Source organism: Setaria viridis, chromosome 5, assembly GCF_005286985.2.
Source record: "Setaria viridis chromosome 5, Setaria_viridis_v4.0, whole genome shotgun sequence".
Taxonomy (NCBI): Eukaryota; Viridiplantae; Streptophyta; class Magnoliopsida; order Poales; family Poaceae; genus Setaria; species Setaria viridis.
Window position 1 is genome coordinate 25,279,760 of NC_048267.2, and position 60,948 is coordinate 25,340,707.

The 60,948-nt window shown below is 44.7% G+C and overlaps 6 protein-coding genes across 12 annotated transcripts in view; 3 read left to right on the forward strand and 3 right to left on the reverse strand.

Annotated features, from left to right (window-relative positions):
• Positions 1 to 1,127, forward strand: part of LOC117858008 (uncharacterized) — a 2,330-nt gene extending 1,203 nt beyond the window's left edge. The window contains exons 5-7 of the mRNA XM_034740959.2: positions 391 to 526; positions 706 to 756; positions 853 to 1,127. Of these exons, the coding sequence (XP_034596850.1) occupies positions 391 to 526; positions 706 to 756; positions 853 to 952 (287 nt within the window). The 3' untranslated portion in view covers positions 953 to 1,127. The remainder of the gene's footprint in view (positions 1 to 390; positions 527 to 705; positions 757 to 852) is intronic.
• A 5,622-nt stretch (positions 1,128 to 6,749) lies between these two features.
• Positions 6,750 to 13,221, forward strand: LOC117857722 (pentatricopeptide repeat-containing protein At1g10910, chloroplastic). Of its 3 annotated transcripts, none has more exons than XR_004640848.2 (11): positions 6,750 to 7,047; positions 7,277 to 7,361; positions 7,467 to 7,730; positions 7,817 to 8,119; positions 8,514 to 8,618; positions 8,753 to 8,852; positions 9,301 to 9,620; positions 10,118 to 10,294; positions 10,391 to 10,519; positions 12,295 to 12,713; positions 12,792 to 13,221. XR_004640848.2 is itself a non-coding variant. In XM_034740550.2 (10 exons), exons 1-10 carry the CDS (start codon positions 6,821 to 6,823, stop codon positions 12,520 to 12,522), a joined length of 1,938 nt encoding a protein of 645 aa, XP_034596441.1. In that variant the 5' UTR covers positions 6,750 to 6,820; the 3' UTR covers positions 12,523 to 13,221. The 3 variants fall into 3 exon arrangements, 1 of the variants encoding a protein (XP_034596441.1); XR_004640850.2 differs by having other exon boundaries at positions 6,910 to 7,047; positions 7,162 to 7,361; XM_034740550.2 differs by having other exon boundaries at positions 12,295 to 13,221.
• A 9,845-nt stretch (positions 13,222 to 23,066) lies between these two features.
• LOC117857491 (vacuolar-processing enzyme) lies at positions 23,067 to 27,567 on the forward strand. The gene is made up of 9 exons (XM_034740176.2): positions 23,067 to 23,327; positions 24,191 to 24,355; positions 24,740 to 24,896; positions 25,041 to 25,126; positions 25,231 to 25,430; positions 26,233 to 26,281; positions 26,366 to 26,578; positions 26,708 to 26,914; positions 27,013 to 27,567. The coding sequence occupies exons 1-9, from the start codon at positions 23,124 to 23,126 to the stop codon at positions 27,193 to 27,195; spliced, it is 1,464 nt and encodes a 487-aa protein (XP_034596067.1). The 5' UTR covers positions 23,067 to 23,123; the 3' UTR covers positions 27,196 to 27,567.
• Positions 27,568 to 42,519: 14,952 nt separating this feature from the next.
• Positions 42,520 to 46,774, reverse strand: LOC117858526 (uncharacterized). 5 transcript variants are annotated; one of them, XM_034741605.2, is made up of 7 exons: positions 46,397 to 46,773; positions 45,052 to 45,243; positions 44,742 to 44,858; positions 44,463 to 44,621; positions 43,280 to 43,338; positions 42,921 to 42,998; positions 42,559 to 42,698 (listed from the first exon to the last, which is right to left on the reverse strand). In XM_034741605.2, exons 1-6 carry the CDS (start codon positions 46,583 to 46,585, stop codon positions 42,959 to 42,961), a joined length of 756 nt encoding a protein of 251 aa, XP_034597496.1. In that variant the 5' UTR covers positions 46,586 to 46,773; the 3' UTR covers positions 42,559 to 42,698; positions 42,921 to 42,958. The 5 variants fall into 5 exon arrangements, with proteins under 5 accessions (XP_034597493.1, XP_034597494.1, XP_034597497.1 ...); XM_034741602.2 differs by lacking the exon at positions 42,921 to 42,998 and having other exon boundaries at positions 42,520 to 42,698; positions 46,397 to 46,771; XM_034741603.2 differs by lacking the exon at positions 42,921 to 42,998 and having other exon boundaries at positions 42,520 to 42,698; positions 44,463 to 44,612; positions 46,397 to 46,770.
• Positions 46,775 to 49,672: 2,898 nt separating this feature from the next.
• On the reverse strand, positions 49,673 to 51,910 carry LOC117858709 (serine carboxypeptidase-like 50). The gene has a single exon (XM_034741835.2). The coding sequence runs from the start codon at positions 51,308 to 51,310 to the stop codon at positions 49,922 to 49,924; it is 1,389 nt and encodes a 462-aa protein (XP_034597726.1). The 5' UTR covers positions 51,311 to 51,910; the 3' UTR covers positions 49,673 to 49,921.
• A 1,691-nt stretch (positions 51,911 to 53,601) lies between these two features.
• Positions 53,602 to 58,841, reverse strand: LOC117858373 (IAA-amino acid hydrolase ILR1-like 1). The gene is made up of 5 exons (XM_034741433.2): positions 58,407 to 58,841; positions 57,152 to 57,277; positions 55,708 to 56,022; positions 54,956 to 55,084; positions 53,602 to 54,198 (listed from the first exon to the last, which is right to left on the reverse strand). The coding sequence occupies exons 1-5, from the start codon at positions 58,758 to 58,760 to the stop codon at positions 53,785 to 53,787; spliced, it is 1,338 nt and encodes a 445-aa protein (XP_034597324.1). The 5' UTR covers positions 58,761 to 58,841; the 3' UTR covers positions 53,602 to 53,784.
• Between the last annotated feature and the right edge of the window lie 2,107 nt (positions 58,842 to 60,948).

Sequence of the window (60,948 nt, forward strand, 5' to 3'; positions counted from 1 at the left end):
AAAACCTTATGTTGTACAATTTGTTGATGCTCATATAGGGATCTACTTTGTATACTTGTATGTCTTATCTTAGTTCTGCTGGGACTTCCCTGATCATTTCAATCAGAAGACGGTTAAGTATCAGTAAATGATTGTATATCATTATTTTTAATATCCTGCCAGTAGGCAGTCATAACTTAAGATTTTTAAAAGAGGCTAGGTGAAAAAAATGATATTAGTATCTTACCAGTACCTGGTTGTTATTAACTCGTTCCATTAGGATTTCCATTTTATCCTAGGATCCAAAATAAAAGAAGAATACATTGCTCATAGCCTGATAGGCACAAAGGTATACATATCAGCTATTCAAAACAATCTTTGATCTGAATATACATAAATGTGAAATTACAGATTGGATATCTGCCCTAGCATGTCTCTTTGCTGTTAAAGGATTACTACAGAATTCAGGCCCGTCAAAGAAGTGGATGTGGTATTCATGCTATATTGGCATTTTGGTAGCCATCTTTTGGACATACTACATCTTGAGGTATATCATCTATAACTATTCTTTTTTTTTTTTTGGTCCTTCCTGCGTCGGACAAATGGTTTGCTAATACGCTAGCATCTCAAACAATTCATATCATGGCAGTGCAGTTCTAGCTGTTGCAGCTACACTAACACACAACAATCATGTCTAGTCATTTCTGACTGTTGGTATTGTTGTAGGTTGCCAAGAATCCGATGGGATGTGGCATGGCTCCCACTTGGCCCCCTAATGTATGGACTTGAATCTCTTTTCAGCTTCCTTCAGCGACTACTGATGAATAGTAATAACTGACATACTGCTGCCTTGTATATCTGGTTGCTGTGCAGAGCTGGTGCATTGAGCCTGTATGTGGACCATGTGCTGCTGGAATCGATGCAAGATATCAGCACATTGAGGAGTTACATGTATAACTTTAAGGCCTTGTAATGTTGACTATAGTTTCCCTCTCTCCAATGTAGCTACATCTGCGGAGTAGGTCCATGTAATTTCTCCTTCAGTTTCACAACCCCCTTGCTGCCAGAGTTGTGGAGGTACCTTGTTACATGGTGTGTTTACCTGAATTTTCGACCCGTCAGTGACTACTTGCGCATCATTTTTGCTACGTGGTGGATGTATGTACAAGCTGTGGTGCCCATTGGCACCAAACTGTTTTCAGAAAACTCCCTGTGCTTCTAGTGATGCTTTCTTAAAGTTTGATGATTTTGAAGAGGCGCTGACACCATAGGCCTTTACTTAAAGTTCTTCCAATGTTTGTGATGAATTTCCTTTTTTTTTCCCTTTTTTTCCTTTTTTTATTTGCTTTGTGAGAGAGGATGACTTTGTATCTCAGTATGGAGGGATTATCACCATCATGATTTTGTCGGGATGTAGTAAGCGATAAAGGTAAGCAGAATGCTTGTCAAATTCGACACGCGTGGTAGGACGGAGCATGAACAGAACAAGGTCAATTGTTGGTGCATTGATCGGTTCGTTTCGAGCTGACGTTTTGCTTCTCAGCCGGCCGAAATATATACTCCCTCCTTAATATCCTATTCCTAAAATACTAGGAATATTATTTGTTTTAATTTTTCTAAATACATAAGTTTTGCTACGTATCTAGAAATACTTCATTCTGTAATACAAGAAATTCAAACGTTCAAAATTTATCCTCAAATACAAAGCATTGCAGGCACATTCGGATTGATTATCATTTAATTCTTTTTATAATTAACAAGATAAGGGTGGCTAATTAGTGGATTATTACTATAATTAACAAGATAAGAGAATTATAAGAGTGGTTGATTAGTGGATTATTAATGATTAGTGGATTATTAAGTTACTTTTTATCTGCAACTACCACTAACTTAAGGTACATGCTTAAGAGCAAGGAACTCCTTCTTTTTGAGCTTCATTAATCCGGAAGGAATGTGGTGACTTCTGAAGTTAGTCCTGAATTCCTCCCAGGTAATGCCATTAGCGTTGCCATGGGTGGTGGTGTAAGCATCCCACCAATCTGCAGCTGGCCCTTCCAGGCGTCCTGAAGCATACAGGACCTTCTCCCTGTCAGAATACTGGGTGATATTCAGCATCTTCTCCACGGTTTTCAACCAGTCATCAGCATCTAACGGGTCTGGAGAATGTGAAAACGTTGGGGGCTTGTGGCTCATGAACTCCCTGTGCCTATCCCTTGGCGGCAGCTGTTGCTGGTTGTTGTTGTTGTTGTTGTTGTTCAGCTGAGCTTATAAGGCTGCCACGGTGTTGGTCAGTCCGGCGAGAAGCTGAGTCTGGGCTGCTAGAAACTGCTCCATCCCTGCAGGTGCTTGCTGATTCTGTTGCGGAGCGGGGTTGGGATTGCTACTGTTGTCCCTGTGACGAGGCACTGCAGGACGGTCAACTCCTGATCCGGACCTGGTGTTTACCATCTGAGCGTTAGAGACAATGGATTTAGATATGTGTGTGAAGGAATAACTGAGAAAGATAAAGCGACAAGATATAAAAGTAAAACAGATTCTATTAGCTCCGTTAAATTAGATGTGGCCGTTAGAAGAAGTGTCCAAAATTACTGAAAAATTACCAAGTCGTAACTTATTAAATTCGTAAACCAACCCAACTAGAATCACCTCAATCGGACTTCTATATCTCGGGTTTCAAAATTAACAAGCTGATAGTGTCGGTCGACAATTTCAGATTCTGATTGCTCTACTAATTCGCATACATCTCCCAGACAGATCCTCCAAAAATTCTGAAAAATTTACAGAAATTGACCCACAAAATTCTGGAACTAACCCCACTGATTTCATGTCATTTGGAATTCTGTAGATCGAGATATAAATAAAAAAAGTACCGACGTGTCAATTAATGTCGAGAACAGAATTGAACATCGCTTAGCTTGCATGATAGATAGATTTAGACAGATGGTAGATCATGATTAAGAAAGATTAGAAGCTGATTTAGAACAGAGTTAAAACCCAACTAAGCACTTTTATTACTAAGACCGGTATCGTGTGGCAATTACCCCACATACCGCACTCATTACAAAGATCCAACTCAAACATGTAACACAAAACCAAGCATCTAAGTACACTTTAACTAACACACTCGAGCGACGTCTAACGATTACAAGAATTTTAAGCTAAACACTCCTAACTCCTAGAGATCTTCTGCGGCGGCGCCGGGCGAGTCGTAGCGGGGACGCTTAGGTGACGGCGACGAAGCGGGAAAATCAGCATCCTCTTGTGGCGGCGGTGCCCCCGTTGCGGAAGCCACTAGCACATCTCTCTCCCACCGAACTTCATGAAGCTCCCGTTGAAGCTCAAAGATGTGGTTGTTTGCTTCATTCAAAGCGGTGAGAGTTGCCGACAAGTACTTGCGAAGAAAATCCGTGGCCATGTCAACTCCATCATGAGTCGCTATGAAGGTTCTTGCTTCTCCACTAGCTCTGAACGGAAGGAACCGGCGATATGTGTACTATAGCCGTGGCCGTTCCTTGTGGGAAAGGACCTCAAGTGCCCTCCTAGCTGCCTCGGCGATGCCGGACTCCATGGTCCTCCTCGTCGCCACATCATGATGAACAACCATCACCTCCCATCCTCTTTCGTGCTCTTCACGAAGGACAACCTTCACCTCCCAAAAAGTGGGATAGCGAGGGTGGGTGAACCGAGCACATTTGTAGATAGGCCTCATGCTATACCCCAAGTGATGACAAGTCCACCTGAGTATGTTGGCCATGTGCACTCCTTGGCCATAGTCTTCCTTCACCCACTTGATCCATCTCTCGAGCTCGGAATCTGCTTCGGGCTCTTCATCCGATAAGTCGATGACCGGTACGGGCGCCGGGGCTGGTGCAGGTGCTGGCGCCGGTGCTGGTGCCGGTGCTGGTGACGGTGCAGTCTCCTGCTCCACGGGCACGGCGTCCTCGTCAGTGTCATCCCCGGGTGCTGGAAGTAGTATTCTTCCTCTTCCTCCTCGTCCCTAGGCTCCATGGGTTGATATGATGCGATGCCATGACGCGGGGGACGGGTGCTCTTGCGTGCTGTCAACCGGGTGCGAGCCATCTAACAGAAAGAAAGAAGAAAATTTTTAGAATAAAATTTTGAACGAACCAAGATAATAATAAAAGATCAAAATAGCAACAAGGATGAGACAAATCAAGTTTAGGAATAATTAAGTAGATTTAAATTAAGAAAAGGTAGGAATGGCTACTAGATTATTATAATCCTTAAATACGACCATTTTCTAACTAGGCTAACGTCCTACAGTCAACACGGCTCTGGTACCACTTTTGTCACACCCGATTTTAAGGACAAAATCGAGTGCATTAAATACATGTGCGTCAGGATCAAGTTACACACATGTACGACAATAGTGAATAACAATAGTGCGCCAAAATCGAGTCCAAATCTCGGTTAGAGATATTGAGTATTTCCGTCCTAGAGTTACGGACCCCCAGACACGAAGTTTTCTAGACGTAAGAATCAAATTATTCTTTCAAATACTTTATTAATACGTTACATTCTTTCATTTAACTAGTTTTTTCACAACAGCGACTGTCAAGTTGGCTTCGCCGTGCGGCTGCTTGTTGTGGTTGCAGGACTGCCACGACGCTAGACATGCATGTTCCATCCCCACGCGAAGGAGGCGTTGGTTCGTCCGAGCAAGGCCCGTCAGGGTCCAAAGTAATTGCATCCGAGGATGAGGACGATGACGACGATGACCAGAGGCCCGACGAGCTTGGCCTGTCTCAGCTCCACGACACTCCCTTGACTCAGCCTACACAGATTGTAGGCACTAGACTACGTCGCCTACGTTCTCCTTACACTCCAAGCACCGACGTCCTTGGTCACAAGGGTAAGGGTAAGACTAGGAGGCAGTAAGGGTACTTATTGCGGACTTTGTGGTACATGCTAGTGTGTATATGACTACTGTGTACATGAACTTTCATTATTTGACTATTGTGTATATGGACTTTTATTATTTGACTATTGTGTGTATGAACTATTAGGGATTTTTATTATAAACTTTGTGGATGTTCATTATCAACGGACGTTCATTGTTAACTATTCTGTACTTTCGTTGTGAACTATTATGGATTTTTATTATGAATGTGCCATATGCTTGTATGTTTGTATTTATGTTAACTATTCATCTCATAATTTTGTATGGATTGCATCGAAAAATAGGGGAAATTCTGCCGAAATTTCACTAAGAAGTACCCTTTTCATTTTCTGCGGAAATTTCACTATAGAGTACAACTTCGAAGTGCATTACATCGCAAAATAAACATAGGTCGTCAACGTGACTTGCATGCCCATACTTAAAGTGCATCATTACATGACAATATAATAAAAATCTCACAGTAGACAATATTGTTCATAAATAAACCATAGAACTAAAAACTAATTATGACTACTGAGTGCAACAAGGCCACTTTCTCTTCCTTAAGGCATCAGTATTCTCCTCAATCACTGCTTTCGCTCGGCATGCACGCTCAAGCTTCTTCTCCCTCTCCTCCCTATTCGCAGCAACACGCCTCCTTTCCTCCTCTTCCTTGTGCTCCTTTTCTGCAGCCTCCTCTCTAAGCCTCTTCTCCATCATCTCCTTCCTCTCTGCATCCCGGCGCAACATATACTCCATCTCCTCCTTGTCTTCAGGATTGATCTCAGTGTCGATCCATTGCTCAAAATCACATAGCGGTGGAGGGGTCTACAACAAATGCAATTGTTAGAAAATAAAAAAAATATGAACAATAATTATAAGACAACAACAATTCCTTACCAACTTGTTAATACGGCGCTGACGAAGTGTAGGTTCAAACGTAAAGTTGGAACACATCCAATACCTCTGCCTATACGTGTCATGTTCATCGGATTTGGCTACCTTGCAAGGATCGCCGCAAGCACATAGGCACTGGAACACCACTAGCCAGAGGTAATGTATCGAAGGCATTTCCGGTCAGCTTGGCACCATAACTACAATTTAGTTTATATCGTTGTAAGAATCGAACGCACTTAACAATAAACCTACAATTAAGGTTTTTCATTTGATCCACAACAATGAGCACATAACATAACTACGTGCGCTGGAGTTACCTTGGTTTCCTAGTTCTTTTCCACGCCTCGGCATCCTACAGTTGCATGAAACCCTAAGTTAAAAAATACAATTAATATATAGCGAATCGATGTGAAAAAAAAGCTACGAGGGAGAGAGGATACCTTGCTCTTCAAGATCCACGGATCAAATGAAAGTTTCCTAGGCTAAAATATCGATTCGTAGTCTAGGGCGAAGTGGGAAGAGTAAAAACCTGAGAGGGAGGAAAAAGAGGAGGAGGAAAGTTCCACCAGGAAGGAGTGCGGGGCTTATGTAGGAGGCTTGCCGCCGAGGTCTATGGCGCCAAGGCTTGACGCCAGCCTAGCGCCGAGCCTCAGTCGCGCCAAGCGTCAAGCCTTCGCCACGTCAGCTGTCCGGTCAGCGGTGACGGCTCGACCTTGGCGCCAAGACGTTGTAGCTTGGTACCGGCTATCCTGGCACCAAGCTAAGGGTCCATTTTTGAAATTAGTTTCACCATGAGTCTATTTGTGAAAAAAATTCGCGAAAAAGGCTAACATAAAAAAAAGACAGCCCATTTGAGCCTAGAGCCGAGCTATCTTTTGTCCGATGAGACTCCTCAGTAGTAGATGTAGTTGTACTCACTGAGACGTGGATCCGGCCCACGCGTCTTCCCTTTTGTCTCCCCGACTCCCCCTCAGGCCTGCCACTCTGCTTGCAACGGCCGAGTCGAATGCGAGACGGGAACAGATAGCACGCCGCGGCGCCGCGATGGAAGCCTCGTCCTTGCCGATGCTCACCGCCTCCCGCTTCCTGCCTCCGCCTCCGCCGCCGCCGCTGCTGACGCCGACATGCCCCCGGCAGGCCGTCCCCTTCGTCCGCGCGGCCGCGCGGACACTAGAAGCGCCGGAGGCGCCCAAGCCCCAGCGGCCGTCCCCCAGGCGCAGCGCCGTCGCCGAGGTCAAGGCCTCCTCCGACCCCGTAGCCGCGCTCAACAGGTACCCCCAAGCACCGTTCGTTGCTGTAAACTTTCAACTCCCAAGAATTGTCCGTATCAGTTGTGGACTACGCGATTGGTTTTTCCTACTAAATGTGGGTACTAAAATTCGCAGGCTCTGCTTCCATTGGTAGAGAGAAGATAAATGGGATGTTAGGATGGGTTCAGTCACTAGTTCCTGCTTGATTTTAATTGTAATTGAACCATGAATATTACGCCCTCGTTTGCAGGTTCGAGGATGTGCTACAGACACAGGACTGCAACATAATCCTGCGCCACTGCGGAGACACTAGGCGCTGGGATGACCTCTCTAAGGTAGTGTTCAGGGACTTCACATCCTCTGTTTAATGTATGCTCTCGGTCTAGCGAGGAGAGTTGCCCATAGCTAAACAGCAAGCCGCTGAACTTTGTGTGTTTCAGGTCTTCGAGTGGATGCAGGAGCGCGAGATGACCAACGCTGCATCTTACAGCAGTTACTTCAAATACCTTGGACTGAGCCGTGATCCCGCGAGGGCGCTGCAAGTGTATGGTGCCATCCAAGACTGCACGATGAGGGTTCACGTCTCTGTCTGTAATTCGGTTCTCGGGTGCTTGGTGAAGAATGGGAGGTTTGACAGCAGCTTCAAGCTCTATGACGAGATGATACGCGAAGGGCTATCACCTGATCCATTCACCTACAGTACTGTACGGGACTATGACCCTTTTCTTTATCTGTCAACATTGTGATATGTAGGACATAGCTTTTGAAATAGCTCTCTTGTATCGTCCAGCTGCTATCAGGGTGCGTGAAGTTGAAGCAGGGTTACACGAAGGCAATGGGATTGATCAATGAGATGAAATCCCGAGATCTTCAGATGGATAGTGTAATATATGGCACTCTTCTGGCAATATGTGCATCTCATAACTACTGTGAGGAGGCTGAAGTATATTTTCAGAAAATGAAAGATGAAGGCCATAGTCCTAATCTGTTCCATTACAGCTCCCTGTTGAATGCATATTCAGAAAATGCTGATTATGGAAAAGCTGAGCTGTTGATGAAAGATCTGAGGTCCTCTGGATTAACACCAAATAAGGTCATTTTTCTTATTCTTGTTCAGTGGTCCTTTATTAATAAGCTAGAATGTATATGCTTCCTGATATGCCGAAGGATATTCTTACATCAAGTGGGGGAAGTGTCTGCAAACCCATCTAGTTTCTACCATGATTTACTGTTTGCTACATCATCAGTTGAGTGGGACTTGGCTGACCCGCATTAAAGTTGCATGGAGAGCACTGGTGCTCCCAATTGTTTCTAAATAGCCTCTTCACATTGCAATCGTCACCTGCTTCTTTTTTGAACTCCTATACAGCTATACCTGTACTCGAGGAGTTCACCTTGAATATTTTGGAATTTTCATCATTCGTTCAACAAAAAGTTTGTGCTAATATTGTCATTCTAGTACCATCTAAATTATATTACACTCGCAGGTTATGTTGACCACTTTGTTAAAGGTGTATTCTAAAGGTGGTATCTTTGAGAAGGCTAAGGACCTGCTAGCTGAACTGGAAGCCTCAGGTTTTGCACAGGATGAGGTAAAACATGGGGTCTCACACAGGAATACTTAACGTGCATGATTGCATGGTCCCTTAAATTGATCAGCTTTAGTTAATGCTTCAATTCATGTTATCATAATTCATTAATTCATTAATCCTTATACTGTGTCCAGATGCCATACTGTATATTGATTGATGGCCTTGTCAAAGGTGGGAAGATAGAGGAAGCAAATATGTTATTTAATGAAATGAAAGAAAAAGGGGTCAAATCTGGTATGGTATATAGCTGGATAACAAATTAAATTCTCTCCTTTTTCTAGTTTCTCGTTGTAACTGTACATATATGATTCTTCGTAATATACTTTTCTGGGCTATAAATATTTCATTCCAGTGCCTTGTTCCTACCAATAGAATTAGATGGTTCACTGTGTATATGCTGACTAGTTGCAAATAAGCACATCAAATTTTATTTTAAGCTTCCTCTAAGAAAGTTATGCTTCATGGTTGTGTTAATTGCATGCTCCTGTAGTCCTGTTTAGTGCAATCTAGCTTTTGCACTTCGTGTTGTGTTGAGGAGTCTTAGGTGGCATAGTATGTGGTAATATAATAATTTTCTTGACCTTTGTACATGCACTCGCATGCAAATATCTTACTGGTCCTAGCATCAACTATTTGTTTCTTGTTGACATTTTCTGAGCTGCTTATCTTCTGGCCACTGCAGATGGTTATGCATTTAGTATCATGATTTCAGCATTACACAGAGGTGGTCATCATCAAGAATCAAAACAACTTGCAAAAGAATTTGAGGCTGAGAATGCATCATATGATCTGGTTATGCTTAATACATCACTGCGCACTTACTGCAGCACAAATGATATGGAGAGTGTAATGAGGATGCTGAAGAAAATGGATGAATTGAACATATCTCCTGATAATATTACATTTAATACCTTGATAAGGTACTTCTGCAATGCAAAGGTTTATCACCTAGCATACAAGACGGTTGAAGATATGCATACAAAGGGTCATCAATTAAATGAGGTATTTTTGTTATCATACTGTTGATCTATTTAATGCATCATTCCTGAGTTGTATCCAAATTGAAGCTCCATGATCACATCCTTGATATTCTGTTCATTCTTGATTGGAATCAAAACTTTATTTATTTTCCTTGTATCATTTCCATTTGCTTGTTTTGTATTCTGCATGGGGATATAGTTACCTCTTTTATTTACAGAGATCAAGTGGGAATACACAACGATAGGCTTAAGTTTTTGTTATTTGATCGGTTAATCTTGTTATCATCTCAGTATTTGGAGCACAGTCAAATAGTTCTACATTATAGTATGTCTGAATATTTTCCATTGCTGACTGAACTGTTGAACCAAAATGAGTACACCTATCATTTTGAGTGAACACACTTGCAGAAGAGAGTGAGGGATAGTAATTGCACAATTTCCTAGAGCACGCTTCAAGTCAGCTTTTTATTGCAGAAAACCTATATGTAGCTGATAAAAAAAATTATAAATCTTCTCCAGGAGCTTTGTTCTCATGTAATGGTACAGCTAGGAAAAGCAGGTTTTCCTTCTGAAGCATTTTCTGTGTATAACATGTTGAGGTACAGTAAGAGAACAGTACGTAAATCTCTTCATGAGAAGGCTTTAGGCATCTTGGTTTCATCAGAACTTCTCAAGGATGCATACATTGTTGTTAAGGTAATAAAATATTACTCTTTTCGGTCTTTTGGCATTTGCTACTGCAATCTGCTTTGTTTATTCTTGTGTCCCCACTAAGCATATCAAATTGAGCAGGACAATGCTGAGCTGATTTCTCCTTCCTCCTTGGAGAAGTTTGCTAGGGCTTTCATGGTATCAGGAAATATAAATCTAATTAACGATGTCATGAAAGCCCTAAATCGCTCTGGGTGGCGTATCAGCCAGGTGATGCTTCTGTACCTGTAGTATGTCCTTTGGTACCTGTTTGGAATTTAATACAGATTTCAAAACAGTATAATTATACTAGATGGTTTGTTTTGAGGCTCTGAGAGTCCAAGTATACCCAAAAACTAAATGTTTTAGTTAACCAAAGGCTTATGCTATCGGATACTCTGAAAGTACAATTACATGTCAAGGGCACAATTCTCATGGTATTATATGTTCCAATGTCCATCAATCTGGTTAAACCTTGCAGATTTCCACTCTTGACTCCTGGGTTTGGGCTCCAATATTTATTTATAATTCATGTCTGAAATTGGAATTCTTGTTTACAGTATGTCTTCTTTTAATATTTATTTATCAGACTTCTAGGAAACTTTTTGGTTGGTACAAGATTTTTTTTTTTTTGAGGAAGTGGTTGGGACAAGAATGCTACCATAATGTTTAGAGTATTGGACAATTCGCATTGAATTTCAATTTATTTTTTTAAAAAGTAACTTGTATTTGCGTCCTTGTAAGTGAATACACGCCTAGTATTCTTACTAATGATGAAATGGTGTGGCTTTTACAAGCTTCTGCTACCTGATACTAGTAATTACAAGGTTCCCTACATCCTGAACTTAATGGGGCTTAGCAATACCATTGTTGCTCTAGCACTGACATGTTGAAATGGCTGCTGGGAATGAAGATCATAGAAATCAGTGTTTTAGGATCCCAGGACCAGGATAAAAAACATTAGCATGTCACTTTCAAGAAATTAGGTGGTTGGGAATAACTGGTGTGTTTTTGGTTTTTCTGAAAACAGTGATAAGTAGGCATTTTCTTACCACGAGGATTTTAAAATTCCATGCATAAGAGTTTGTTGCTTCAGACTTCATCACAATGTTTGGTACATTTTGTCTTTTCTGGGTTTCTTTTGGTAGCTTGCATTTATTGGCTGATCAACGACCAGCCTATACCTTCTCCTGGACCCAGTCTGAGTGTGTTCCTCAGGACCAGGTCGGGAATAGTTTTATAGCATGTATTAGTTTTCAGGTGAGGCTCATGATTTAACTTTAGTAGAGCAAAAAGCTCGCCAAAGTTTAAGCTTCCATATTTTTGTGACCTTCCCCAACTCCCCATTGTATACCCAACATTGGATCTTCGTTTCATCTTCTGGATGGCAAAATTACCTATCCGCTTTGTTGGCCAATGGCATTCCCCAAGTTGTTTCTTCCTGCCTAAAGTTGTCCTGTCCTGATTTCTGGTATAATAATCTAGAAAAATGTGTCCTCTACTTATTTTTTTTCCTTTTCTTCAATAGATTAAACAATCTTACTTTTGGAGAAGAGAGGTTAGTGATGCTTCTTTCCTTTTTCTGATGCATTCCTGACAGTGATGATGCACTGATTAGTTTTTTAGGGAACTTTTTTATTACCTGTAAAGTCTGACATGAACTGTTCTGTAGAACATAAAATGGATCTTTTACTCTATGTTCTTTTGAATTTGATTGCTTCTTTAGCTCTTGTTGTGTGATAATTTTTTGATAATACGATTATTCCCAGAATGCTGGTTGTTTGTAATTTTTTGCCCACTGCAAAATTTTGTGGTTTGGGCTTTGGGATTCATGTTTTTGGCTGGTCAATTTGGCCTGATGCTGCCAAGTTCTCATACTTCAGACATGCCTCGGGCAATATTGTGCTTTGTCAGGCCTGTCCTGACCCCACATATGAACATTTATAGCAAGCATGCTAATTTAGTCTTCCTTTCAATGCTGCTGAACACAATCGTTGCATTTACAGGATATCTTTGGGAGAGCAATTCAGAGATACATCCAGAAGCCTGATAAAAAGCATCTACTGCTGTGCCTCTTGGACTGGATGACTGGACAAGGCTATTCTGTAGACTCATCATCAAGGAACTTGCTTTTGAAGAATGCACAGCTTTTTGGCCAAAAACAACTGATAGCAGAAATTCTTTCTAAGCAGCAGACAGCATCAAGGACCATTGGACAAAGACACAAAAAATGATTAAGGAAAGATTTTGTATATATAATTTGTTCATATCCACCCAAGAACCTCCTTCAATAAGCCACAATTGTTTGAGGATCAATTTACTGCGCTCAGAGTCGTCATTCAGATGACAAGGTATCAGCTATCGCCGTCGTGTGCGGATGTGCCTAAGCTCCGGCAACTGACTTCCATTAGAATTTCAGATTATGGTATGTGGTATAAGTCTGCACATAGTGAATCACCCTGAGTTCATTCTCCTTAACTTGTGCTATGTCTACTGTGGCCAGGAACTTTCCCGTGAGACATGCTTGTTCCACAGCAATCCACCTGGGAGTGATGGTAGTATAGGCCATGCTTGAAATGATGTGTAGGTTAGATTATAGATTGTCTGATAAGCTTACCAAGTATCCGCAACATTTCTTTGTAGCTACAGCAGAGAATGTCGGTCTATATCTACAGCAGAGAATGTCAGATTATATCCACAGCAGATCGGGAATGTCAGTTTATAGCTACAGCAGAGAATGTTGGCTTGACTTTAGCGGATTGTGCTTGTTGAAGTCACTGTACATGGACCTAGAAAGCTGCGCACAGATTTAGATTTGTTAACTACATATATTTTGTAACCAGTCCTGAACATGGAATGGACAGTTTCCTGAGCAATGAATGTAAGATGGATTAACCAAACATACAAATGGAGTTAATGGGATTTTTTGGTCATATGCTACTGTTATACCAGTATTACGTGAACTCAGATTCAGGGGGAAAAAACTTCGCTATCCTTTAGTTTCTTTTGATTGGGTTTGGAGCATCAGAATACCTCATGATTCATGAAACCAGATAAGCATGTTTTGATCCAGATTTTGAATACACTTCATTTGGAACATGGCACTTCATCTGGTTATTGCACTGGCTCTGTGGGTCATTATATCCCAATGAAAAGCTTTATACAAGCACAAACAAAATCCCAAAAAGAATAGTAGATTTAAATATAAGAGAAGGGCATTAGAAAAATAAAAATATTGGACATCCAAATAAATTCCAAGGGAAGGAAAATGTAATGGTACTCGCGGTCGCATTGTCCCATTGACCAGTTCCTCCATATATGGCGTGTTTGTTGAGTATTGCCCCAAAATTTTGTAAGGACTACAAATTTCAGAAAGTAACCAGTGTGCTGCCTTCCATCACTAAACTACTTATTGGAGATAAGATGTTGATTTGAGATTTGGCTTTTTATCATATGCAAGCACAACGGGGGAAAAAAAAATCAATTTGCCTGCTGGAGTTTATGCCTTCTAAAAATGGAGTGGACACACTGGAAGTCGACACTAGCTAGGTCATGCTAAACCAAGTTTCTTAGAGGATCCTTAGTTATCTTTTCCTGTTATTTGTAGGATATTGCCATGTGAAACTATAGCCTCCTAAACTGCTCTCCTTTTGCAGGTCAGGTAAATTGCAATAATGCATAGACATGCAAGGTTTATCTCCATCATCAAGAGGTTCGAAGTTCTTTGTCCTCATCACTGAATCGGTGCCACTGTTGAGGTGAACTTGGAGAAAGAACCGTGCTTGAGTTTGACAAAATTTATTCTCTGATGGTTACATAAGATGTCGTTTTTAGAGATGCGTCCGTGGCACGAACTGATAAACAGTGACGTGAATATTTTTGCTCTAAGGCTGAGGCCGCAGAGTATATTTTCTTATTCACACATCCCTTTCGTCTTGAGTTGAGATATTCAGTTCATGGTTGGCTGAATGGTGGGGACTCTATGATTGAGCTTACACTAACCACCATCTGCAGGATCTTTTGGATAAAAATCATCCAATCAGTTTTCGAGTCCAAACAATTCGAGCACATAAGATTCCTGTCCTGTGCGTACAGTTTTGACCAGTTTTGCGGAATCTTGTTGCGTGTCTAGGCTTCAAAACTATTTCCCCCATTTGTTTGTCCTCTATCTCCTTGCAACGATGATTTTATCATCCCTGGTAACATGCAGTCTTAATCTTCCTTGCAAGTAGCACCGAAAGAACAAGTTCATTGCATCCAGACATAATTGCAGTGCACAAAGTCGTCATACTCAGCTATATTCATTGAGTGGGACATCCTTTTTGTGTTGTTGCAGGGAACAAGATTTTCAGGTACCAGAGCATATCACATTGGGTTCCCATCTAATTTCCTATGCTTTAGTCATTATCTTCAAAAAAATCAAGCAGCACCTATCATTGACTGAAACGATGATCTGTTTCACCAGAATATCAAACAAACAAAAAGTACAGGAGCAAACATTGACAATATTTCCCTGAAATATTATGGAGCATGCCAGTTCCTTTTTCTTGCTATTGTTTGGCTCTGGACAGTTAATAAATTTGCGCTGAGGCCACTATCTGAAGAACAAAGATAGAGGGAGACAACAAACTTGGGGTAAAGGACTGACATTCAGTCAAAAGTTTTGTGATACTAGTTTGAGAAAACCGTACTTCAAAATTTTGGAGCAAATTATGTTTGAGTTCCTTGTGGACCTTTTCTATTTCACGGTCCACTTAACCCACTGAAGGAAAACTCTGTTTTTAACCGGCCAATTGCGACTCTTGCGTCCCTGATAAGATAAACCACGCGAGAACATCCTTATCAGAGTGTACAAATCACCAAAAAGAAAATGGGGGTACAGAATCAGCAGGTATGCAGGTGAGGATCAGCACAAGACGGAAGAGGCCAAGGCCTTCGTTCTCAATCCATCGCGGGCCCATGACAGCTCGTCCACTTCTCTAATCTCTAGTGTTTATTTTTTCCCCCCGAAGGGCGACTTTCAGTTTCGTCCCCCTTGAGTAACCGGTGTTACCATCTTTCTTTCTTCTTTTCTTCAATCGTGTCACTGTCAATTGCCGTCATTTGGTCTATTCTCGGTGGTCAAGTGGAGGAATCTCACAAGCAATCCCATCCATAGGGAGGAAATGGTCGCCAGCCAATGGGATCGCCTTCTTGTGTGACTGACTTGTGGGCCCGGTGCAGATGCGTTCACTTTCAATTGGGAGAATCTCACTAGCGGTTTATTGTGGTGCGCAACAGCGCAATGACACGCAATGCAGTGAAAGCTAAGTTATTGTTGCTATCGCTCTACACGGACTGACGGACAAGCTTATGCAGCGTCCAGTGGTGTAGGCCTGCTAAGGGGTTATTCACCCACCCCGCCCTACTTCATAATTCTATTATCTAAACCTAACCCGACCCGTTCCACTAATTAATATAACACATAAATTTGGTATATAAACCTATGAGTTTATATAAACTTCATGTTCACACCTTAAAATTTTAGAGAAATCGACTGAAATTTGCCGGAGATGAATCAGCTTATATATGGAGCCCGCGTCAAGAGCCGGACCTTAAAACTAAAATCTCACTTTCACACATTAAAATTTTAGAGAAATTGATCAAATTTTGCCAAAGACAATCCGCTAGTTTTGTACAGTTCGAGAGCCGAAATTAAACCTATGAACTAAATCCATACAAACTAAAAAAGAACCACTTCCAACCCGACCCAACCTACCCCAACCCATTAGATACTCAAACACACCTCATGTCACAACCCGTCATATAAAACATATTTCAACCCGCCCCATTAGCAGGTCTACAGTGATAGGCGAATCTGACTCTGAGCTCCACCGTACCAATGGCAAATAGGAGGCAACAAGCACGGAATTGACTGGGAATTCTCAATTATTTGCCGTTCAATTGGTCAATATTCTTTCTATAGTTTTCTATGCAAAAAAAAATATTTAAAGTTTTCACGAAAGTGTGTCAACAGATTGCCGTGGAGAATACATTATTGAATCAGTGCGTTGTTTGCAATATTTCCAACATACAACTAGAGGAAATGGACGGAGAATCATTGTTAGTTTTTTAGCCTTTTGGTCTTTTTACCGTACTATATTCTCAATTAAAATTTCACAAAATCATTGTTAGTTTCTTAGACTTTTGGTCTTTTTACCGTACTATATTCTCAATTAAAATTCCAGAAATCACATCTAACACTAATTATATGGTGAATAGCTTGTCAGTTCCCTCTTCTTTCTTTTATAATTTTTTTTTCCTTTTGGATGTTAGAAGTTCCTACTCTTAAGTCCCGAACAATACATGCTGCAGTCCTAGAAAATTTCAACCTATGCAAAACAACTAACTGATGATACTATTTTTTTTCTTCCTTCCTTCATTTCTTTCTTTCTTCAATGGCGTTAATCAGCTACTATCATTGCAATTGGGTCTTCTCCCTGCTTAGTGCGGTGAGGGGAACAATCTCACAAGCAACTCCATTAATAAAAGGAAATGGTAGCAAGTGGAATAGATGACGGGTTTGTGGGGCCCAACGTAGATGAGTTCACTCTTGAGAATAATCCTCACTGGAAGTTCATTGTGATGTACAATGACGCATGATGATGAAAGCTGAGTTATTTGCTACTTCGTTTAAAATTGCATGTTGTTTTAGTTTTTCTAGGTTCATAGATATTATTATGCACATAGACAGTACATAATAATATCTATGAACCTAGAAAAGTTAAAACAACTTACGATTTGGAACGGAGGGAGTATATATTACAATACTAGGACATACTATACATGTGCATATGGCAATGCTACTCTCTCTTTCTCCCTTACAAAATGTTTGTTCTAAGTTAAACTTCTCTAATTTTTGACCAATTTTATAAACAACACACCATTATCTGCAAGACTGCAACATCAAATATGTTTCATTAAATCTACCATAAAAATGTGTCTTTATACTTCATTTATTTCCTATTGTCAAAACCAACGAGTGGTCTTGCAACATGTTATTCTCATCTAGTAATTTCTAAAGACAAACCACCAACGAACGGAAGGAGCATCTTACAGTCCTAAATTTAAAAACAAACTACACAAACCACCAACATTATGCTACAATTCTTTTAATTTTAATTATCTTTTTTTAAGAGAGAAGGTGCCGAGAGTCGTTAGACTTGACTACAAATCAAAAGCAGGAATTCTTGATTGCTGAGGGGTTGGCCATCGGACCTCGGCGTGTCGCCGTCGTCCAAACTGGTAAGAGCACGTACCATTTTTACGAAAAAATCTCTCAACTCAGCCGAGAGACGGGTGCGCCATCTCCTCGTAAAGGGATGACGGGGGCTCGTGCTCCCAAACCATTTTTAATCATCTTGATTTATGAGTTTATATAAGAATTAATTAGCTTGCAGATAACCTATTATATAAGTTATCTGTATTGCTAACCGGCTGAGGAACGTGCTCTAAGGATTGCAGCGATGCAGCGGCTGACGTTTCAACTGAGAGAGCTCCCGGCTCCCGGCTCCCGGCGGCGTGGATAGCGACGCGGCAATAAAAGGCGAGCAGGGGTAACCTGGGCCGCACCCGCACCCTTCCGTGATACCGACGCCCGTCGTGGGCCGGCGGCGGGAGTACGCTGGCGCCGTCAGCGGGGCCCATTGCGGGTCTGGGCCCACACGTCAACCGCCGCACGGTGAGGTGTGAGGAAATATCTGGAGCGGCCGTCTTGGCGATCTGCTGGCCCGTCGTCGGACACCTCGGATTCGGGTCGGATGTACGGTCGCCGACTCGCCCGCCCCGTCGCTAAACCAGCGGCGATCCGCGCGCCACGTGGCAGCGGCCTTGGCGCCTGGAGATTCCGTGGACCCGTTCTTCTTCAGGCTGCGTGTGAACCAAATCCGTCCTGCACCGTCACTATAAATTTAATCGGCTACGTATGGAGTGTACTACCATTAAATTAATTTTAGCAGTATCACATCGATATTCGGGTGCTAATTAGGAAGACTAAATATGAACTAATTATAAAACTAATTGCAGAACCCTAGACTAATTCGCGAGACGAATCTATTAAACCTAATTAATCCATCATTAAGCCTAATTAATCCATCATTATCAAATGATTACTGTAGCACCACATTGTCAAATCATGAACTAATTAGGTTTAATAGATTCGTATCGCGAATTAGACTCCATATGTGCAATTAGTTTTGTAATTAGCCTATATTTAATACTCCTAATTAGTATCCAAACATCCGATGTGACATATGCTAAACTTTAGCGGGTGGCCTCTAAACACCTCCATAGACTGCTTGATCGTCAGTGCGCAAAAAGGTCACAGGGACGCTTCCCTTTCACTACTCCTGCAGCCTGGATGGAAATATGGAATGATCACGATCCCTATGTTTTGGAAAAAGATAAATCAAACAAACTGCTATTATGTTTTAAAATTTAGGTCATTTTAATTTTTTTAAAGTTAAATTTCTCTAAAATCGGTTCCTTCTAAATTCACCTACTCTAGCTGGTAGGTGCATACGTACGTTGTTGTGTGTAAGCGCATGATCCATATACGGGGAGAGAGAAAGCTAAGCTCAATTGAATTAGCAAATTATAATCAATAATGCAAGAAAAAGTACAAGGAAAGCAAAAGTAATAAAGTACATTGGCCTACTCTATTCGTTCAAGAATCAAAAATTAGTTGAAGTGCATTGGATTAATTGCTTTCTGCTGGGAGCTAAAGAAATAAACCTTCCCTTTATCCGTCTTGTAAGCCGTGGGGTGTTACTAAGGGTTTTATGATCATTAAATCATAGCCACATCAGTAGTTTTGCTAATATGGCAACCTAATTATGAGGAGAGAGGAGAGGGAAGCTTCATCCTCATGAAACCCACCTGGCACAATTACCTGGTCCTATGAAATCCAATAAAAATTGCATTGAGGATGTTATAGTTTCATCGCAAAATACATTTGATCGTACCTCCACACAAAAATTAAATGCTACAGGTTGTCTATAAAACTGTGCAATGAAACTATGCATTGAGTGATAGTTTCATTTCATTGAAAAGATGACATGACAATCTTGGTAACAGTGTGAGGAAACTATGCACCGAGACTGGCCTAAAGATGCAAAAATCCAAGAAATCCAGTCTTAGTATACAGTTTTACTGCACTGTTACAAGACTAAAAACTAGGTAACTGTGCTTGTTGAGCGTTATTGGAAATAAATTCTTCTCACACATGATGAAACTCCTCTTCTCTCTTCTCATAAAAGGGCGTTGCTAGCGCCCGGACATCTGATGGAAAAATTTCCCATCGGACGCTCTATTGGTCCATCGCAACATCAAAAAATAATATCTGCAAGATAGAAAATAAACGTTTGGAACATAGAAAATCACCGTTTGCAACATCAAAAAACATATGCAACATCTAGATCTATTTTGCAACATCCACATGAAACACTTGCAATATCCTTTTGAAACATCTGAAATACTTGAAACGTACGCTTGCAGCGACGCCGTGGGCCAGCGGTAGCTCACCGTCTTCGCCTTCCAGGCCGTCCTCTCGGCTGCCGCCTCGGCGCTCCACCTCGCGACGTCCCTGCGCAGCAGCCGCCTGCCGCTCCTCGCGCTCCACCCGCTCTTGGCCTGAGCAGCCGCGGGCCTCCTCCCGCTAACCCTCCTCCTCACCGCGTGAGGGAGCGGCATCGGGAGAGCGGCAGCCCGCACGGCTCACCCGTGGCCACAGGGAGCGGCGGCCGGCGCGGCTCGCCCCTGGCCGCTTCCCCACGGCCCGCGTCCGGCGCCCTTCCCCCGTCGCAAGAGTAGCAGCTGGCGCCAAGCCCCTAGCGCCTAGCCTGCCACCATGACCTCGCTGCTTGCTGCTCTTGGGGTAGAGTGGTAGGCCATGGATAGCTGCGCCTAGCGAAGGAGCCGGCGGGCCAAACGGATAAGGAGAGAAAGAACATGAAGAAAAATGGCGGTTGCAAAAATCAACTCGAGAAGCTACTAGTTGGCAGGTTGAGTGGTGGACCCGCGTCCGATTTATTTAGCAAGCACCGGACCTGAGCTTAGCATTTCCGCTCACAAACTTCTACCAAATCAGCAAAATCGCTGATGTGACATAAAATTTAATGCCTTGATACTACTAACAAGCACGCTAACAAGCACGGGTGAACGTGCATACGATTCGTATTTGGCTCACTTTCCCCGCATTTGCCTCGGAGAAATAAGGTTCATTCCACACTGACAACCAACATTTAAGGTAGAGAGATACACTCGTACGTGCAGCTGTTTTGAGAGGTACAGAGACCCATCAGATTTTCTAAAGTTTCACACTTACATACATACAAGGTTTTATGGTTTGAAGGATTCATGCCGTTTGCAATTTACAAGATTAACTATGTATTTGAGTTTGTGATACGACAGAAGTAAAATATTTTTTTGAGGAAGTAACAAAGGTAAAAAGAAAATATTACGAAGTCCATTCCGAAAAGAGTGAATTTGCAAAGAAGGGTGCCAATAAAAAGCCTAGTCATTGATTTGAGGATGGTTCTTAAAAGGATTTCGCAATGTTTGTAACAAAAGCTAGTCCATTATATGTATAGCTTTACAAAATTATACACTTGATTAATTAAGGCAAATTGCATCCGTGTACTTTTTCCGGTGCTTTTTAATCAGTGAGCATCCAGAAAGCGTGCACGTATGCACATGCCAAACGTCCCTCACACTCTACCTAAATTTCTCGTCCCACTTGCATTAGTGAACACCAAACAGTGATGACTCATACAGTCATACTAATAAACAAGTAAAAGTTCCGATCACAGATGGTCACTGCTGTTTGCTCCACTTAACCGAGATGTTTTACCACGTACACGACTTCATAACACGTCCATAACAAGCCAAGAGGCTCCCAATCCTTCCATCTAATTAATAAAAAGACGGTAGGCAACCCTCGGTGTGGCGGGTGCGGCCACGAAGAGAGACAGCTGTCTCAGGGAGGGTCTGTTGCGAGCGAAAATATCGAGCTCCTCCAGCTGGTGATTGGCCGGCCGTTCGCGCAGGGTAGGGACTAGGGGACATAGGCGGTAGGCCCGTGGTAGGGACGAGAAATCTAGGACGAACAAACCGAGTGGTTGTGCAATCAGAGGGCACAGCTCCATCAGGTCTGTTCAGCATCATCATCATTCAGGAAATTTGGTAGTTTCGCGTACCGACTCTTCTTACGCCATTTCTTTCTTGTTTGGCTTCATGAAGAAGCGGAATATTCCTGCAAGCTAATGGCCTTTAAATGGTCCTTACAGATTAACTGATTTTTTTTCCATTAAGACAATATCAGTTCTACATTCGTCTCAAAATACAGCTATACCCGCATTAGCACTAGGTCAGTCAAGCTTCTGACTCTGCCTCGACTAGCCACAAAATGAGGATACCATACTCAAAAGTTGGATTCCAGTAGATCACGATAACAATGGATCGGTGATGAGAAGACATTTTGCAGCAGAGGTGAGAATTATAATAGGTGAGAATTATAATAGGTAGCTCTCCTGTTGGTTCGTTTTTAAAAAGAAATTATGGTTGCAATAACAGGATGTCCTCCCATGTTTTTATTTATTTTTATTTTTTTTCTTCATTCATTTTGTCTAAAATTCGTAGACCCGACGCGACGCGACCCGCCTCAGCGAGCACGTGGCCTAAGACCACTGCCGGCCCACGCCGTCACTACCTTCCTCCCCGTATGCCCTAGCGCCGCTCTCCTGCATCATCTTTGGCAACTCCCGTCACCAGCGACCCTCCCCCGCGCGCTAACCCAGCTCCGCCACTGACTCCTATGTCGCCTTCCTCCTCCAACTCCTTCCTCCCCTTTGCTTGCCCCCGCGCTGCCGCCAGCACCCTCCGCCGCCCTAACCTGGCTCCGTTGGGGAGCTCACCTTCAACCCCCACCCCCGCATGTCCCTGACCCACTGGTTGTCTAGCTGCCGACCCCGGCCGGTGGCGTCCCCACCGCCACGCCGTGCCGCATCGCTCCGCAACCCGCCTCCGCCGCTAGGCCTAGCTGCGGCCCCCACCCCCTTTCTAAGGTCGGTGCCGCTCCCCCGGCAGTCCTAAACCCGAAGCCCGAATCCAGCGGCGGCGGCTCGAAACTCTAACATGAGAGGAGGAAGATAGGGGACAGGAGAAAGGCAGGAGGCTGTCGGACGAAGGGAGAGGAGGAAGAGAGAACTGATAGGTGGATCCCGCATATGCGATATTTGTCGTGTATGCGAGGTGTTTGGGAGGAGGGGGCTAAATTTTAGCCCCCGTCACATCGAATGTTTGGACACTAATTAGGAGTATTAAATCTAGACTAATTACAAAACTAATTACACAACCCCTAAGCTAAATCGCGAGACGAATCTATTAAGCCTAATTAATCCATGATTTGACAATATGGTGCTACAGTAACCATTCACTAATGATGGATTAATTAGGCTTAATAGATTCGTCTCGCGATTTAGCCTAGGGGTTCTGCAATTAGTTTTGTAATTAGCTTATGTTTAGTCCTCCTAATTAGTATCCGAACATTCGATGTGACAGGGCTAAAGTTTAGCCCCCTCCTCCCAAACACCCCCTAAACTGTGGGGTAGAGGTGTGTAGTTTCGCTGAAAATGTGACCACCGCTGGGCTCCACTGCGCGTCCGTGGACCCACAGGAACGAAGCCTACGGCGCACGATAAAAGGAGACGTTGGAGGCTTCCTTCCCCCGGAACCCAACCAAAACCCCCCCTCTTCCGAACCAACTCCCAATTCCACTCGCCGCCTTCCCTCCGACGCCATGATGGCCGCCGCTCGCCTCCGCCTCGCGCTGCTGCTCTACGTGTTCATGTGCGCCGCGTGGGCGCGTCCCGGCCTCGAGCCGGCCATCCGCCTCCCGTCGGAGCGCGCGGCGGCGGCGGGCGAGGGGACGGACGACGCCGTCGGGACCCGGTGGGCCGTGCTCATCGCCGGCTCCAACGGCTACTACAACTACCGCCACCAGGTACGCGCCCCGACGCCTACCAGGAGATGCGCGCCGCGAGCTCCGATCGTCGGCTCGGCTGCGCGTAATTTGATTTCCTTGGTGACGATTTAGCTTTTTAATCATTCTTGCGCAGCATGTAGAACCCGATTCGTGTCATCCCCATTTGATTTTATACGGTTTGATTTGACAGATGATCATCCATAGTTAAAGCTAGAAAGATTTTTTTCCCCGCTGCCCATTCGGTGATGAGCACTGCCGTATCACTTTGAAAGCAGGCCCCACGAATTTAAGAAAGCAAAAAATTAGAGTTTCCCCCGTCCCGTCTGCTGTCTGCACCACCCGTTAGTAGTAATATCCTAGGAAGATTTCCTGTTTTGGTCCAGCTCATTTGCCGTATGAACTGGATTCCGGTTCCTCTTGTTCAGCTTTTCTGTTTTCTCAGAATGAGAAATTGGCAAGTCCCCTCGGCCGTAGGTGATGAAATTTTGCTGACTTTAGGGGGGCCTACATGTCACCATCAGTGCTGCAGGGATCAGCAACCATCCTAATAAGGCCAAATCTGTACAAAACCATATATTTCTAGGAGTCCACAAACATGACGATTTGAATATTCATATTAATTGGACAAACAAGACTTGAATATGTTTGTTTTTACTAGGTGCTGGATGTCTGATTGTACAAGCATCATACGTCTGCCTTACGGTTGTGTTCCAAATTATCGTTAACATGATTTTTCTTTTCAAAATTACTTCCAACTTTGTGCTTAATGGAAAAAAGACATGGACCATAAGAAGTGCTGTATTTTTTATGACAAAGAAAGGTTATCTACTTAGCTTTTATTGGAACCTAAGACAAGTTCTTCTGGGAAATCAAACTTGCAGGCGGACATCTGCCATGCCTACCAGATACTGAAGAAGGGGGGACTCAAGGACGAGAACATCATCGTGTTCATGTATGACGACATCGCACACAGCCCAGAGAATCCGAGGCCTGGTGTCATCATCAACCATCCCCAGGGTGGCGATGTCTATGCTGGGGTTCCAAAGGTAACTCATATTTATTCCTCCAGTAAAGTTTACGCTAGTTAGGGATGTTCAGAATTACCTTTCTACTAAGTGGAGTAGTTGTGAAAAAAGAAAAGTTACATCGTGACAGTATTATAGTTTAAGTATTTAACCCCCAAAAATATGAACACCATCAAGTACTGCATTGAAAATGACAGAATGCCTAAATTTCCATCATACTGACATCTTTGGCCAATTTGTTCTGAACAAGAAAGGCTGTGATTTGGTGGAGATAAAGCTAGGACGACTTAATTATAATTGAAATTTTCTACATACTAATGTCAACATCTTTAGTACTACTGGTTACGCATCTTTAGTCTTACTTTTCCATCCATTTGGCTAAAATTACTCTGATTTGCACTGCAGGATTACACTGGGAGGGAGGTCAATGTCAACAATTTCTTTGCTGTTCTGCTTGGCAACAAAACCGCTGTCAGTGGTGGGAGCGGCAAGGTTGTGGACAGTGGCCCCAATGATCACATTTTCGTTTTCTACAGTGACCATGGGGGTCCTGGTGTCCTTGGTCAGTGCTCACAAGTCACAACTAATCATTCTAGGACTTCATTCAGATTAGTTAGTTTTTCACTTCAATCAGATAAGGTATCAGTACGTACATGTTTGTCGAACCAAAAACTGAACAGCTGTTTACTATGTCAAAAACTTTCAGGGATGCCTACCTATCCGTACCTCTACGGTGATGACCTCGTAAATGTCCTGAAGAAGAAGCACGCTGCCGGGACGTACAAAAGCCTGGTAACAGATCAGTTGTTTGCTCACTTCTGCTTTTGTAATGTTGTGATGCGTGAAGAATTCACTTGATCTGTATGCGGATTCTCTGATTCTCTCACCTTTTGCAGGTCTTTTACCTTGAAGCATGTGAATCTGGGAGCATCTTTGAGGGCCTCCTGCCGAACGACATCAATGTGTATGCGACCACTGCTTCAAATGCAGACGAGAGCAGCTGGGGGACGTACTGCCCTGGCGAGTCCCCAAGCCCTCCGCCAGAGTATGACACCTGCTTGGGAGACTTGTATAGTGTTGCTTGGATGGAAGACAGGTACTTGATTTTTTAAATATCTTTTTTTACTGCGTTTTCCTATTGTGAGATCTTGTCAGACCAATTCACATGTTGGGCCATGGAACTGAGTCTGTTTTGGTTTCACTCACATCAGGTAGTTAACATGGTACTTGATAAACCAATGGGTTAGCTAACATAGACACATAGTACTGTACGGATTTGCGATTTGGGAATGATACTAGTACCTGATAACATGACTACACCTCGCTGTCTTTGTTAAATACAGTCAGACGCAGAGGATATGCATATGTTGCACTGCACTACTTTTAGGTGCATATGCTTGACAAAAAAATTATAGATTTGCCCCACGATATGATATCTTACAGCAGTTGGTTTGGACCATGTGCTCTTTACTGAAAGAATAGGCTGAACATGTCAATTTGCACAATTCCCTTAAATAAGATAGAGAAGAAATCAAATACTAGTACCATGAGTCATCACCAGCTATTCTGCTTTCATTCTCAGCTGAGTCTACTTGTGAGCTTGGCCAAACTCTATATCAGACCAAGTTCAAATGCTGCAGCTCAACTGCAAAATTATGCATTCGACTAGGCCAGCTCTAACCTTTTTGTAGACTACAAACCTGATAACCTGATAACCATGGATCTAGACTCATTTTATTCTTTTGTAGTTCTTTCGTGTTTTACCATTCTGAAACATTTCGGCAAGTCAGAGGAGATTAGCTGCGCATATAATATCATGCATGTTCATATGTTCAAACTTTGAAGTGAGTTATAACCTTTCTCCATTTAGCTTATTTGAAATTTCTCAATCTTGACAGTGATTTCCACAATCTGCGAACTGAGTCTCTCAAGCAGCAATACAATTTGGTGAGACTTTCAAACTTGATTTGATAAAATCATCTTATAAGCTCGTTTCAGTATGTCTAACAATTAAACTTATTGGTTGATCAGGTCAAGGATAGGACATCGGTTCACAACACATTCACCTATGGTTCCCATGTGATGCAATATGGTTCACTGAACCTGAATGTGCAGCATTTGTTTTCGTACATTGGCACAAACCCTGCTAATGATGACAACAAGTTTGTGGAAGGCAATTCATTGCCATCATTCACAAGAGCTGTTAATCAGCGTGATGCTGATCTTGTTTACTTCTGGCAGAAGGTCTGTATATCGTGAGAAAGCAATTATTGTTTTCAGAAGATCTCTTTACTTCATTCATGTCTTTTCCCCAACTTAAGCATTCATTTTGATGAATAAACCAACTGATTGGCTTCTTTATCTCTTGTGAAGTATCGGAAAATGGCTGAGGGCTCACCTGGGAAAAACGACGCCCGGAAGGAATTGCTTGAAGTGATGGCCCACAGATCTCATGTTGACAACAGTGTTGAGCTGATTGGAAGCCTTCTCTTTGGCTCAGAGGATGGTCCAAGGGTTCTGAAGGCTGTTCGTGCAGCTGGTGAACCTTTGGTTGATGACTGGAGCTGCCTCAAGTCCATGGTAAGCCTCTTATTGACTATGGTTGCAGCTACATCATGAAACAACTCTTCCTCTTCTTGCATAGTTGCATGCCTAACAAACCTCTGTATTTTCTTCAGGTTCGTGCTTTTGAGGCGCAATGTGGGTCGTTGTCTCAGTATGGAATGAAGCACATGAGGTCCTTTGCAAACATATGCAATGCTGGCATCCTTCCTGATGCAGTGTCAAAGGTCGCTGCTCAGGCTTGCACCAGCATTCCTTCCAACCCCTGGAGCTCCATCCACATGGGTTTTAGTGCCTAAGTGATGCACAGGTGAAGTGAAATATTTCAGCTGCTCCACCATACCAAACTCCATTACAATCCTCAGGTGTGTTAGTGCTTGAACCATAGGTGACGCGGAATATTTCAACCGCTCCATCATACCAAATTATATAACAGTCCTCAAGGGCGTTAGTGCTTGAACCATAGGTGAAGCAGACTTATGCCATTATTTCAGCTGTTCCACCGTACCATATTGCCATAGTTATGCCCGATTTTCGGTGTACATACATAGTCAGAAAGTTATTTGGCAATACTATTTGTCGATGTACATATATTCCCTATAGCTTGTTAGCAGATGTGTATAGTTTGTACTTCCATTAATGAAGAAGGCATTGATGCTATTTTTATGTCATCATCTAAAATTCAAGCTTTGTCCATGGCATGGGAATTTGTTCTTGACTCTTACAGGGAAGTGGACCATTTATTGTGAAATTCTTGCGTTCAAAGAAACAATACCTGCTGAGTTATCTTTCATCAGATCGAGTTGAACTGTTTATTCATCTTCTGTTGTAAGTTGGGCACATTTTCAGCTGTAGGCTTGTACCTAGTGATACCTGCTTAAAGCATGAAGACATCAGGGCCATCCAGTGTGATTTCAGCAAAGGGTCGTTTCATTAGTTTGCATCCCTCTGTTGCATTGTTTTCAGTAACATGCCTTCATGCTCGTCTGCTTATAAAATACGGAGTAGCGCACATGTGCAGACTGCAGAGGTATTGATGAAAGGGAATTCCAGTATTACCATTTAGCTGGAAATGGTTACCATTTCCTCGCAAAGTATGCTAGGACTGGGAAGCATTGCTGCATAGGAGTGTAGGACTGTACAACTCGCAGGAAGTTGTGCCCTTGTTTACTCTAATGTCGATTGGTACTTAATCTCTCTCTGCTCTCATGTTTGAGATTTAGCAGGAGACGTAAAATCTTTGCACATCAGTTTTATATATTCAAAGAAGACCTCAATGGATCTAGTCGCCACATTTTATTTTCGATGCCCTTAGGCCAAGTAACTGCTACATGTCTGAACCACCTCTTGCGTTTCTGAATTCTGGTATGACTGCCTGGCTTAAATGTCCATCGAAGTTTAAACAGAGACACGATTGTCTTGAGATTCCATGGCAGGAATTTCCAGGCTGCCCAACAGAGTTGCTGAACCAACCAGAATGTCTGCAACCTCAAGGAACCCATCTGTCAACTCCAAAGCAACGCAAGTCTGTCAGACAGAACCTCGATTTTCATGTACGAATGTGTTGTGTTGTCAACCCAGAACGATTGAGTAATCCAGCAGCCGTACCACTGCAGTTTTGGTTTACCGTAAGAGCAACTAGTTGATGATTCCATTGCAAGTACCAACGGCCGCGCTACGAAACGGACGGAGGGTAGGAGATGGTTTCGGCCAGGGCTCCGTGTAGGCCATTGCCAGGGCAAAGCAAGACAGTGCCGACCACACAGTTCCAGCCAGAGCTCCGTGCAGGCTGTAGTGCCAGTGCTACTGCTTTTGATCCCCTTCTCTTTGGCTCGCACATGCAGCGCAATCATGCAATAAAAAGTAGAGTAGTATGTAGCCTCCCCAGTCTGCAAGTTTATTCATGCATGCCACTCTTTTGCTCGCGGCAGTGGAAGCCAACGAGAACGAAACAGACTGAATTCAAGAAACTTGCTCTGGCTTGAACATGGCATTGGCATGTCCATGTCCTCCTTAACTGAATATTTGGACTCGGTACAACCTCAGATAGGAAATTACAGGGCGCGTTTGGTAGATGTTTATACAACATCATGACTCTTTGCCAAACTATACCTGAGGTGTGGGTGTGGCTAAACATGTGCTCACCTGCACGGTGTAGGTGAGGAAGTTTAGCAAAGTATATGACATGCGGGGCGTTGAGTTGAAAAGGGTGGAAAGTTTGGCAAGCCCCAATTACGGCAGAGGAACAAACATTAGCATGGTGAGAATCAAGAACTGCCACATGAATAGCTTTGTAAACTTGCTGTTGTAAGATTTTTACTGCACATCTCCAAGTGTTTTTTTCTTCAAGAGCTAACGTATCGCAAGTTAAAGAGCACATGAGTGATGATGAGTGTCTTTCTAACCAGAATACAGACCATGGGGGGCACACAGCAATGCAAGCACAACTGAAGCTGTAAAGATGGCGTGGCATCTTTAAGGGACCTACTAGGTCCTAGTACCAAGCACAAAACGACACGCACGGAATTCATGTCCCCGATGTTCTGAGTGATCCTGTGATGAGGCTTAATGTAAGCACTCTTCTGGGCTGCCGGCTAGCAGAGCAGGTGAAGGATTAAGTTTTGTGAACAACAGGACGAGGGCCAGCTTAGTACTAGTGTAACCTGCGCTTAGTTTAATCCGGAGGATCTGCAGAAGCTTCTATGCCCGCCTTTCCGTTGCACGCACATGGTGCGTGTCGAGACTAATCGTAGTAACAATCATGCCAAGCATAATTCGACAGGGATCGTGTCTCGGATATATTTTTTTTCTTTCATTATTTTTTTCCAGATATTTCAGATTTGGCTGGAAAGTCGCAATTAGAGCAATAATTATTACCACCATTAATGTGTATAGAGAAAGCCAGTGGTGACGGTGTATGATACTAACATGATGTAGTAGGCCCACTAACGACGACGTAACGTGCGCGGCAATTCCTGCTGACGACGACCGAGTATCAACCCGACAAAAGCACGTCAAAACACTGCCAGTACTTTGCTTTGCTTAACTGCTTTCACTGACGCTAGTCTTTGGCGGGAAATTTCCTCTTTGCAACTCTGCATCTGCAAGGCCATGGAGAATGGGGTTGCTTGTGCATGATTGCGAGGCGTAATCAGCTTGACTTGGCCCGTGGATTGGAGCCCATGCATGATAATTGCGTGGGGGTAATTAGCTTGACCCGCTGGGTGATTACTGATTAGGTGAGAGAGGCGGACCATGGGCGGTTCTTGCGGCCAGGGTAGGTTTGACAGCTTGCCGTGACACCAAAGTTGCAACCACCCCGAACTATTCTGGACTGTACACATGGTTGCAGTTGCAACGATGGAATCTGTACAGCGGTGAGAGCTCGTAAGGTGGTGTACCAGCAGTACCAAAAATGAACTCGATTCTTTAAGTTGTTTCATCCAGAGAGCTAGGTGCCCAAGTCCTACACGCACCTTCCAATTTCCAGACGCTGCCAAATTTCGTAGCCAGGTTGCTCGTGCGTCCTGTTGCAAAGCCTAGGCCTAGCTGGTAGCTGTTGGACGCTTGCTATAGCTACAGCTACTATAGCTAGGGATCAGAGTTGCGGTTGCCTGCTGTTGCGGTCCAATGGTTTTTGGGTTCTCTGCGTTCGATTTCTCATCATGGAATTGCGATCTAAAAACTATCCTTGGTTCCCCGTCCAAAATAAGCTAGGAGGCAGGCGGTGAACGAACGAATGGATCGGTAGAGGTCGCTGTCTTTCCAGCCTCCCTGCAGGCTTGAAGAGACAACAACTGAATGAATGATACGCGAATCGCGCGCGCACAAGGGGTGACCCGTCGCTTTTAGAGACCGGCTCGCCTCGCATGTGCTGCCATCTGAATAATTGCTTTGCTGGCTGCCGCTGCGCGCTCGGGCTTCTTTTGGTTTGGGTCCGCCGCAACGCAACGCAACGCAACGGCAGCGCGCGCACATATTCTCTCTTCTCCATCGGGCGCGCGCCATTTGTGTGGATGGGTGCGCTCGTCACGGAGCGCGCGCGCACACACACACGATCACCGAATCATCATTGCCATCACACAAGGAGAATAAAGAATACTAAAGCAGCAGAGGAGAGGTAAGCTAACGCGATGGAGCTGCGCATCCTTTTTGCTGCCGTGCTCCTCGATCTTTGCCTAACAAATCGACCGGAAGCCAAATGGACGAGACGACCACCACGCACTCTGCTTTCCTTGCCCTGTCCCTTGAGACTGCGGCGCGTGTCAGTCTGGCCGATGCCTGGGTCGAAATCATCCATCAGTTTTGCCGTACGCCGCGACGGCGAAACAGAGTGCCTGGTGCGGCCGAGAAACGACAGATAAAGGCGCCTCTGATCCTTTCTTTTTGCGTGTTCCGATCCCGTTCGTGGCTGTGGCCTCGCCCCGCTCGGTCGGCGTAGGCAAAGGCAATACTGGTGGCACGCACGCGCGCAGCCAGGCTGCCGGGTTGGTGGGTGCCGTCGCAATCGCCGCCTTCATTCCCCGAGTCCCCTTCCCTTCCCTTCCCTTCCCTTCCCTTGGCAACGAAGGAAACGGATCCCTTGGTGCATTGGCGGCTGCGACTTTGCGAGCTACTAGTGCCTAGTGGGATCATGCGGCGCGTGCCGAAATTAACCATCTCTGAATACGTATATGTGGCAGGCACGAAGCTTCCTTTCGCGGTCGCAACGCGCATGCCTGCGTCGCGTCGGGTGCGTGTACGTACCTGCAGTGCACCGATCAGTTACTCCTTGCTATCCCCGTGCACGCGCGCCACCGTACGCAATGCAATGCAAAGTGAATAGAATAAACTACTTGTAGCGATACAATGCAAGTGGCAGCTTGCAGGGCTCGCACTCTCGCTTAACAACGCACCAGCTTTGGTAGTGCCATCCACCATGCTCCCGTGGGCACGAAAGCAACTGGAAACGGTGGAGGCCAAAGGGCAAGAAGGGCAAACGCGCGATCGACGACGGCAAAGCTGGAGGAGGAATGGGAAACTAATAATGAAAGCAAGGGAGGGAAAAAAAAAGCGATCTACCATTCGTGCGAGTATTTTTTTCCATCCCTACACCCGAATTTTTAGACCCTCATATCTGAATCGGATGGCCCGCATCAATTCCACCTCTTCCTTATCTTATCTTCTTCAACCTCGGTTGATCCCCTCGCGAGTCGTGAGTTTGCCCGACACATTGCACCCCCGCCTCACCGTCATCGTCCCCGGCGCCGTGGCCCGCGTTCATCGCCTCTAACCCCCCCCCCCCCCCCCCCCCCCCCCGGTTGGGCTGTTCCAAATCCATTTCGACGCTGGTTGCTGCTCGCTCCCACCGCAACCAGCAACCTGGCCCATCTTCGGCGGTGCCTTCAGCGCCGCCACTGCCTCACCCACGCTAACCCGTCGACGGTTCTCGCTCCCACCACTTCCATAGGCCAACAGGTTATCCACCAGCCACACCCGCGGCCGGCGGCACCCATGCCACCTCGCCGCCCCACCAGCACAAACCGTCACCACCGTCCACTACCATGCCACTTTGGAGCTCCCTCTACGCCCGCTGGATACAGGCACACCTCCTCCCACCAGCCCCTGAACAATCCTGGACCCTAAAAGCTTGCCAGGATAGAGAAAGATGAGGCCGGGTGGCGTCTCCTTATTGACCACAAATTCGAGTGTGGAGGCTTGAAAATGCGCGAGCATCTTGTAGCTTAAAAAAAAGTTGCGTTGCGCCGCGCCGTCCGTTCGTCAGGCACTCAGGTCGGCCGGGTCGCCATACACGTGGTGTGGGGCGTTGGCCCGCCCGGCTCTCGCCTTTGCTTTGCACTCCCACCACCGACCATGCCTGCTGGGCGCTGGCTGCTGGCCTGCTGCCTCGCTCGGTGACTCCCTCCGTCGACGTGCACGGCACGACCACGAGTCCACGCCCGTGGAGTCTTTAGCGTCAAGGACTCAGGCATTGTACATACATATATACATATACATATACATATACATATACATACATACATACATAATATATATATATATATATATATATATATATATATATGCATTTGGCTACGCAGATTTCGTATGAACTATCTAGTAGCGTTAAACCGCTTTTTGGTTGCTTCATTCGCATACTTCACTAGTTCATGGGGTTTATTTACACTTTTTGTACTTAGCGTTGCAACAAAAGTCCCCTTACAGTAAAAATAAAATAAAAAGCAAGGTCAGTAGCCTGGTACTACCTACTACTCCCTCCGTCCCAAATTACTTTTATTTAAATTTTTTAGATATGTAGTTTTTACTATGCACATAGATATACATTATATTCAGATACGTAGCAAAATCTACGTATCTAGAAAAGTTAAAATGAATAGTAATTTAGAATGAAGGGAGTACTACGTACGCAACATATATGCAACATAAATGCTATAGTACTATTTTCTGCAATCTTTATGACTCTCCATCAAGGTAAAACAGTGGGAACACGATAGACCAACTCTTTTTCACTCAATTTCTGGATTTTCAACCAAACAGTTAGTACCCAAAACAAAATCATTTTTATACGAAAGAAAATCAGAGTATCTAAACAGAAAACATCATGCCGGACCGGGGGCAAAAAACCATCGTCTGTTTGAAAAAAAAAAAAACAGAGTATATCAACACCAAACCATCGCCGGGCCAGGAAAAAAAAACAGAGTATCTCGTCAGAAGCAGAACAGACGAAATCTGCAACCGGATTCGCACCCGTGCCAGCTGTCACCACCAGGCCAGACCCGTTAACCCGCGACTCCGCCCGCCTCCTCTATAAATATCCGCCCCTCCGCACCTTTCCCCACCCCACCACAAGCAGAGATCTCGTGCTCCACAGCAACAGATCGCCTTCCAGAACCTTCTCACCGCCGCCGCCACCACCACCACCGCCCGTCGAAGCCGAAGCAATGGCCGGAGTCGGATCGAAGACCCTCGCCGTGCTCGCCGTCCTGGCGGCCGCCGCCCTCTCCGTGTCCGCCGCGACCGAGGCTCCGGCGCCCAGCCCCGTCTCCGCCGCCGGCGCCGCGGCCCCGCCCCTCGCCGCCGCCCTCGTCGCCTCCGCCGCCGCATTCCTCTTCGCCGCCGTCCGCCACTGAGCTCCGCGCTCGGCGCCGAGGATGGGGTTCGGAGGACGCCTGCCTACCTAGCAGTACTGCCACCACCATCGCCTAGATCTATTTTATTATCATTCAGCAGCAGCAGTAGAAGTAGAGATGGATTTTCTTCGTTGGTCGTGTCGTGGCATTTTGGTCGGATCTGGTTGATGATGGATGAGTTCCTACCGGTGTCGTGGTGTGCTGGGTTGTGTGATCCCTTGTAGATACTCTGCTATCTCGTCGTGAGTTGATGATGGTTCAGTCTGGTTGCTACTGATGTATTGTTATCCGTCCCATTTGTTGAGATGATGGTGCGTTGCTGCTAATCTTTAATTTTGTGTGCTTGATTTTACTCTGCGTTTCTCTGAAATGATGATTCGATCGGCGAGGAATTTTAAGTTGCTATTGATCCGTGACGCGTGAGATTCGATTCTGTGTTACCTCGGAGCGCCTGCGTCGCCGCGACGCAGAGGTTTCCGCTGATTCTCCGCGATCTGAAGAATTAAACTTGTGGTCAGGTGTGCGTCCGTCGACCGATCTGCTTATTTTATTCCCTTCTGGAAGAAGAATCTACTTTGGGGCATGTGTAGTTTAATGCTCCTCCCCCATGGATCATTTATGAAGTCGCGAAATCAATGAAATCCATTAGCTCCTCTGCCGCTCAGCGTAGTGCTCGCAATATTCGTGAAGAATCCAAAGCAGAAACGCGTGATCTTATAAATTGAAAGAACGCAACAAGCAGCAGTAATCGACATCTCCCGAATCCCGATGAGAGACTGCGGAATAAACATAGACCGCATGATGACTGGATGTACCCTCGCGGCTGGCACTGCGGAGGTCGGAGCACATGAGCGCTGTTCAAAGGCATGGAGCCATATGGGGCAGGCCGGCAGGGGCATGGGCTTCTTTCTTTTTGCTGCAGCTGCACTGACCGGTCGTTTGGACGGTCTGGCTGAGCTTGACCGGAGACCTGCAGGCGGCCAGGCAGGCACGTTCCTTCCTGCCCCTCTTCTTTTCTTGGCCAATATGATATGAATGAGCAGCAACAATGGCAACGCGAGCTTCTCGTTTCACTGCCGTCAACTCAACTCCGATATGATGGAGCAGCTTCGTTTCATTTCATTTCCTTCTCAAACATACTTGCAATGCTTTTTTTTTTGAAACATTATACTTGCAAGATGCTACAAACATTATCTGGATAAACCCAATTCCCTCCCAATCCATATGGAGTGGAAAATGAACTGAGTTCCACTAGCTAGCTCTGTTCGGTGTACCAGCTCCCTTATCTGACGGCTGCTCTTGCTTCTACAGAGAAAAGAACGGTTACTATGCTTTTGGCAGCTCATGATCAGGAGAGTAGAAGCGTGTAGCCAACGGTTTTACTAGACTTAGTAGTGAGCATGCATTATTTGGGGGGGGGGGGGGGGGGGGGGGGGGGGGGGGGGCGTTGGACCATTGGGCCCATGTTCCAGGCAGGAAAGGGCAAAGCAAAGCAAGCACGCGAAACCATCATGCCTCCGCCTTTGTGGCGTGGCCATATGGCCCTGCAGCCATGTGCCGCCCGGCCTGTCCCGCCCGCGTGTGGGCGCCGGAAATCCTATGCATCATTCGGAAGATTTTTTTCAAGTTATCTTCCAATATTTAAAGATTCGTGCAACAAATGAGATCCGTTAGATCTGCATCAAACTAAAGTCCTAGCCTCCACCCCTCTCTCCTCCTCTGCCTGCACCGCTGCCATGCGTCGTCACCACCGCAGGGTCGGCTGGCACCCTCCTGGGTGCCGCGCCACCAACGGCCGCCGGAGTCAGAGAAGAAGGTCGAAAAATGTTGGATCAACTTCTCTTTGAAAAATGTTGGTGCAACCTTTTTTTGAAAAATGTTGGATTCAACTTTTTCTAAAGAAATGTTTGGCTCAACTTTTTTATTTATTGGTTCAACTTTTTTTCAAGAAATGTTGATCCAACTTTTTTGAAAAATGTTTGCCCAACTTGTTTTAAAAATGTTGACAATATTTTTCAGTTAAATAGTCATGCGCATGATTGCTGTAATGTGGTGATGCGCGATTGCTGGGCTGTGCTGCAGCGTACTGCAATGAACGAAAATAATGAACTTTCGTGGACTCACCTCCCACATGAGCCCCGGGTGGGCGCCTTGTGCGTTCCCATTACCGCCTTTTGCAGTCGTTTTGCGCCTTGTGCGTTCCCATAGCCGCCTTTTGCAGTCGTTTTCAAGGTCCTACAATTACAAGGCTCCTAGAGAGACGGGACGGGGTTAGGTGTCAAAACTCTGCGTGTTTGAGATTGGCAAAGCACACATGTAATAAGGAGGCTCCGCGAAAAATTGTCAAAGAGATAAACCTTTGTATTTTGCCACTGAAATTCCTGCTGACACCAGCTGACAGCGAACCCGGCTGAGGTGGTAATCGATCACAATGCCATGCATGGGGGGCCAACAGGTGTCACAAGATGTTGGTAAGAACGGCGGTTTGCGTTTACCACAATTTTTAGACGCCGTTGTCGTCTGACGTGGGTTAAAAAGAAGCATATCCTCCCTTTTTTTTCTCAACTAACGATGATGGGCCAACAGAGTTAACCCCATGTCCATTCTCTTTCTCCATTACACAAGGCACCAACGGGCAAACACGACAGCCTGGTTAGATGGGACAGGTCATGCCTCCGCCTTTGTGGCGTGGCCATATGGCCCTGCAGCCATGTGCCGCCCGGCCTGTCCCCGCCCGCGTGTGGGCGCCGGAAATCCTATGCGTCAACAAATGAGATCCGTTAGATCTGCATCAAACTAAAGTCCTCTCCTCCTCTGCCTGCACCGCTGCCATGCGTCGTCACCACCGCAGGGTCGGCATGTGTCACAAGATGTTGGTAAGAACGGCGGTTTGCGTTTACCACAATTTTTAGACGCCGTTGTCGTCTGACGTGGGTTAAAAAGAAGCATATCCTCCCTTTTTTTTCTCAACTAACGATGATGGGCCAACAGAGTTAACCCCATGTCCATTCTCTTTCTCCATTACACAAGGCACCAACGGGCAAACACGACAGCCTGGTTAGAGGGACAGGTGGTGCGTCACCGGCATGTACAAGCAGTAGCAGTATCATTCAAGCGCCCGGATAATTTATGATCCTGTCGTGTCATATCCCTCTCATTTCAAGATATTATCAACCGTTTGCATGTCAGTAGGGACAAGCTAAAAAAAGGACATCAATTTGCAAAAAAAAATTCTTTTTTTAAGGCAAACGAGGTGAAATCCATGACTGGGCTACGAAATGTGAGTTTGGCATATCACAAATCCATTTTTTTTTCAAAGAATAAAGTCCAATGTCATGCCATATGTGCTTGCAATGCAATTTACATTTTTTTCCCTCCCGAAGTCCTACGAAACCGTCATCAAAATCAAACCAAGTTATTTTTTTTTATGCAAACGAGGTGAAATCCAACACCAGCAAAATCGTGATTCAGATGACGCAAGTCCACGTACGTCAGCAAACATCTTGTTTCTTGAGATGACGTCAGTACACGTACCTTCGGCGAGGGGTCGCTTGAGCAAAGAGCCAAAGACTACAGAGGGTCAATGCCCTTTGCCAACGAGCACCTAGTCTGAATCCTGAAATTGCCATAAATTGGAAAACAGGACATCGTTATGGCTGCAGTACGTTTCTGCGGGTCCTAGATTTCTAGATACTGTGAGTGTTGGTCCGGTAGGCAAGACCCCAAACCAAGGAGGCTCCCCCGTTCCAAACGGCATTGGTTACTTGGCTTGGGGTCAATTGTTAGGCCTTGGCACTTTCAAAAAAAAATTGTTAGGCCTTGGCTTCAGAATTGTATTGGCCCAGGTATTTTGCCAACAGAATAATCCCCGTCCATTGGAACAACAAGCTCTTGATGGTGATATCAAAAGAGAACAAATAGGCAAGCTTCACGAACTTTCCGTTAAGATTTATGTGGTTGGACAAGAGAACACAATGTGGCAGTCATACCTTTGCGTGTCAAAAAGGAAAATCGACATTAAAAAATGACTCGAACTCAGCCGATTAAAAAACCTCTTCGAAGGGCATCCCCACAACAGTATCGGAGAGGCGGATATATGCGCACGTGCTTGCGATTGCAATTTACTTTTTTTTTAAAAAAACTGCAATTTGCTTTTCTAAATTCCTACGAACCATCATGAAAATGAAATTATGAAATCGAGAAACACTAGTAAAATCGTGATTTGGATGACGCCAGTTCACGCACGTCAGCAAAAAATCGTGATTCAGATGACGCCATTCCATGTACGTTTGATGAGAGGTCCCTTGAGCAAAGACTTAGAGGGTCAATGTCCTTTGCCTTGAATTCGAATCCAATTGGAGCGTAGAGTCTGAATTCTGAAACCGCCATCAATTGAAAAAACAGGACATCTTCATCAAAAAAATGGTTGTGATTTGTAAAATAGGGTGTACACCGATCTATTATTGGTCCTATATTCTAGGCTTTGTAAATGCTGGCCCCGGTAGGCAAGACTCCAAACCAAGAGTCTCCCCGTTCCAAACGGCGTTGCAGTCAATTGATGGGCCTTGTTTGTAATGGCGCCGATAATTGCGAACAGAATAATCATCGGCCCTTGGAAAGACAAGTTCTTGATGGTGATACTTTCATTGTAATAGGTAGGTCCTACTATATAGTTGCACTCGTCTTCCGTGCATTGCAGCGGTTGATTTACCACTGGTGCTGCCCAAAGACATCGATTGACAAAAATCATTTTTGTACGTACGAAAAATCATGAATTTCTGACAAAATGTGGGTTTGGCAAATCAAAAGTCCATTTTTTCCAAAGAATAAACCCCAATTAGTTTGGATACCCACAGTTACATGAGTATGTTTGGTTCCGAGCTGTTCCATAACAACTATTTCTTGTTTATGTGTACGTGCTTGTGATCACATTGACGTTTTCTTTTTGAAACATTGCAATTTACTTTTCCAAATTCCTACGAACCATCATAAAAATGAAATTGTGAAATCGAGCAACACTGGAAAAAAAATTGTGATTTAGATGACGCCAGTTCACGCACGTTAGCAAAAAAAATCGTGATTTAGATGACGCCATTCCACGTACGTTCGACGAGAGGTCCCTTGAGCAAAGACTTAGAGTCAATGTCCTTTGCCTTGAATTCGAATCCAATCGGAGCACGCAAGGTCTGAATTCTGAAATCGCCATCAATTGAAAAAACAGGACATCATCATAAGAACAAGGTTGATAAATAGGGTGTACACCTATCGGTCCTATATTCATAGGCTTTGTAAATGCTGGCCCGGTAGGCAAGACTCCAAACCAAGGAGACACGGAGTCTCCCCGTTCCAAACGGCATTGCTATTTTGCTTGTGGTCAATTCACAGGCCTTGACTTCAGGTTTGTAATGGCGCCGGTAATTGCGAACAGAATAATCACCGGCCCTTGGGGGGAAAAAACAAGTTCTTGATGGTGATATCAAAAGAGAACAAGCAGTCAAGCTTCACGAGCTTTCCGTTATGATTTTGTGTGTTTTGACAAGAAGCAGCGCTAGAGATAAGGTTGTCGATGCCAACTGCTAGAATTGTCGATTTTTGCCAAACGGGTGGATGCTCTGATTGCGCGACACATGTGTCTAATAATAATCATATGACACATATGCAATGCAATTATGGTTAAGGCTCACCAAGTCGCCTTTGCTCTATTAAAAAAATGAACCCAATCTCGTGCCGGAGTTTTTTCTTTAAGATACATGGCCACAAAGTCAGTCAACTATGCAGAGTCCCACCAAGATGATCCTATGGGTTACGGAGATTTATTTGAGCATTTTTTAGAATACTAGCAATGATGCACGTGGCTATCAAATATTTCAGTATTCAACGATCTAAAATCAAGAAGTTTTTTTTAATCGCAAATTGAGAAGTTATTCGTGTCTGTTCATGTTCCAATCAGGTTTGGAGGACAATACTGACGCAGCGGGCGGATGCGCTCCGCCACGCCGAGCTAGCATCGGACGAAGATGCCGTTCGGATTTGGGAAAGCCGGGTACACGTTTTGTTGTCGCCACTGCCGATCGTTTACCGGCCACCGCTATGACGCTCGATCGAACGATCGCCGCGGGCGGGGACATGGACGTGATCACGTAACACTCCGAGAAGAAGATGACTCCCACACTGCCTTGAAGCGGACCCCTATCGCCGCGCGCTCCTGCTCCGCGGCCCGGAGCGGCTCCGCGAGCGCTGCCACCTGCCACGAGAACGCCCAGAGCTCGCCAAGCCGCGCCTCGGGCGGGAGCGGGCCATTCGTTCATCACATCAACTTTTTTTTTAGATGTTTGATAACATCAATTTTTTACCCGAAGAGAGCGAGAGGAAGTTGGAGGAAACGCATCGCTACCTCGTAATTGTGGCCTTGCGGTCATGACTCACGAGTCACCGTCCATCCTTTTCCAGCACCAAACCCTGCCACCTCACCCCCAGCTCTTGCATCCCGCACGCTGTCACGGTGGGCCCCGCCACCGTAATCAAACCCTAATTACCATCGACTATCTGCCAACCGCGCTCTAATCCCCCACAAAACCCGGGATTCATAATCGTAACCGCCCTTCGCGACAGTTGAGGCCAGGCTGGAATAACTACCAGATCCCCCCTTCCGGCCGCCACCCCCTATAAATCCACCCTCCCTCCCACCTCCCCCAACGCCATTCCCCCTCTCCGCCTCCACGCCTCCCGAGCCCAACAAAACCCTAGCTCCGGCGCCGCCACCTCGCCGTCCGGCTCCTCCCGCCTCCAGCAGCAGCAGCAGCAAATGGCCCGCCCCTCCGCCGCCGTCGTGATCGCCGCCTTCGTGGCCTTGGCCGCGCTGGCCACCGCGGCCTCCGCCGCCGATTTGGCGCCGGCCCCCGCCCCGACCTCCGGCGCCGGCGCCCTCTCGGCGCCGCTCTCCGCTGTCTGCCTGGCCGGGCTCCTCGCCGCCTTCCTCCGCCACTGAGCCGGCGGCGGCCGCCTCGCCCGCGTGCGCGTGTCTTCGTCGGATCTAGTAGTACAGTGGTAGTGAGAGTCTTATTAGTGGTAGTAGCAGTATTGTAGTGGTTGTGATAGTGCCATGGAGGGAGAGGCATTTGTTTTGGTGGTCCGCCGGGCGGATGGATCTGAGGGTTTCGTGTGGGGATTTTGAGAGGTTTTTGAGGGTGGATTTGATTAGCGTGGTTGGTGTGAGTCTATTCCTATTATTTAGTCGCGTCTTGTGTACCTAGTGCTCACTGGCTCTGAGAGTATTATTATTATTGTTATGGATTTATGATATTATTATTATTGTTATATTATTCTCGCGTATCATCTCTGTTCAGTTTCAGTAGATTTATGCTTATTATCAGCAAAATTCACTGAAATTTCATAGAAGATCACTGTCGCAAAATCTTAAATTCACGGTGTGTTATGAGACCGATTCCGTTGGGCATCTGCCCTGTCCAGACACTGCGAGGTGTATGGTTTTGGCATGCCCTGCTGAGAATCTGAGCAGATTGATATGATTCGAGATGGAATTTTGTGTGTGCGCGACATGTGTCCCGGCATGAAGGGAAGGGTAGAAAGCTTGAGACCGAGGCAGCTTAAAGGCTAAGCAAGCACACGCACGCAGTACGTGTGAGCGAGGGAGGCCGCGCCAGAGCGGAGATGGAGATGCCTGTACGGCGTGGCCCACCTGTTTGGGCAGCACATGGGCAGCGGTTGGGGGTTCGTTGTGACCACCTGGCCGACGCCCCCGCCACCCAGAGGAATAGCTCAATCGCATCGCGTTGCCAAGACTTTCCAGAATTTTCTGCGTGTATAATGCGCCCTTCCATACTTGGGAATCCTGGGAATTCCCCCTCCCAAACGACGCTAACCAGAATACCAAACGACGCTAACCAGAATAGGAATCCATCCACGCTAACAAAGAAATGGGAATCCTGATGTTCCTTGGTACCCATGAGCTTTCCAGCTGAACTCGTCGACAAAGAAGCCCATCAGAAAACAAAACGACATCTAAGCTAGACGCGAACCATGTTCGGGCCAAATGCCGGCCCTCTAAGCATGGCCCAGAACTTAATTTATTATACTCGATGCTAAAAATTGCTTTCAAAGATTATCCTAAAACAAAGATATCCATCAAGATAGCAAAAAGTTGAGAATATTTCATCAGAGGGAGAAAGGAAAACAGCCAAACAGGCATGAAAGAGCCGATGAACCTGGGGCCTCAACTAATTATAAGCCTGAGGTCAGCAACAATAAACTTGAACTTATAATCTTATTCCTTTCCCTGACGAACTAGGCATATCGACAAGATTATCTGTTTATTTGTGACAAGAATCAAAACAATTGGTGGACCAAAAATGACTTTCTTCTCCAATGGAAGGTCATGGCAGCACCTATACCATAATATAGGAACTAACTAAACCGTTCAGCTTGCTTCCCCCCCCCCCCCCCCCCCCCCCCCCCCCCCCCCCCCCCCCCCAGCCTACCTCACGGACAAAAAAGAGAGAAGATCTCCGATTAGAAGCTAATCCAAGTAGAAAAGCGTCACGATCTTCCGAAGGTTCTTGGCCTCCTGGCATGTCTCCATCAGCAGCTTGCTGTCATGGAACGCGAAGCAGATCACCTGTTGGATCTTCGAGATGATGTCCATGTTGCATAACCTGAAGGTTACAAGAGTTGCCATTAAGCATAAAGATGATATTCAAGAAGCAATACTGATTTACAGAAAATGTGACTTGTCTTTCAGTTCGTCAAATAGGCAAAAAGACAGATGCTCGTCGTCTAGAATACAACAGATAAACCCCAAAAGTTTACGACCTGTCGCCATAATAGTGTAGTATCAACTCTGAAAAATAAACTACTCTACAGCTACAGATGCATACCCTTGGCCCTTGGGCAGACCCCAATCTAGAGCTATAGTTCATGGCGTCAACCTGTCCAATGCTTGTTTCGCGTAAGTTCTGTAAATGAGGCATCAGATACTCTTGCAGAATGTACAGAACATAGTATTTGTTTTTCATGGCATTATGAGGTTACTAATAGTATTCCAACCATCTATGTAACAATCAATGAGTTAAAAAAAGTGATGTCGGTTTTCATCAAAAGCATAGTCTCTGACAAGTGCTGGAACTAAATGATACACTGATCAGGCATGGACCGAATACATGTAGCGACACCATTGGTAACAAAAAATATACAATATAGGAAAAGTATGAGCAATTTCGAAAGGTAGCTGACCAACCTGCTAGCCTCAATCAGTGGCAAATGGTCATACTGTGGTTTCTCAATCAAATTTTGTACCTACAAAGTATACAAAACCTTACTGAAGCATTTTAAATTTTACCATATGGAAATGGAACATCAGGAGGATGCTATTTAACTCCTGAGGCATGCTATTGGAATTAATGCATATGACAGTGGATGCCTAATAATCTCACTATCTAGCCAGAATCCTAGATCATAGGATAATGCTGATGTTTTCTGAACAATTGCAAGCGGGTTCTGGCCTGGTTGGCTAGCTCATTGTAGAGCGGAGCTAGCAACCGCGGTTTGAATCCCTGTTTGCACAGATATTAAGCCATCTAATATGGCCGGGGGCTAAACCCCTGTAATCGTTTTTTTTCCTGAAAACTTCAGATGCCATGGTGAGACATTCCTAACCAAATTGATCGCATTGATTTTTAAGCATATTTACAATCAAGCTTGATAAAGATAGCAACAAAACACCCTAAGGATCCAAAATTAAATACAAACTTTCTTATGTTTTCTTGTGTAAGAACAGATGTACAACAGAACTGAAGGTTAATGGTAACAGCAGAATTAATTCAGAAGCCTGCAGTGAAAATAAATAGAATGCTCTCTTGGTGAAGGATGAATCAGGTCAACTATTTATCTTCGTATTACTCTATAGTCTATACAGAAGAGCATACACATAACAATAACGAAGCACAATGTTCTCCTAAAGAATGTTTACATGTATGGTCAGGGGATATCAAACTAAAAAGAATTGGCTGTAAGACCTAACTCAGAGATGATAATACTGTAGTTTACTGTAAACAAAGTATCATCAAACATCAGTTCATTGATAGAAAAACACAACTAAGGAAGCTCATGCATTTGTCATACAACCAGCATCATCATGCCTACACCAATTTGAATATCATATAGATTACAAACATGATTCATACACAAGCATGGGTACATCTTCTCCTTTTTCGTGGAGCACTAAGAAATTCTGCATAACTTGTCTCAATATGCTGAATTTAATGCGATGAGCAGTCTATCAATACAAAATCACTAAATGCCAGCACTAAATATATAGAACAACAGGTATATTGGCGCGCATAGGAATCTATACGAATAGGTCTGGAACTAATTTTGACTAGAAAATGACAAGTCAGAATAGAAATATCAGGAAGTCTTACTTTGGACAACAGTTCTTGGCTTTCAGGAGGTTGCTTCTTTAGACTCTGAGGTAAAATTACAGTAAGCAACTCTGGCTTTTCAGCTCTTAAAGCGCCCCTGATAACAGCTGCATTAGTTCCGGAAGCCCCAGATGTGAATATATGATTTTTCTGCAATTTCTACACAAATATTACTAACAATGCTAGAGGACTCAAAGACCATATGAATGGCAACATCAAATAAATCAGGGAGATCATATGAATCAGTGAATCACAGTAGCACATAAATAAAGAACATACTGTTATGACCATAGCATAGCTCAGGATCTCAATAAGCTGCTGATGCATATACCCCATGTTGCGGGTTCCAAAGAAACCTATTGCACGAGGTCCTTGTTGCTGAATAGCCAACAGCTCCTGCATGACCACCAATTAAATGAGATCAGTTTGCAGGATAAATCAATTCATAAACGCCATGTATACAAAGTAGCATTCATTATTGAAAGTCTGATTGTACTAAACTAACTTTCAGAGGTAACCACTAAAGTTAACTTTGAGTAAACTGAACAGAAAAAAACAAAACACAATGTAAAATGAGCAGAAACATTACCTGTAGGTAATCTAGATCAGGGATCGGCTTGTATTCTGGTTCAGCAACCATTGCAGTACCCTTGACAAGAGTCTCTGTCTGAGTAGGAATCTTTACACCATCATCATCTGGCCCAAACATAATAGTATCATCTCTTCCTTGACTCCTCACATCACCTTCATGCCCATCTCTTTGCATGTATCCGCAGAGCAACTATACGAGCACAATAAAAACAGAACCTGGCAGTAAATCATTAGTGAAAACCAAATATATTACATCATACTAAATAAAGTTTCCAGTTTTACAATTTTACTTTGCACCTGTGCTGATTCTTCAAAGTCAGCTAGCCATCAAGTAATCCCAGATCTAAAGTAACACCATACCACAACAAGGGCCACAGCAATTTAGGACACAACCTAAATTCAGTGAGCGGATTTGTATACCCATTTTAAACCCAACTTTCTGAAGACACAGCAGAAACTTTGAATAAAAGATACCAACAAAGGTGACGAGAATCCCAAGCATTGGATTCTGAATAAATGTAAAGGGCAGGCTGAATCCAATTCAGTGGAGCATGTATTTAAAGGGATCTAGAAGTGTAGCCTTTGAGTTGCACAGTTCACCCTTTAAAGGTATGCTAAAGAAAAATAATACAAACACTTTTGACATGTAATGATAATAGCCTGCAACATTTATCTGCAAAAGATGATTAACTTTATGAATGGTGCATATCTTTACCATCTATCAGCCAGAAAGTTCCATCAATTGAGGTCGGTCCTATTCTGAGGCGACCATGACTTACTCTGCACCTTAGTCCCAACCGCGCACGGTTTGGATTGACGGGAGCATAGCTCAGATGCAGGAAGGTGTGAATGACATTAATAAACTTTAGGCACAGGATCTAAGCATCAGCAACACAAGCAGGATCGCTTGTTACAGTGGACTGTTAAAATATCTAATTTTGACGAACTTTTTCCTTTCCACGGTAAGAATTTTGAGATCTCATTGCACCTATCAATCTACCATGCTATATATTTCTATTGCAATTATGGTGTGACTACAGAGTCTGTATACTGTAAGTACAGATCACAGAGGATTAACATGCATGTAATCTTGATTTGTGTCGAATTTGAAGGAATTATGATGGCAACCAATATCAATACACACTCAATTTGAGACCATCTTGCATTCTTGTCTGTCATTTCTCTCTTTTTCTTAGAACGTGAAATTACAATCACCGCAGCAATCCAATCAATAAACAGTTACGAGGAGGGGGAAATTATCTTTGGAGGTGAATTCTACTCCAACCAACCCATGATATCACACAGCGCACACAACAAAACAAGTTTATATGTAGGCAAAGTACCCGGTTCAGCCGTGCCACTGCCGGCGGCTGCTTGGTCGCCTGAGCCCATCCCAGCAAGACGCCGCCGGGGCTCCTCGCGGCCGAGGAACAGTGCAAGAAGCCGCCGAGTCTCAAGTTCATTCGCGGCGGCGTCCTCAACGAGGGAAGACCGCCAACGGGCGCCGCGGCGCAAGAACCCGCCATCGTCATCCGGCCGCCGATTCCAATCTACGCAGAGGAGGGAGGGGGAGAACCGCGTGAACTGCTGTGCGTGGCGGCGCTCTCGTGACCAAACCGAGGATGGCCGCGCGGCGCGGCGCAGGTCATGTCAGAGGAGGGGGAGGGAATTGCTGGGTGGGCTGGGGATGAGACGAGAGAGAGGGAGGGAGGGAGGGAGTGAGACTGGACTGGCTCAAGCCGGTTTGGTCCTCTGGCGGCCTCGCTGGCTGCTGTGGTGCGCTTGTGGGGAGGAGCTGGACGCCTTTGGATAAAAGGTGGCGCACCACCTTGTTTGCCGTTTTTGCGTGCCTCTTCTCTCGACTCTCGTCTAGTTGTTCTTCTACGTTTCTTATCGAGAATACTCTTTCTTATTTTGATTTTTTTTGTCAGACTGTTTTAGGGTTTTTATCTAGAACACCTGGCTTAAGGATAGGAAAAAATAAACCCTATTCCAAATTTCAGGGTTCATTACTATACTACTATCACATCTCAAATTTCATATCAATGAGTATGCGTGCACTTCTTTTAAAAATGCATTTGTTTGTATTGTTTCAATCTAAATCCATGTGGTTGTGGCTAAGTCAAAGAGTCTAGCAAAGACAATTGTTAGCCCTTACGCAATCTTATGAGTGTCATTTATACTGAGTTTTCTAAAATTAATGTTATATACTCCCTTAGCTCAGAAATGATAATGTATATTTGAAATTGGGGAAAAGTCCTTCAAAGTAGATTTTGACTCTTAATTTCTCTTATAGTATAATGTTAATAGCTTATAATGTTAATAGCTAAAGACTCAATATCATCTCAAAAAGACTTCGAGTATAAATATATTGATGCAAATTTTACACACTAAGTGTGCTTTTAATTTAACTAATTACTGACCAAAGTTTGTAGACTTTGAATTTTCCTTGATCAAAATACGCCTACCATTGGGAGTAATTACAAACTACAAACATTGTGTAATTCATCTACCAGTCAAGTTGGTATTCATTTGTTATTTGTTTGAAGACTTCGGAAATTCTGAATTATTTATTTGAAGACTTCGGGAATTCTAAGGTGACTAACCCTCCCTACTCTTGTTCTGCTTGGCATAACACTACCTATTTCTCACTAGTGTCCTTCAAATCTCAATTGTTTTCCCACAGTTAAAACACATGTTCTAAATCCATAAACTACTACATGATAAAGGTCCACTCCAAGACTGGCAAGGTTTTGACCCATCTAATAATCCTTTCAGTCTTCACTCTTCACAGACATTCTTAATGCTTATATATTGAACTGTAGGTTGAAATAACACCTGGTTCTGTTTGAACTTGAATAGTTCAAATTAAGTATATAGCACCTATTGTAAAAATATCAAAATGGAACACCCGGATAGTTTCGGGCCTGAGTTTGGTCAGGTCTGGTTCATGAGAATGTTAGGTCAAGCCTGAGCTACCCAGTTGGGTTAAATAACATCTTTAAACCTTCGAAAACAAATATTTTATTTAAAATCATTTATTCAAATAAACTCATTAAAACTTAGATGCACGGCTGCCGCCAGCATGTGGGCTAGAATATTGTATCCTTATTTGGAACAGCTTCCCTATTGCCTACTCCCTCCGTTCCAAATTATAGATCGTTTTAGCATTTCAAGGTTCATAGTTTTTACAATGTATCTAGATACATACTAATAGTTATGAATCTAGATTTGCCAAAATAACCTACAATTTGGAGCGGAGAGAGTATATTCCTAGAACAATTTTTCTATCAACAAAAAAATAGGTATCTTATTAGGATGTAGTTTGAAACCATGCCAAATTGCATATTTCTTGTAGATGCAAAAATAATATATTTCATATTTCTATTTTTTTACTTTGTTGTATTTTCTTTTTATGTTTGGGGCTCTTTGGCTCTAATGGAAGAATATGTATTGTTTTGTAAGCCAAATGTGTGTATGTGAGTCAAATACATTAGTACTAATGATGAATTTTTTGTATTGTGTTATGACATGAATTTGTTTTATTGTTAAGATCAAATTAAAGGGTATAATCTCTTTGCCTCACATGAAATTAACATTATGTTCTTGTGTTATTAATTTGCCTTTGTGGACCAAGCGTAGCTTAATATATTAGGTGACATAATCCACCTTGGTTTGAGGCCGAGTCATATTTTTCTGGATTTAATTTAGGAAATAATGAAACTATGCTTTCGGCGTACGACGTGAGCAACATGCATGTCGACATTGATGTGTCGTGCTTATAGTGTTGGGTTTGCAGGGTGAGTAGAAATGAGATTAAAAAATATACATTTTCCTTTTTAATAAGAAATAATTTGTTTTTAACCTTCTTCTTCTGTTAATGGCTCAGTTTAGTTTTTCGAGTTTGGTTGACCCGCGACGAATGGCATAGGGACCTGGCAGGACCGTTCTAAGATTTGGGAAGCCCGGGACGAAAGTAAAACTCGGGACCCTTTAATATAAACATTATAACAAATATATATGAAATGTTACCAATAAATATTAAATGTATGTAAAAGCAATATTCATATCCTTTTCTTTTCCTTTCTCGTTACCTGATTCATATTTTCTTGACGACATGGTATCCTACCGTGCAGAAATTATTATAAATAAACAATAGTTATAAATTAGTTGAGATTAAATAACTTGTGATAGTGAATTAATAATTAATGGTATGGGGAATTGGCAATTGAATCACCTGATCACATAAGCGAATTGACGATCTCCTATCTGATCTCTGCCCGTCCGTCGTTGCATCGAGGGGCGACGGGTGTGCGATGCGAGCAGGAGAGAGGACCACCGGCAGGATGAGGTATTAAGGATGAGGGGTGCGGTTGATGAATCAGGTTCTTGTTTTAACCACGAAGTGGGCCCACCTTAATGTCACCTTTTACCGTGAACCATTGTAGGCGGAGCAGTAACAAATATTATCTTTTTCTGAGACCCCACCTTAATACTATTTGGAACGTAAGCAATATTCAGTCGATTTTTATTTCCAGATCCGGTGATGTGTCAAATCCGATTGATTTTTTGTTTCTTGTCACTCGATCTTTCTCTACTGCCCATTATTGCTACGTTGCTTCACCCTGTTGGTCTAAAATTCGACTAACAGCATCCCAGATTTTACTCGATTGTTACATAGTCATTCCCCTATCTCTATCTTTGTTCACTTATTTATAGAAGGGATCATGAAATCCAGAAATCTGGCCCAGACTATACACAGAGGTATAACCTAATTTATTTGGAATACTCACACTGAGCTTTATTGTTATATATACACCATGAAATGATCAGATCAACATGACGTGTGCGTGCTATAGTCTTTGAATCTATGGCGTGCCCGCCGCGTCGCCGCCGAAGAGGCCCTTGTCGAACACCCAGTCCTCGATCATCTCCTGCGCGGCCCGCCCCTGCGCCGCCGGCACCAAGTGCCCGGCCCCGTACACGGCCACGTGCACGAGCGCGCCGTGCCTCTGCACGTACCCGGCGAGCCTCCCTCGCCCGCTGCCGCCACCTCTCCGTCTCCGCCACACAGCGCGGGGGGCGTCCCGGAACGCGGCCAGCCCGTCCCACTCCAGCTCCCGCAGCCACGCCTCCGCCGCCACCGGCCCGTCCTGCGCGTCGCGGATCCCCTCGTAGAGGAGGACGCGCGCCGACGCCCCGGCGAGCAGCGCCTCCACGTCCGGCTTGGCGCTCTTCATCACGTCGTCGTGGAACGCCGCGTCCACCGCCGGGCTTACCAGCTGCCACGGCGAGCCGCCCTCCGACGCGCGCCGCGCTCCCAGCGCCGCCCTCACCTCGGCGCTGTTCATGAGCGCCTCGGCCACGGCGGCGGCCCCTGCGAACTCGGCCTCCAGGGACGTCACCACCGCCACGTCGAACAGCGACGCGAGCCCCGTGGCGTTCCGCAGCGACGACAGCAGACGCGCCCGCGCGTCCGACGCCTCGCGCCAGCGCGCCGCGTTGGTCAGCGCCACCGCCGCCGCTTGCATCGCCTCGGCGTCGCGCTTCTGCTTGTCGTTGATGAGCCCCATGAAGTAGGCGGTGTCGGCGTGCGTGGCCACCTGCGCCACGGGGTGGACCAGGCCGTTGCCGATGGCCACGCCCCGCAGGTTGATCCGCCGGTGCTCCGGCAGCTCGGGGTTCGTGGCCAGTATGAGCGAGCCGGCCGCGGGGATGGACTTACCGGCGTAGCTCTCGCCGGTGAGGAAGAGCGGGCGCGCGCGGAACTCCGCCGGCTGGGCGTCGAAGAAGGACTGGAGCGCGGCGAGGACGTGCTCCGCGACGACGGACTGGTTGGTGGGGATGGCGGAGGGAGACGGCGCCGAGCTGTAGCCGGTGCCAAGCGGGCTGTCGACGAAGAGGAGCCCGAAGCGGCGGTTCCACGCGAAAGGGTTGGGCGACAAGGGGGCGGAGCTGTTGTTGCGGCCGGCGGCGAAGGTGTAGGGGCCGATCTGGAAGAAGTTGCTGACGAGGGAGGACACGCCGGGGCCGCCCTCGAGCCAGACGAGGAGCGGCGTGGAGGCCGGCGGGGTCACAGGGTGGGTGGCCTCGTAGAAGGCGAAGTAGAGAGAAGCGTTCGCCGGTGGGATCGGGAGGTAGCCGGACTTGGTCGGGAGGGCTTCTCTGGGGAACAACGCCGCCGCCGCGGCTGAGCCATGAAGGGCGGGGGCGAGGAAAATGACGACGAGGAGGGAAAACGGGAGCGGAGATGCCATGGTACGTGTTGCCTGAATGCTGTTGCGTGCCTGTGCTTGAACGTAGTCTTTCTTACACCATCATCAGAGCGCCCTAAATATGTTTACGTGGCTGAAAAATCTCTGAAGCCTAGCTGACAAAAGAAAAGTCTCTCAGACGAGTTTCCAAACACGCGGCGCCACAGTGCAGGTGAGGCAGAAGTTCAATGCCAGGTGTGCTCAGATTATTGAACAAGAACTCAATTGTTTTGCGTGTGTCAGTCAAGCTCCCATGCATTCCCTGTTGGACTAGAAAGGTGATGAGCTAGTAATCAGTAGCAAGGTTGACCTGATGAATAGTGCAGTATGCCTGGATTTGTACAGGGTTCTGGTTTCATTTTCTCACGACTACAACAAAAGCAAGTTCCAGTCTTCCACAGCCGCTCCTTCCAGATGGTCGACCGTTCTGGTCAGTGAGAACAATATTTCTTCCCTGGTTGGTGAGCGGAGACAACAGCTGGAAGAGCTCTTGAATCTAATGCTGGAATTTTGTAAGTTCTTAACTCAAATGGGAGGCAAGAAAACAGAGACAGAGCAGAGTACTACAAAGTAGAACTAAAAAAACGACTAACAAGCACTAGCAATATTTTGCAACAACTCCCTCCGTTTCAAATTGTTGGTTGTTTAAACTTTTCTAGAATTATAGATATTGTTATGCATCTAGATATACACTATATTTATATGCATAATAAAAACTATGCACGTAGAAAAATCAAAACGACTTACAATTTGGGACAAATACAATTTGGGACGGAACGAGTAGCAAACAGCACACGTGCAGCTATATTTTTAGAAAAAAAATGATCAATGGAGCTTGAGCTGTCTACATATAATTTTGACTCGAGTTTGTTACGCCATTGCCTGTACTTTGTACAGCTATTGTCCAAGACTAGCACTCACAGTAGATGCCATGCATAAGTAGCAAATATGAATTTGATTTAATTTGATTGCTTGCTAAGCACAGCAAGATGGAGACCAGCTCCCTCGTGAACGAAGTTTTTTCTAATCCATTTGTCCGGATATAATCAACATTTAATATCACTTCTTCTGATTGTAACGGTGCTTCATTACCTTAAACATGTACAAATACTAGTGAGGCGTTCAGAACGAATCACGTCATGCCAAAAGAAAAAAAAATACGGCCTCACTAGTTAAGTAGCATTGCCAGATTAAAGCATTATGTTACCTTGCTATTAGTCAAGGTTCACATGGGTGTGCTTAAACTAGGTTTCTAGGTTACGGTGAGCATGATGACATATACCATAAGTTGCATCGGAGCGCAGCAGCATTTTCATTTTCTTGATTTAAATACGATATCATATATATATATTAAGTTGGAACTAGGCTGATTTAGAAAAGCCGTTACAATGGCTATTTTAGTGCTTGAAAACTAAAGATTTAGAACTAGGCTGATTTAGAAAAGATTGTATTGTTTACTTACATTACTCATAGGTTTAAGTGAACTAGCACATACAATGCTTATGGCTCGATGATGGGAAAAATCCAGTGCAAACTACTTCGGTGGAAACGTGAAATTGTGAAACCTCCCCTAAAAGCCATACCCTAAAGTTTCCAAAAATTAAAAACAATGTGCATTCAGAATATATTTAAAGATTTACTTTGTTGCAAAAATTAAGATGCAAATTTAATGTAGAAAAATCCATACAAAAATGACAGAATTCGAATGCATGTGCACTAGGAGACAAAATTTCTAGGCATATGTATTCTAGTACACAAGCACTTGGAACTTTGTCATTTTCATATGAACTTTTACAAAACGAGTTTGCATCTCAACTTTGCAACAAAGTACATCTATGGATGGATATAGATGCGCATCGTTTCAAAAATTTTAAAAACTTCTATATATTTTTTAAGAAGAATTTTCATGTTTCCACCGAAGAGGTGATTTCCACTAAATATTTCCACATATCTACTCGCAACTTCATCCAAGTAGAGGGCTGTTACAGATACCCACCTAGCTCATACCACCGGAGGAGCTGGCAAAATTTGGAAGCCCACTACGCCCATCGTTAATACATTTACCACGAAAACCATATGCTCCTGGTGAACAGAACAGAAGATCCTGAGAGTAATAAACATATCGGTTTGAACAGCCAAATTAAATTCCTTGGCCGTCAAGCTGGCGATTCATCGTCTTCGCGACAGCAATAAGCAACCGCAGACGATAAGAACTATGAACAGGTTTGAAGAACCAATTTTCCCACATTATTTGCTGACTTCAGCATCGCGCTAAATAATACCAGAGTGCACAATTATTGAGCAAGCGATTATTATGAAAAGTGCGCAAATATCAGAGTATATGTACATCTGATGAATAACTTGGCGAAAGGTAAGGTGACCAGCCGAAAATTCAGCTTCGATGGCTCAATCTATTTGCACCAACTTATGCTATCATTTGCATTTCATCAGAAGTCAATGAAGCAGACAGTAACTATCTACAGCTCATCATGGGTTTTTGCCTTATCCAGGGTAGAAGCAGGCTGCTGGTGCTCGTGAAGATAGCGAGCAGCCATTGCTGCTTGTGCAGCCGCCCCGTAGGGGAGGGCATCCTCGTTGATGGTGAAGTAGGGTGAATGATGGGGCGCCTGTGGTCCGCGGGTCTCGTTGTACATTCCCACAAAATAGTAGTAGGTGGAGGGGATCGCCTCGGCGTAGAAGGCGAAGTCTTCAGCACCCATCAGCGGTTGCCTGTCCCTCACATTCTTGGAGCCAACCATCTCGCTGGCCACATTCACGAAGAAATCATGGAGCTCAGGGCTGTTGATGGTTGGGGGAAAGAAAGGGCGGTCCTTGGTGAGGAAGTCCACAGTAGCACTGCACCGCTGCACAGATGCTTGAGAGACAATTACCTGGGACATGAAAGACAGAGAGAAGCTGAGGATCTGCTGCAGGACAATCCACAGTGAAATTCAAGTAAATTGTTGAAAAACTCTTGAGGGGAATAGTGGGTAATTCACACAGATAAGATGACTGTCAGAGTTATGACCATTGTGACCCGGACACTTCCATCTGCTGACCTTCCAACACTTACTAGCTATGAGAAAATTTGTTTTGCAAGTGCAGTAAAACCATTACTAAAGTGAAAGCTACAAGGCTGCAGCTGCAATTTTCATTAAAGTAGTGTAAAAGGAAAAAAAAAATCTATTATGCATGCTCAAACAACAAACTACACACGGTCCTGTATCCATGCAATTAACCTTATTCATGAAAGAATAAGAGTCAGGAACTGCTCTTGTGTTCAAGCTAAAAGCAGTACAATCGAGTAAAGATGGAGAATAAGGGAATGCCCCACATTTTAGATGCGCACCAGCTTATTTGTTTATCTGGTTGTAGTATATATTTAAATTGGATAACATCCCAGTGCCAGAGGATGAGGTGACACTTACAAGTACCCATTTTTCTACAGCTATCAATAAAATGTGCAAATTCATCTATTCAATAATTACTACTGTAGTTAGTCATAGTGATCTTAACAAGAAGTTCAAGCAGTCATTTATTTAACGCAATTTTGAGTCCTTTTTCTTCCAAGAGAACCTGATCCGCACAAAATAATTAAGAAACTGACTATTCAGTTACAATAAGTTCCCAAGTAACTAATGCTGTTACCTCTTCAATTCGCTGCTTCAATTGATTAAAACTCTCTTTCAAAAAGGCCCGGAAGGTGCCACCTATTGTTACTGAATCAGGGATAACATTGAAGGCCCCACCTCCTTGAAATTTTCCAATTGTTACAACCTGCAGAACAAAGCATGGACCAAAGGAAACAATTTATATACTGGTTTGTAAATTTGCCAAAGGTTCAACATAGAGAAAGTGCTAGTCAGTGCACTGAACAAACTGATGGGGTCCTGGCCTTCTGGGAGTAACATATTGAATAAACAGCCAAAATTCAGCTTCAATGGTCCAATCTAATTTTACCTATTTCTGCTATCATTTAATTTGTATATGGAACTAAAAATTCCTCTATCAAACAACTTAAGAGTGTAAAACTTAAGTTTTGAATGTTATATAGTAATGGATGTGGAACAATTTGTGCTGCCTAGTTCTAATAAGTACAGGCAAACTTGGGCTGGCCTCCTGGGTTGTTTCCATACTAAGAGCAGGATAAAAAGTTCAACACGATCTTGACCAATTTAAAATAAATCATCTACACACATAGCAAAATCATTTTATAAAAAATTTTCTATGCTTGTTCTGCAATTTAGACCAACAGAACAGTACATCATGCAACTTCTGCGGAAGGGAGTTATGTCAATCATACAAATAGATATAGAGAAAGGTTGTCAAGATCATGATTCATTGCTTGGGAATTTATGGCAGGCAACAACAAATTAAGTCGGTGAAGGGTAAGATGGTACCTGTGAGTCCAAGGGATCAGCTTCCCGGGAAACAAGTTGCTGAAGGCTCACAATAACATTTGAGGCAGCCAATATCGGATCTATAGTGTGATGAGGAAGTGCAGCATGCCCTCCCTTTCCACTTATTACAGCCTCAAAGAATCCACTCCCAGCCATAATAGGCCCTGGCCTGGATGCCAGCACACCAATAGGAATAGAGTCAGCTATGTGAATCCCAAAAATGGCATCAATATTTTCCACTGCTCCAGCTTCTATCATTTTCTGAGCCCCACCACCACCTTCCTCGGCTGGTTGGAAAACAAGGACTACAGTGCCCTACAGTAATCAACATGATATTCATAACCATTGAAATTTGTTCTAGGTGATAAAAATTCAATGATTACAAGTCAATTCATATACTGATATGGAGGCAACTGAACTAAGTGATTCGATAAGGAGAATTGCCGATGGACTATCAGGATTAGTTGTGTGCTGTCTAAACATAATTACTCGCTTTCCCTAAAAACAGTAATATAAGCAATTGACAAAAATGCTAAATCTATTGCAAAAGGTTGACTAAAGAAATGAAGTATAGACGAATAAAAAAAGGCAGAAAGAAACAATGTATTGCATTTCACAGATTTAAACCTGAGATAAAAAGAATGAACAACTTCCTTAGACTAAAAGAAGCTACCTCTTACAAAATATACACCCATTTTAAATTACGCAAAATATAAGCAAACTACCAATAGATAATAGTATAGTACGCTCTGCAGTCTTAGGGATCAAGGAGTTAAAAACTAGGATTGGGTAATAGTTATCAGACAAATGAATTTCACTTCTATATTTCTTTCAGAAAGAAAATGCCAAAAAACAGAGTCTGCATCCTAATCATTTTCCAAATCTCCAAAAGAAGTGAGAACATGTAGCTTAATGCAATTAAAGTAAGGAAAAGATCGCTATATACAAAGTGTTAAGCATCTTCCATAGGTTTTCTGAAGGCTATTCTCTAATTATTTAATTAACACATCTATACAAGTGTTAAGCACTTTTTATAGGTTTTCTGAAGGGTATCCTCTCATAAATCAATTAACAAATCTCCCTATCATTGGTGGACATAAATTTGGAGGTGGCAGGGATGGTGCACAGGGATTATGTCTACAATACATAACAGGTGCTACGTAAACCATGAAAATCTATTATATGACCAACACAAAAACAAAGTATCAAATAAACAAGATATCTGTCTCTGGCTGTCTGCTGAAATGAAGGATTGGACATACAAGTATACAACTGTTGCTAAACCTCAATACTTCAACAATTAATGGTATATCCATATTTAAAAAAAATTCTGATATCTCACCCAAAGTTTGAAAATATTAATTATTTCAGAAATTTTCATCGCACAATGAGAAACTTACAATTTCGCTTTGCTTTATAACTAAAGAAAAATATTTTAACCAACCTTCAACTCATCACGATGCTCCTGAAGGATCTTGGCAGATCCCAAGAGCATAGCAACATGAGCATCATGTCCACATCCATGCATTTTCCCAGGAACTTTGCTCTTGTGTTCCCATTCCACGCTTTCCTGTAAAAAAAGACATGAATTTTAACTTGGACAGATATAAACTAGTCGTATCTAACTTTGGGCAAATGAAACTTACCGCAATTAAATTTATCAATAATAAATAACTGAAAATTGATAATATGCATTATGCAAGGTTTAAAATTTGGGGCTTAGTACATTGAGAAGCAGCTCTCCACATACCGAACATTAATCAATTGGATCATATGAATAATAGACCTATTGCACCAGAAAAATATATATATCAATACAGTTCAATAAGCACATCATAGTTATGCAATCTACATGAATCACATATTTGTCTCATACTCTCATCACTAATCACCACCTGCAACATGATTGAAGGCTCACTTGACTGTCACATATGCATATAGGCAGCCCATGTGATTCCTCCCAGTGAGAAGCTAAAGTCTTTTCTCCGTATGTTCCTAATTAGGAGGGACAGGTAGCCAGCTAGGGAACTACTTAGGAGTAGGCTGGCACCTGTACCACCCTTTTCTAACCAGGATGTCTGCCGTGAACTATATGCGATATTGACAATTTCCTAGACCATTTCGATATCACACGTGCTGGCCTAGGTGACCCTTGGTCATTACTTTGTATTGCTCTGCAACAAATTTCAAAGAGCAAACATGTGCACCCTTTCCACTGCAAAGGTTGCGCAAACCCTGGAAGATTAGTTGCTTTCTGGTGCACCCCATAAGTTCTTTGAAATTAAGGTTTTCCTCTTCTCTTAAATCAATCCTCAGATGCCAAATTTCGCAATAGGGCCTCCAATATACAGGTAGGCCGTTTTATACCTACCAGGCTAGCAGAGCCTATTAAGTACGTTGATTGCAAATTGACAGCATTAAAAATATCGAACGAAATGCAGTTTCCACTATGCAAGCGGCTCCAAAAACAAACCCTTGCCAAACTAGATGAGCACTACTGAGGACAAGATACAATTTTGAAGCTTGTGATTGTTGTGATTGGAACGAATTCGATAAATAGACCAAGGACCTCCCGCCTCTATCTTTAGCAAAACCAATATCTATTTTCTTCAATCAGCAGCAAATTCAGGAAGCAGAGGAACCCAAATAGCGGGCAAGAGCCAGCGCAACCGAAGAAGAAATCGAAGGCAGCAACAGACCTGCATCGGTAGCGCGTCCATATCCGCCCGCAGCGCGACGAAGGGCGGGCCGCCGGTGCCGACTGTCGCGACCACCCCGGTGACGGCGAAGGGGTGCTTGTAGGGGATCCCCATAGCGTCGAGCTCCCGGCGCACGAGCGCGCTGGTCTCAAACTCCTCGTACCCCAGCTCCGGGTTCTCGTGGATGCGCCGCCGCACCCCGACCATCCAGTCCGCGAAATCCGGCTCCTTGGCCCGCCGCAGGAGCCCCGCGGGGTCCTCCAGCGCCGCCGTCGCCACCGAAGGCCATCCCGCGGCGGCGAGGACGGCGAGGGCGAGGCCCGCCAGCAGGAGTGGCGGCGCAGCGGTGCCCATGGTTTTTTTGTTGGTTCGGTTGCGCCTTGCGCGGTTGGTTTGCTGGTGAGTGATGAACTGATGATGCGGAGGTCAGGTGAGGAGTGCGGCGGCTTCGCTTTTGACGAGGCAAACGCACACGACACGAGGGCGGCGGCTGATTTTTGTTTCTTCTCCCATTTTTTTTTCTTCTCCTTCCTTTTCCCTGCTTCGTGCTACTGCATTTTTCATCGCTCTGCTGGGGTGTGCGGTCATTTCTGCTTTCGACCAATTTTTCCTTTCTGGGCAGTCTTTTGTTCCGAGACGTTTTGGTTGATTTGATGCCCATGGAATGTGTCATCTGAACGGATGGTTCTTGTCGTTCAGCCATTTGCAGGAAGAGGTCCTTGTTGCAGAGTGGTTGTGCTGTTGGTTGTCACCAATTTTGCTTTGAGCAGCACAATTGGATATTGGTCCCAAATGGACAGCACAGGCCCAAGCCCAACCCAGATCTAATTCGCCGGTCCACACCATTTCTGTTGACTTGTTGAGTGCTCCCGTTGTTTGTCAATCTCTATCTCTTCCCTATCTCTATATCCATCTCTTCTCTAGCTCTATCTCTACTTAATTTTAAAGCGATGAAAGAGATAGAAATATATGTTGTACTAATTTTGCGGACCCGACCTAAGCTCCCTGGGCTAAGCCACAGCCCGGCACTTGGCCTTGGAGCGCATGGAGCCGATTTTTGCATGCCCAAAAAACGGTGTGGCCCAACTAATTATTTAACTTTTTTTTGAAAAAAGTCCTCTCGTCGTCCCTCAACTATCAACTATTGCCGTAGTCTGGGTTTAGTCCCTCATATGCAAAATCGTATTCGTAGTCCCTCAACTTCCAAAACCATTTGGCTTTCTTCTCCCTCTCCTTCCTCCTCCTCCCTTCATCATCTTCCTTCTCCCTGTATCCCCGCTCCCCGACGCTCGCCGCTGGGTCTTGGCTGCCCGCAGGTTCCATGTCTACACCGATTGACGGATCCAGTCTCGAGCCGGCCACGCCGCAGTGCGGAGCCTGGCCATGGCCGCACCATCCCTTCCGCCCTTAGCGACCGCAGTGCCCCTGACGTCGTCCCAACCTCCTCGCGCCCCTAGGTCACCACCAGGGGCCAAGTTGTGCCGCTCGAGCTAGCTGACCATCGCCGGGTTGGGGCCGCTCATGTCTACGTTGGTCGGCGGATCCAGCTGTGAGCCGGCGATGCCGCATGCCATGCAGCCGCTGGGGTCTAGCCGTGCTTGCGCCATCCCGGCCGCCTTGCACCCTTGACCACCACCGAGGACTAGTGCGCCGGGTGCTGCTTGAGAAGGGGAAGGAAGAGAGAGGGACGGAGGGAGGAGGAAGAGAGGAGGAAGAAGAAATTCATATGGTATGTGGAGCCTACCGCCACCTGTTCATGTGGAGCCTACCGCCACCTGTTCATGTGGAGCCCACGCGCAAGCCATGCAAAATCACCGTCAAAACGAGTGAGGGACAAAAATAAACAGGTTCAAGAGTTGAGGACTCTGAATACCTGATTTTGCGTATAAGGAACTAAATCCGAACTACGGTAATAGTTGAGGGACGTCCGGAGGATCTTTTCCTTTTTTTTCAACTGAAATGGTTGGTGGACCGAGCTTGGCCCAAAAAATTCGATAGTTCTGGCCGATAATTTCTTTTGTCGCCTTCGCCGATGGCCAGCGCACCGGCGTGCGGCTCTCCTCTCCTCAGCAGCGGTGGCCGGAGAGCCGGACGCCGGTGGTCTCGTGCACGCAGAGGGCGCGGCCTCGGCCCTTGGGGACATCGTCCCGGTCCTACAACCCCGTCCTGGCACATGAACACGCCGAGTCCGCAGCCGTCCGCGCGTGATGCGGTGGCAAAACCAAGCAGGCTCAAGTCCACAAGCGCAGCAGCCAAGAAGAGAGGATAGCGACCGTAGGAGCAGCGTGCATGCCGCCCTCGCGTGCCGCGGCTGGCTCGTCATGACTGATACGTTCGTTTTCTACTTCATGCATGTATGATCTGCTGGTAATTATCGTCGCAGCACATTTTGGTCAATGGTTCTTCTTATTCGCCTTTGCATGGTTGGATGATGGCGTCGTGAGAAAGCTTCACCAGTTCCATCTCCATGCATGTGTTGCTAGGCATTCTGTTTTTTTTTCTGCCATGGAATGTTCTTGGTTACAAAACTTCCGTTTGCACA

Coding starts and splice junctions, on each gene's coding strand:
- LOC117857722 (XM_034740550.2), top strand. CDS start 6,821: ATGGAAGCCTCGTCCTTGCCGATGCTCACCGCCTCCCGCTTCCTGCCT. Junction 9,621..10,117: donor AGGGTCATCAATTAAATGAG/GTATTTTTGTTA, acceptor AATCTTCTCCAG/GAGCTTTGTTCTCATGTAAT. Junction 10,295..10,390: donor ATGCATACATTGTTGTTAAG/GTAATAAAATAT, acceptor CAAATTGAGCAG/GACAATGCTGAGCTGATTTC.
- LOC117857491 (XM_034740176.2), top strand. CDS start 23,124: ATGATGGCCGCCGCTCGCCTCCGCCTCGCGCTGCTGCTCTACGTGTTC. Junction 24,356..24,739: donor TCTATGCTGGGGTTCCAAAG/GTAACTCATATT, acceptor TTTGCACTGCAG/GATTACACTGGGAGGGAGGT. Junction 26,282..26,365: donor TCAAGCAGCAATACAATTTG/GTGAGACTTTCA, acceptor TTGGTTGATCAG/GTCAAGGATAGGACATCGGT.
- LOC117858526 (XM_034741602.2), bottom strand. CDS start 46,585: ATGACGATGGCGGGTTCTTGCGCCGCGGCGCCCGTTGGCGGTCTTCCC. Junction 45,244..46,396: donor CAGTGGCACGGCTGAACCGG/GTACTTTGCCTA, acceptor GTGCTCGTATAG/TTGCTCTGCGGATACATGCA. Junction 43,339..44,462: donor GCCAAGAACTGTTGTCCAAA/GTAAGACTTCCT, acceptor TATACTTTGTAG/GTACAAAATTTGATTGAGAA.
- LOC117858709 (XM_034741835.2), bottom strand. CDS start 51,310: ATGGCATCTCCGCTCCCGTTTTCCCTCCTCGTCGTCATTTTCCTCGCC.
- LOC117858373 (XM_034741433.2), bottom strand. CDS start 58,760: ATGGGCACCGCTGCGCCGCCACTCCTGCTGGCGGGCCTCGCCCTCGCC. Junction 57,278..58,406: donor TGGACGCGCTACCGATGCAG/GTCTGTTGCTGC, acceptor CTTTTTTTACAG/GAAAGCGTGGAATGGGAACA. Junction 56,023..57,151: donor AGCATCGTGATGAGTTGAAG/GTTGGTTAAAAT, acceptor TGATTACTGTAG/GGCACTGTAGTCCTTGTTTT.